A 71,585-nucleotide genomic window follows, 5' to 3' on the forward strand; every position below is an offset into this window, starting at 1 on the left:
TGTTTGCTTAATGTCACCTTCCACTTCAACATTGCTTTGTGCCTTCTGAGAAACTGCCTTCTCTTTGTAACTCCAGAGTGTTAAATCTTACTATGCACACAGGTAGCACTCCAAAGGTGAACAACAGCTTATTTCTTTCAAGGATAAACAAAAAAGAGGATGCAAGGTTACTTGGAAAAAATAAGATGGTGCAAAATACCTCTGGGGTGCAGGTATTCACTTACTTTGTTAACTAATTCTACAGTTAGCTGCACTATTAGATCACTTTCTGAATTATTGTGTTGCCTACCATCTTTCATACCCCACCAGTCTGCAAGCCTACCAGTTCACAGAATGAGTGCAAGCTTGTACTGTGTAAGTATGAACAAGTAATAATACAAATACAGCACTATTATTAGGAAGCTCCAGTCAGGAAGAGAATCTTCCATTGAAACAGAGGGACAAAGACTGTCTGCAGGGCCTCAGAGGCATCTGCAAAGCTGGGAGCTTTATGACTTAGTGAAGGTATTTCCTGGAGAAGTTTTGCAGGAATGAGACTCGAATCTTAGAGAGGAAAATATCACCCTCTTTAACCTGCTTTAAAATCATCTTGCCGAATTCAAGACATTTTATATATATCCTTTCTTTTGCAAAATTACTCATTAGATCAAGATATTGCTATTTTGCAGGGATTTGCAATTTCAGACAGGTATATTTCTTTAAAGAATAAAACTACTTTAATTATTGTTGGGGATCTAACAGTCTTAAGCAATGTTTAGTTTGGATCCTGACAAAAGAGTAGTCTAGATAACAGTGGAAAACATGGGACTAATAGAAAGAGGCTCAAATACCAAGCACAGAAATTGTTATTGTTATTAATCACAGTATAATTACAGGTTCATTTGTTTGACATTAATGTTCCTGGGAAGATACAGTTCAAAGAGTCTGAAACACTGAGTCCAGGGAATAGTTTCTCCATGTTTGACACACGTGAGTACAAGACAAGCCCTCTCTTTAAGGAGCTGTACTACAGTAACACCACAGTCATTCTGGAGTTCTCTTCCCCCTCCTCCTTCCGAGCAATGGATTTTTAGACTATTTTTTTTAGATTTATATTAGGCATTTGACAGCCACAGCAAATGCAGTTTAATTTTGCTTCAAATGTGCGGTCACTCCTGAAACCTTTAAAAAGGCAACAGGGTTGCAAAAGGACAGAGGAGTAGAAAGGGTTGAAGCACACATTGTGGGACTTGCCTTTATTAAATAATGCTCCTATTGATTTGTTAAAGAGAAGTGACTGTATTTTTTTATAGCAGTTACAGCTTGAAAATAGTTCTTATAAAACATGGCTTGTACAAGCTGCTACAACTATACAAACAAACAGCTGTAACAAACAGCTCCACTGACACAGTGTTTCATGTGAGGATGATACAATAATGGAGACAATTAACTGTAACTTGTAAATCCCATTCCAATGTTCTTGAATCAACCACATCAGACGAAAAAGAAAGATATTTACTCTTCCCCACCCCACAGTCTTCAAAAATTAACACAGCTTGTTTACTGAGGTCTCCAAAGAGTCTCATCTGCCCTGGTCACTTTCTCCTCCTTGCAATGTGCATGGTCTAAGAAAGGACATGACTGCAGTTTTAGTCCATGACAAACAGTGAGTGCTTTCTTTTCTTGAAAAGGAAATAATTGAAAAATAATTGAAAAACTTGCAGCTAAATATGTCACACAAAGACCCGATAGAACATGATTTTGTGGAAACAGCTGTTGTTAAAGGGTAGATAAGACTGCTTCTCATAAGTCTTTCATCATGAAACATGAATTCCCCCCCACCAATAGCCAATGCTTGTTGGACACACATTTAATTATAGCTCCTCTTGTTGCTGTGAGACATAAAATAACAATTGACAGGAGGGCTACAGGGAGTCTTGTAATTGCTTTTGTGTACTTCGTGATAGCGATATGACTCTTGTCTCTTGTGTTTTGAGAACAGCATACTGTAAAGTGGGCCTGGGCATCTGCTATGACATGAGATTTGCTGAGATGGCTCAAATCTACGGCCAGAAAGGTGAGGCTGGATCACCTGAAGGAGCAGGGTGAGCTCTAAGGCCAGAAATAAGCAGGGCTGTTTCAGGGTGGTACGTAGTGAGCAATCTGTGTGACCGGGCATTCTCATCCTCACCCAGTAACACAAAATGCATCTTGTGGCCAAGACTCTTATCCAGATGAGTGACTCTTCTCACCAAGTATCCATCATTTCCTGATACACATTTGCTGATGCAGTGAGGGAATTGGGTATATCCCCACATTAGGGCTTTGCTGATTTAAGTAATCACCTGTGTTATGCATGGACAGGCTCTGGTTGGTTCCATTTTGGGCAGAATTTGTGAAGTTGAAAGAAACCTTATCTTGAGGGCCACTGTAGGGTAAACCCATCTTCCTCTTAATAATGTTTGGGTTCTAACTGTCTTTTAACAAAGGTTGCCAGCTGCTGATATATCCAGGGGCTTTTAACCTGACAACAGGACCAGCTCACTGGGAACTCTTACAGAGGGGACGGTAAGATCACAGTAACAGCTTATCCTCCTGTTCCAGAGGGAGCTTTACTGCATGGAACTGAACTGTTCTTGTGTTCCACATGACACTATGCAGCAGAAGTGGTGCTACAGGGCCTGTCTGCCATTGGAGCTGCACCATTCCTCATGATGCGTGGCCTTGCATGGGACACCAAAATGATTTTGCTGTCAAGCAGAAAAGCAGGAACTACTTAGTCTTTACTCCTGCCAGCCCCTAGCAGTTATGCCCTTTCAAGGACCTTTTCCCATGGTTCTATAAACACCCTTCACCCACAAATTCTAGAGAGAAGAGCCAATAACCGTTTGAGAACTGCTCTAATTACAGATAGAAATAGACTCTGAGATTCCTGAATGCAGTATATTTATTGGTCAGCTTCAATCAACTTTCTTGCATACAGAATGAAAATGGGAACAACATGATATTCTGTGCACTAACACTGGAGCCAGGTGCCAGAGACTTCTCTTTCCAGGCTCTGCTTTCTCTGACCTTCATATCATTTACAGTTTTGGCTAGTCCTTAGGAGGATATAAAGCTTGTCATTCGGAGTGAATTCTTTCTCTTCTTCTTAGTTAAATGGTAGAATAAAAAGCAATTCTCACTTTCTCCCCCTTCCCTCATCTTTCTCTGAACACAGTGCTGTTGATAACCAAGTCTACGTAGCTACCATATCTCCTGCTAGAGATGAAAAAGCATCCTATGTTGCCTGGGGACACAGCACTGTAGTAAATCCATGGTGAGTTCAATTAAAAACAACAAAACAACACCTTTTTTTTTGTTAAAAAATGTGTTTTACTGGACGCTTCAGTCCCACATTTCCACCTACTCTTAAAAATGTAAATTCTTGGTAAAAAGCACATGAGACTTAAGCCTGCATTCTCAAAACCATCATTTAAAACTGTCAAACTGAAAAACAAGAAACTAAAACTAGTTTAAATGTATTTGTTTTGGTAGTAAAGATGCTACTTAGTACTAGCATTTAGCATTAGCTTTACTGGTGACCTTTTCAACTTGTCCCTGAAGTTCAGTCCATTATATATTACTCATACAGTAATTTTCTGTGTAGAACCAAACCATGTTAAACAGCTTACACAAAACTATTTCATTTCCTCAAAGAACAACATTGCTTTGACATAATAAAGAACAAGAAGAATGTCTTCGGCTAGAGAAGAGAGATATTCTGACTTAAGCAGAAGTCATGCAGGTGCACAGGAGGTAAAAGTGACCAAATCTTCAGGCAGCTATTTTTCTTTCAAATAAATCCACCGATAGTTCTCTTCCAGCTGATTGTAAAGTCAGCAAATCTTTGTCTGTGTTCTGAGCTTTTAACTTTATATGATGAAAGCCGTGACAGAACACTTCAGCGGGAGACATGCTAAATCACGTTCAGTAGTTCATGCTGAGTAAAAGCATACTCCTATTAAAAGCCAGTAGGATCTTGAAAGGAGAAAGTGTTAAGTCTTTGCCATATATGGTTGTCCCTTTACCCTTGAGGTATGTTGCATGCTCACATGCCCTGGTTCTTGATCTTTGGAACACACGTGAAGGATACATATGTCACATATAAAATGTGCCACATATAAAGCCTGAAAGCCATTTCCATCATGCCAGAGTTATGAATTATGATGCTATTTTTAGGAGAGCCCTGTGTTTACAGCTGTAGGCATCAAGGGTAGGAACTCCCTTTTGTACAAACAGCAGCAACTGGACTGATTCCTTGAGACCAATGTGTTAATGCTGTGAACAAATGTGCTTAATTTTGCAGGGGTGAAGTCATAGCCAAAGCTGGGGCTGAGGAAACAGTTGTATACACAGATATAGGTAAGGGTAAAGTTGCTTTGGTTTTTTTCCCCATTGGTTTTTCTCAAGTACAGGCCATGAGACTAAGGAGAGACAGTTTTTTAAGTCTGTGGCCTTGCACATGCAACTACAGCATTCCAATGCCTTTTCCCCCTTTGCTGGGTTAAAGCAAGAACAAGCAGCACTTAGTTCTACTCCTGTCCTTTCCTTACTTAGGAGGAAGCTGCCACCTAAGGAAAGAGCAAAGCTGAGGCTCTTCAGCCCTGGCTGCCCACTTGCAGTGCCCTACAGGTCCATTCTCCTTGATAGTTCTCTTTTCCCTGCCTTACCTCAGAGCAAGTCAGGAGCTTTCTTTTTTGTCTGCTGTTCTCATAACTCTTTCTTCTCCCCCTGTAGATCTGAAGAAACTTGCAGAAATACGTCAACAAATTCCTATTTTAAGCCAGAAGCGTTGTGACCTCTATGGTGTAGAGATGAAAAAGTGAAGCTGGGTGAAGAGGGAAGGTTCAAGTGCCACAATGGCTGTTCCCTTCATCTTCAGAAGGATTCCTTGACTACTTGCTCTACAATTTACTGCCGAATGTGCCAGTTAAAAAACCACCACACAAAAAAAAACTTAATGGTGCAATTCTAAAGTTGATTCAAATCCTACTTTTATATCTCCTCTCACACTTAAGTATTTCATAGTTCAACACAGCAGTGATTAACATTGCTTTTATGCATGACAATGTTTTAGTTACCTTTTGGGGGCTTTTTTGTAGAACACAGAAATGGAAACCTTGTTCTCTGAAACTCAAGTCAGCTTTAGTATTATGAATTTTCCAGTGAATTATCAGATAATCTAGAAGCATGATTCTTCCCACTCAGTCCTTTATAAGATGTATGGGCCTTAACAAAGCTCCTGGAATGCCCTACTTCTAACTTGGAAATCTTAACATTTAACACTGAGCAAAACAGGCCAAATTCTGCTCTGCACTACTGGGGACAATGCAAGGAGATGCCAGACAGAGCTATTGCTATAGAAGAATCTGTAACAGTTTTTGGTTCATGTGTACTTGCCTGGATTATGTGTATTGAATCTTCCTTATGGCAATTCCTGTTTATTGTTGAAGTGATGCGGGTTACTGTGTTGTTAAAACAATTCCCATGTTGCCATACCTTGGCTCTATATAATATAGTGCTTCCCTAATATAATGTCTGAATGGGGTTTAATTCTGGTGCCTGGTTGTTCTCACTGGAAAAGGCTGAGGGTAGTCAGTCAAAGGGGTTAGGAAACTTGTTCCACTGACAAGCCTTTCTGCCCCCAGTCTTCCAGAAAACTGCTCAGTGTTTAAATGCATTATTGCTACCACGGGCCAGCAGCCACCCACTGCAGGGAACACACTCCCTCCTGTGCTGCTTTTGCTGAAGAGACAAAACAAACTGATTATGAAACATGGCTTTAAAATACTGACAACCAGCCAAGCATGTTGTAGTTTTGACTGGGGTTTCTTCTTGGAAGGAAGACACCTTTTAATGTAAAAAGAATTTGCAAATGATGCCTTTTTTTCCTCCTTGAGATGAAAAAAAGAAGCAACTCTCCAGCCTATACTAATAGGCTTTCAGATTTCTAGCAGCATAAAAAACCAGTAAGGCTAAAGATTTCAAAATACAAAAATGGAAAGGAGAGGTTTTGTCTTGGTCTAGCTAACTATATTATCCCCCAAACCACCTTACCTTTTATTCACGTTCAGCCATCCTCCTCTTCCCACAGCTGCTTTTGTTACTATTCTTTTGGTTCTCTGCAATGAGCCAGATGTGTGCTTTATAGAGGAAAATGAACACTTGAATGAAGTCAAATCCTGATGCATCCTTCCTCTCAAGACAGGTCCCACCCTTCCACTCAGTGGCATTAACTATTTCAGCAGGTCTTTTGGTCTGTATTTTCACTGCATTTTGGTGTACATACTGGACTGGAACTCTTAAGAAACAAGCCACAGAACATAAAGTGAAATGAAGATTTATTTGTTGGAAAATAAATATTAAAAAATTAACAATTTACCATTCGAGCCAAGTCTCCTGCATTAGATCAGTGCCTCCCACATACTCAACAATCTGCAACCATGATGGCCATTGCTGGGCTCCAACTTCTAAATCATAATAACTATTATGCATCCATTTTCCTAAACTATTCTGTCATTCCCTCCCCTCTCTCTACTAGTTTAACATGCAGCAGTAACTAAATACTACCTTTGGAGGATTAAAGTAGTGCAGGACTCTCATAAGTTGACCACTGAAATTTTGAAAATGAAAAGTGCAGTCTGCAACAGACTGGGGCCTTGGACCCTCCTCCCCTGGAATCCCAAATGGACGACAGATGAAAATCTGTCACAAGCTACTTTGGTGAACTCAGTTCAAGAGCTGACATGAGCTCAGCCCTCTTCAGTCTGTCAGGACAACTTCTAAGCATCTTAGTTTAGTGGGATATTTAGTAGGGTCTCAAGTGTGCTCCACTCATAAGTGATACAAATGGGACTGTGAGTTTTTGAGGGATTCAATGAAAAGAAGTACACTATCAAATCTCAGATATAATACTTAAAGAAGCCAATACTCAACCTCTGTATTGATAGAAAACAGGCACTTTTAAGTAGTCATATTATACATGTGCACCAGTATTCTGTAAGTATAGAAAACCAACCACAAACAACCCCAAAATAGTTGCAGAATTTCCAGTTGCAATAATTTAAATTCTTTTTAAAGAAATGGCAGAAACACTGTAATGCCTGTTGTATTGGGCAGTGTTAGTATCACTAGGCTGGTTAAAGCAGCATCTAAGCTGCTCTTGACAGTTCCAGAGTAAGTTACAGTGCAGCTCTTCAGCATGTGTTAGTTCCCTCTTCACTTCCAATCTGCAGTTAGAGCCTAGTAATTCAAGTCACAGCTTAGAACCATAGAATATGCTGAGTTGGAAGGGACCCACCAGGATCATGAAGTCCAACTCCTGGCCCTGCACAGGACACCCCAAGAATCACACCATGTGCCTGAGACTGTTGTCCCTGTGAACAACAGGGATTATACATGATCAGAATTAAGTTGCAAGACAACTGTATGTAGAAGAAACTTCCCAGAGTATCCCTCTAGGATACACCAGGTTTATCCAAGTCTTCAGTACAAGATTCCTACATAATTTCAACAGTTTTATTTTTTTTAAATAGCAATAATACTTGTTTCACTTCAGCTCTCGATTCTCAAAGTTCACGTGCACACCTGGCTTAAAGTAAAACCTCTGCTCTATCAGCCATTTAAAGAAAGTCCCTTTCACTAAAGGGATCCACCTGCATACACACATTAACAGGATGTCAGCTACTCAGACTCCCAGCTTTCCTGGCTCGACTTCCTTTCCCCTGTAATCTTCAGCTCTCAAGATCATACCTCTGTGGGTGACGGAAGCAAGCGAAGATCAGATTTGTTGATTCCACATCTCCTCCTCATTCTTAAAGGTTGAAGTGAGAGCAGATGATAAGGAGTCAGTCAGTACTAGTTCGTCCTAGATTTGGAGCAACATCAAATAAGCACAGAGCTCACCGCAGCAGAGAACACTTCCATCAAAACCTGTTCTTATACATGTCAGAGAGAGATACTTGAAGGTAGTATTTATTTTTTCAGTTTACAGGTGATATGTCATTTACAAAAAAATTACAGACAATGCATCCTTTCAGTGCAGTTTCAAACTAGTTCAAGAACAGGCAAAAGTCTGTGATGATTTGGAATGCTAGTAATTGACAGCACATGCTTTTTTCCCTTAATTGATTGGGTGGGGTAAGGAATGGGGTACAGGTGGGGTGATGAGGAGAAAATGCCAATGTAAATAAGGCCATGCGAATAAAAACTCCTCAGGAGAACAGGACTCCTCAGTCTGGCATATTTTTGTTCTCAGGTAATTGATGCAGAGATTGGAAGTTCGAGAAGACATTTGACACTTGTTATGTGCAGTGCCCTTAGAAGCTGCCAGTACCTTCCCATACCTTCAATTCTACACCAGTGCTATGATTTCAGATCACCTACTGAGCTAGCTAAAATAGAATGATTAAATCTTTATGTCTACTCTCCACCATTTGAATTCTCAACTGTAGTTGCTGGGAGAAAGGAAGGTCAAGTTGAAAATGCAAGCTGCTGCTGTATGGTGGCACAACTACAGAACAAGACAGTTTGACTACAGCATCATTAATTTCTTTAAAAGATTAAATACATTAGACAATTCACCACAAACAAATCTATGATTTCAGGATGGAAAGAAGCCCAAACTAGTGTGTCATAAGTTAAGCTACATCATTTGCATGAGGTTTATCCAGCCACATCAACCCAGGGAGAGGCAAGATGGACTGACTGACTTCCTCACCAGAAAGATCAACCTAAAGCAAGGGTGAAGTTCCTAACTAAAGGAAGACTATTCCACAATTTGCCCCTCTCCTGTTTGCAGCACAGTTGCTTCCTTTCTACAGTATTTGTAATCTCGGACAAGACAAAGTCTATGGAACAAGGAAAGCAGTGCAGACTCCAAATCCATTATTTGAAGTTTTAGCCTACGCTTTGTTCCTTATCTCACTTAATTCTGCAAAGGGGCTCTTAAAAGGAGCAGTAACACAGCAGGCTCTAGAGACTGAAGAGAATTTAGATGGTCTGTTACATTTATGCAAAAGCATCAGAGATTACAAAGATTATATGCAAGCATGACCTTACCTTTGGGAGCTTGACTCCCAGCAGTACTTTCTGTTCTTGGAAGTCCCTCTGAACCCTCCAGAACAACTTCCCATGAGATTCAAGTAAGGACTGCTGCACAGGAACACAGCCTTTCTTCCTGTGAAGTCTATGCTGAAGCAGTGTTACCTGACCTCCTTCCCCAGTCAACCTTTTTTACTTGCTCTCCTAATCAGTTCTCTAGGGCTTTCTGAGGTGAAGATAAGGACTATCAAATTAATTCCCTAATAGCTGCCACAGGACTATTTCTAAGTTATGCAGAAGGTGGAAGGGAATTTAAGGGAAGATTGTGCATGCTTGCATATATTTACAGGGATTCTCTCCACATCTACTGACTTAAAAAAACCCTCTATTATTAAAGTTTGAAAATTAATTTTTGCCTTTTTGTAAAATTAAAATCAACCCTCAAGGATTAATAGGATATAAAAAAGAAATCTATTTTACAGCACTGACTAGTATTACCTTTAAAATCAACAGGAAAAAACCCCACATGCTGTATTATTATTTGAAAAAGCAAAAATCGCCCACAACATAATCACCCAAAATGAACCAGTGTGAAGTTTTTATTTGCATGGCCAAAATATCTTCCTTTTGTTCCCCTGCAACTTTATTTCCCTTAACACACCTTAAGGTTTTTGCTGCAGAAGGAACAAGATGCAGCACTGCATACTTCCTTGAACAACCACTCCCACAACACCTAAACATTTAACAGATGTAGCAAATGACAACACCACGAACGGGAAAAAACTAAGTTCCACCATTCAGCATGGTCTGCAACAGCGTCTTTAGGGCTGGCTGAAGTGGGCAACTTCACTTTGGAACGCCATTTCCTCCTTGTTCCTTTACAGTGTCGGTGGTTTCAATCCATACTTCTTTGCAACTTCTGTCTGGGCATAGGCAGCATCACAGAGGGAGTAGAGGTGGGCCATCTCCATTTCGGATTTGGCCAGGTTGATAGCTTTGTTGAACATTTCAATGGCTTTATCCAGATTACCTCTGAAATAAATGAAAATTTAGTCCAATTAAGACGGCCAAAGCAATTTTTTAATCTCTGCAACATCTTTTTGCCTTCAGGACTTGCACTCTCTCCTGCTAGCAACTTAAGAGGACTTCGGGAGGAACGACCATAAGAACTGAGAGAAGCTGTTACCAAGGCTAAGCAACCAGGACAGCTGTTAAACAGCCCTCCTCTTGAGAGCCCCCACGGGTGGCAGTGCAGGATAAAATGTTCTCACCAGGACACCAAGTTTATTTACTATAAAGATAATGCTGGGACAACTGAATGAACTCTTGTCTCCCTTCAAAAGTCTTTGTATACATAAGAGGAAAACTTGCACAGACAGAAGCATGTTATTTAAATAGGAAAAGCTTCCAAAATTTCTCATGGCAATAGTTTAATTGTCTATCCTTTTGATGACTGGGCATATTAAAAAAAGACTCCGCTATACTCTCAGCTACACCCCAAACTTTTGCCCAATTGCAATACAGTGTTACAGAACAGTGCATTAGTGTTTCCTTGGTACCCTGAGAACTTGCAATCTGCAGTCCTGTTGGTTACAGGAGAGAACAGCACAGGACCTTCAGTACAAATGGCCCATTATGTTTAAGGACAACATTAGATACAAGTGAAGCCTAGTGATGATTAAGGAAGTCACTTTAAATGCACAAGGGATGTATTTAAACATACACAGACTCATCTGCATGTTGTCCAGTAAGTATGAAAGTCATGAACATGTGAAATTGTCAGATCATAAATCAGAATTATGCTACAGAGAATGGAAGGCTTTACCTAAGAGTTACAGAACAGAAATCAGGACTTTGGGTGAGAGCTAGCCTTGCACAGCACCAGGGAGAAGACCTTAACACTTATGATCCATAAGGAAATTTAAAGAACTACTGTAATTTCAGAAGTAACTAAGAACTCTTAACACTGCAATTCAGCATTACCTTTGCACTTCAATCGTTCCCATGGTTTCATATGCAAAATCACATTTGTTATCAATCTCAATGGCCTTGCTTATGAGTTCTAACCCTTTGTCTAAGTCTTGCTTCCACTGGAGCTGAAGTAAACTAGAAGAGAAAGAAAATTTCAAACAGACTTCACATACTCCTCTGAAAACCCTGATCATGGTAAGCAAAACCATCCCAAACGTATAGTGTATTTAATTTCTAATGCAGCATAGGCAGTAACTTAGTAACTTCATGACTTTTAAAAACACCTATATGAATGTCACCTTCAATGAGCCATGCTACCACTTTAACAACACTAAAGAAAGGCAATTTTTTTCCCAAGAAGACCTGTTACATGTTGTTTTATGAAAGAAAAAACTTCAACACAAAGCTGAAACATTCAGTTCAGGTTGAATCATCTGAATATGCCAACTGCCCTCAGCCAAAAGGATTGCAAACTCAATACATACCCTTTATGAACATATGTAGTAGCATTGTCTGGCTCAAGGTCAATGCATTTATCATACATTTCATCAGCCTTGCCAAACTGCTGTTGATCAGTTAGTGCCTGCATCAAAAGAGAAACTACATGTCAATAAGCAACCAAAGCATGCACTCTGCACTGGGCTAATTCTAATTAAAACCATATTGACAATGTGTAATTGGATATAGTTCTTTTATTGTAGAGCAGGTCAGGCACATCAGTTAAGGTTCAAAATTGAGGCTCCTTTATATGAAAATTGCTGGTCTTGAAGTGCAAGAATTACTGACCCCAGTACTACCTGTAATGGGAGGTTCAGAAGCAACACACTATGTTCTGCAACTAAAAACCATTCTAACAGACTGGAAACCTCAGTTCTTCCTTTCCAAATATAATTCTTTCAAAAAGAAAGGCATCTGTATTACCTACCTACTTAAAATCAGAACATCTCATATGTCCTACTAAAACCAGCAGTGTGTTTTCTTAGAAAAATTACAGTCTCCGTTACAAGTGCACTCCAAACAGCTTTCTAAACCAGTACATGCCATTTGTAGCAAAACAAAACTTTTATCCCAGTTCCACACATTTAACTCCCAAATTACCTAGAGAAACCCTGACATTCATCACGTGAGATGCCACACACATGCAGGAAGGGGGGAATCACACAGGAATGACCTCTGTCTCCTAATAACCACCCTCACTCTCATTATTCTGCTCTATATTCTGCTCCACTAATTCTCCCTCTACTTCCTCTACCCCAGAACACCTATAAACATAAGTGCAGGCAGCTTATTCAAGACAGCATGTGTTATCTCAGAACTCAGTATCAAAAATCTGCATATATTATTTGAAGAAATGTATGTTATCCAAGAAAAAAAGTGCAAAAGAATGCAGCATTTTCTTCAAGAGTGAGAAAAACATACCTGAGCATAGAGTGCATAGCCTTCAGCACACTTTGGAAATTTTTTAATGACATCTTCAAAGCCTTTCATGGCTGCTTGCACAGTCAAAGCATTACTTCCTGTATAAGCTTGGCGATACTATTCATGAAAAAAAAAAAGAAAAATACTACACATTATCATACTACAAAAAGGGTGATCAGACCTGCATCATAATAATTCAAAGTTTACATATATATACACACATACACATATATATATATATAAAGAAGAGAATTGGGATTGTTCAGCCTGGAAAGAGAAGGCTTCGGGGTGACCTAATTGTGGTTTTCCAGTACCTGAAGGGAGCCTACAAGAAATGTGGAGAGGGACTTTTTACAAGGGCACATAATGACAAGACAAGGGGGAATGGCTTCAAACTGAAAGGGGGCAGGTTTAGACTAGATATTAGGAAAAAAATTCTTTGCTGTGAGGGTGGTGAGGCACTGGAACAGGTTGCCCAGAGAAGCTGTGGATACCCATCCATGGCAGTGTTCAAGGTCAGGCTGGATGGGGCTTTGAGCAACCTGGTCTAGTGAAAGGTATCCCTGCCCTTGGCAGGGGGGTTGGAACTGGATGATCTTTAAGGTCCCTTCCAATCCAGGCCATTCTGATTCTGTGATAAATTCCAGACAGTGACATGGCTGTACACTCTGATTTTGGGAACCTACCACATGTCCAAGCCTCTGGATTTGGAGAGGAAAACAGGTGAAAGCAGGAAGTCATAAGGCCTGATAGTTGTGATAGCCTCTCTCTATTTCAAATGCCTAGAAATTCCAAACCTAGCATTCCTCCTTGTTCACACCATGCAAAGCTGTCCTGAGAAGATTCTTGCAGACTGAGTCATTGCACTAACTTGAGATAGTTTGTTTCCAGTTTCTTGAAGATGAGAGTCTTTCACGACAGTAAAACTTTATAAATATCAATTTTATGTGATCCAATTGGAATGAAGATTTTTTTGTTCCTCTCCCACAAAACAGAAAAAATGTCCTACTGTTTGAACAATGAACATTCAGAAGGAAAGCAGCAAACCCATACTACAACCAAAGAAACTGTTGCATTATTCCCTTACCTTAATATTAAAACAGAGATGTTTTGTGCCCTACTTTCCTATTAAATTGGAATAAACCAGAGAAACACAGTATATTTTCCAGAACTCTTTAAAGAAAAAACACCCAGATAAAGACCAGTAAGTTACCTACCAGAGCAAAACATTTCTGTGCTTGAGCCAAGGCAGAATTGGGTCGCAACCGGATACATTCATCAAAGTCTTCCACAGCCTCCTCAATTTGGTCAAGCAGGATTTTCAGCTAGTCAGAATGAAAGAAAATCCTATTTCTGTATTTCATCTGTGCTTCAGACACTTAGGTGATAATTCAATTAGTGTCAGTTACTCGTATCATCTCCAGCGCAGTTTCAGAACTGTCTAGAAACCTACAAAACCCGTAACTAAAATCACTGCTATAAAACATGAAAGCTGCCAGTGAAACTCTGGCTACATGCAGAAGAAGGCAATGTCTGTGTGTAGGGATTGAGAATGCTTGCATTTTAGACTGTTGCCATTACTGCTTTAGCATTATGTCCAGGCTCCAAAGCTATGCTGTATTTTCTCAAGTCATTTTGCCTCTCTGTAGTCAATGTCTGTGGACTATTTCAATGCTGAAACATTTCAGCTGTTCCATCTTGCATTTCAACTTTTTTTTGTTTGGTTGGGGGATTTTTTTGTTTTGTTTTGCCACTCTCATTCCTCCACAAGAGTAGAGCTCACTTCATCCTTCTCTGACTTTACTGTGAAACTACAGTAAAACACTAATTTTCAATCTGTAGGAAACTTTTATTCCCTCCAATCAACACAAAGCACCACTTTTATTTCTGAGCACTAAGGAGATGCAATGAATTCATGGAGAAAGACACTTGATCCATGGAAGTCTTCCTTACAAATACGACTTAGCATACCTGCATATGATAATGTTCCTTTTTACTGCCAGCACTATTCATATTACAGGTCTGTGGAAGCAGGCCTTTCTAGGTCTAGAAATCAGTCAAGGACACAGCAGGGATGAGCTGAACAGATGCAAGTCTAGGCCACACTGCTGCAGGTGTTTTCAGGAACACGCTGTAGTTTCCCCCTGTGCAGATGCTGCTCTGCCATTCAGGCCCCTCCACAGAACAGCTTATGTACTTTTAAATCAGAGGTCATACTGATGGAGCGTTGGACCTCTGTTCCTCTGCATTCTTTCCTATAGCTACAGAAATAAACTGCTTCTGCCTGGCCTGAACCTGCAAATTAGACTGTGTGTTTATTCCCCAAAAGCTCCCACTTTACGAATTCATGTTTTTCTGCCACAAACAGTATAAAGCGTCTTCAATGACGTACCGATCACTTTTCCTTTTAGTATATACTGAAATATTTCTTACTTGTCCTCGATGGTGGTAAACATCTGCATTCTGAGGATCAATATCAGCAGCCATGTTAAAGTCTTGTGTGGACAGCACAGGCTGCTGCTGCTGCATGTACATACTGCCTCGTTTGATCAGGGCATTAGCTCGGAGCTGTAAAACATGGTCAAAGAAACATCCAGTGTTCCTCCACATTTAAGGCTTCATTTCAATTACAGCAAATTTTTCATTTGACTAGTTTCTCCCACTGACAGATTTCAATTATTCTAAGCAGAAATAAGTTTCATATTATTATTTACATTTATTTATTTCTAAATAAATCAACTCCCTTACTTAATTTCAAACATGTCAGCTTATGCTTCCATCTCAGTGGAGATTCACACCCCCCCAAAATCCTTTTTAATTCCTACGCTTACAGATAGATCAATGTTTTTTGAAGCAGCTGAATATGCAAGTGCAAGTAATGTTTTTGACTTATCTATGAACTGATTTTTCAGAGTGGATATACCCTCCAATTCATAAAACTTCCCCTGTTCTTTAGTTTGTACTACTTGGCACCTCAAAAACCAACAAGCCCTTGAAAAAAACAATTCGTCAGGAATAAAAAGACAAAACAGTAAATAAACAAGAAGACTTCCATTAAAATATTTGAAAACTTGGAAAAACAACTTCTTGAACTATATCGCAGGTTTATCATCTAACTTCTCAGCCCCAAACTACCATCCAGCTGTGACAAATTCTTACCTTCACATTTGCATCTTCCATGCTGATGACCTGATCTAGGTCTGGTTTGGCAGCACTTGCATTGCCAATAAGTAAGTAGAAAGTAGCTCTCAGGAGCAAAGCTTCTGCCATGTATTTTCCTTTTGCTTCAATTTCTTTTGTGCTTTCACTGATGATTTTGTCATAGTTCTCTTCTTCCATATATTGTTTTGCTCTCAAATAGCCAGAGCTGTAAATGATGTAAGAACAGTCGTATATCTACGTACCTTCACTGGACACTACAATTTCAATTCAGATTTTTCATTAAATCATTACAAATACTAACTTTTGCTACACTGTTACAGCACCAGCATAGTTCCATTGAAACATCCATTCCTGGAGAGAGCCATCATAGACGGGAAACAATTTAGCAAAGAATGGCCAAATTACATCAGAAATAAAGAAGAAAAATGTTTTAAAGCTTTGGAACTTGAGCTTCATTTGTCACTTGGTTTTCATTTTGGTTTTTTTTTCACATGAAGAACAGCAATAATCTCTGCCTTGAAACAAGAGGGTTGGGGTGGAATTCCAGGTCAGGAAAAGTGAAATATTAAACCTAGCAATCTGCAGCTTATATGTGGAAGAGTGGATTTAACGGCAAATATTACGGTAAGCACAGTATTGTTTCCAGCTGTGTCCTGGATTCAGTGAATCTGCCTGTAGATCAGGACATTCTATCTTACTTTACAAGAAAATCATAATGCTGTTTGCAATGGTTTCCATTAGTAACATAGCAGTGCTATCTTCCAAAAATAAAGTTGAAAGCAGCACAGTAAGTTAAAGAACCATTTATGTGGTGCTCAAGCCCCACTAAAAAAAACCAAACAAAACAACCCTCAAGCTTTTCTGTGTCAGAACAAACTTCTCATTTATGGGCAATTTGATTCCAGGAAGATAAAACACCCTTTCAGGTTCAGTTGCTGTAAATTCATAGTTTTCATTTAAAAATACCCTTTTCCTAGCTTGTCTTCCCCCTTCCAATCCAAAGGCTAACTTGTTCTCCTCCTTGGAAACACTCCTTCAGTGTAAAATATTCCTCTCTCCAGAAGCGTCATTCAGCACTCTCCAGTCCTCCCATCTCCTAAGATTTACTATCATACTGTAGTAAATATTCAGCATAATTTCCCAATCTCATTGTCCTCCCTCTGTCTGGTGGAGGTTTAGAACCAATCAGTCAGCTGTCACCCAGATTTCATTTTTAATACTGATATAATTTATCATAGGATTTCCCATGCCAAGTACTATAAAAACAGCACGTTAAACTAAATAAAATGTCCAAATCACTGAAAACTTAATTCCAATACCAAACAATTCCCAACTGTACTGTACACTCACTTCTCTTTTACTTCGGAAGCTTCTCCCTCTTTATCCTTATCTTCATCTGATTTCTCACCCTTAAGCAAAGGTTGGGAGATTATATCATCTGTGAAAGAACTGAAGTAGGATTTAATGAACTGTGGTGAGGGCATCAGAGGCTCACGATTCTGAAACAGAGAAATGTAATTTCAAGTAATTAGATGGTAAATTCAGATGGTATAGATGGAAATGGATAACAAATGTGATTACAAAAAGAAATTGATGCAAGAACCAATGTATGACTTTTCACTATCTCATTTGATAGTCTGATATTTTCAGTTTGACAGTTTGACGTTTAGGGATTCTTTAAGCTTCAGATCCCAGTGCAATACCCATCACCAGTGGATATAAAGTGAAGATATTCCAGGGAGGAGGAAGATAATATCTTTCTGCATATGTGGCTAGAAATGAGGACTCTTAGGATATCATAAGACATCGGGTAGATGTACTAAGGCAGTAAGTATGCACATAAATGGAGTGAAAAATCCAAGCTGGTGGTTTAAGCATGACCCTAAATTCAAGTAGATTCTGAACAGCACTTTGCTCTTTTCTCCAACTTGGCCAAGAGAAGCTGCTGTCTATCATTACAATGGAGACTAATGAGGCAATATCCTAGTTCTATGTGGAACTTGGCCCAGATATCACACATTTTACCAAAAGTCCCAGAAGCAACACCTCTCAGCTGCAGAATCTTTTCTACAGCCAAAAAATACTTCTTGCTCAAAATAAACACTGCGCACGAAAATGACAATTCAGTCTCTCCTGCAAGAAAACACTGAATGCACTCTTCCAAAGCACATCTATTTTGTGATGCTGTCACCACCCTACTAACAGCATAATTCATTTTTGCTACCTCAACATCACACATTTACGTGAGTTTCTGTAGGAAAGAAATTCAGCATCTCAAAATCAACATGGATTTCACTACTTCAACTACCATCAAAAAACAAGGAAGAATGTTTGAATAACAAGCAAGAAGGTGTTAATACCTGCTGTAAACCTACAGCCACTTAAAATGACTACTCCTGGCTATCCCTATACTTCCATAGTTCTCTTTTCTGCAGTTTCCAAATGTTCATGCAAAGAAATCTGTTCCAACACACCCAGTTTCCATTTAGTTGCAAGCTCAGAAAAGCACCACATAGGGCAGCACACCATCTTAGGGTGTCTCCTGAATGTCAGAATAAATTTGATTACTAAATGGAAACAACTGTTAGATGTCTCTTCCCTACTGAGGTTTCAAAAACTTTGGACAGGACCCAAAGGAAAATAACGTTGGTACAATAGCAGCTTTGTGCAACACGGTTCCTGTTGCTTCTTACACTTCAGCAGATGAAGACAGTGACTTGTTCACAATTGCCAGAATGCCAACAACCAACGTTTCAACAACTAGTCAGGTGAAATAATAATTTGCCAGCAATATCACAAGTCCTACCTTGTATTTCTCTTTGGCCTTTTCTTTTCCCAGGAGTTTAAGAACTTTATCAGCTAATAACATACTTTGCTGGTTTTGGAAGGCTTCTAAAATGCAGACTGCAGTGACATCTAGGAAACAACATACAAAAGTGAGATTAAAGAAATTCTGATAGTCACTGGAAAATGACAAAATGTGCCACTGTTGCAACTAATACACATCCTGTTCAAGGGCAATAGCCAGTGTTCAGTTTGCTGTATTTACCAAGACATCAATTTGTATTTAAAATTATCTTCCTGGGATAAAAGGACTTCATGATAGTGAGTGAAAGAAATTACATTTATTTTTCTCTTGCTGCTTTTATCTAGAGACAGACACACTTAGATGGACAGTGAAAATGTATCCCTACATCAGGGGCTTCCCCCATTTTGAAACTTGGAGGGTAGTATTATGTTCATAATATGTTCACATTAAATAAAAATACAAACACAGCTTCTCTTCTGGGACTCGTGCTACTTTTCTACTTTTAAAATTCTCAATCAGTCTCATCACATCTTACTTCTTCCTCAGTTCAAGAAATCTTCCCATATTATATCTCAAATTTTTCTGCTCACCTCCGTGACTTTGGAATGGAGCAAGGAGAAATACCCTGCTGGCCTATTTAAACTGCCAACCCATATCACATTGCTTTCATTCACACATAGAAACCTCTGCAAAAGTTAACCCACTGCTGCCTGAATCATGCTTTGCAGTGTGAAATGTGCTCCTAGGGTACACTCTTTCTCTGGATCCTCTAGTTAATGCAAAACTACCATGGATTTTTCCTGTTTAATTTTCATTTAAACACCAGTGAAGATGAACAGAGTTTGGCCTTGAAATTCAAGCAGCATATTGCCTGAACAAGCTTGAAAAGCAAACGTCTTACCCTGGAGTTTTAGTACAGTCTCTGTAATTCTACACTGCTTTAGGGACTATAAAGCCATCATTTTTGCAGAAACTCCCTGCAATTCTGGCATGGTCAGGATGCACATGGGAGTCCCCGGGAATACACCCAGAAAGAGCAGCTGTACAACCTCAGCAGACATGCTTTGCCCAAAGCAAACTAGTGCCTGGGCTTGGGTGCAGCACCAACACCTTTCCAAATTATACTGCCAGGAACCACTGGAGAGTTTTTTTCTGGCAGTGGAAGGGTCTTCTGGGGTTTGTTTGGTTTTGCTTTCCTCCACTACATGGACATATCCTATTTCCTGGGATTTTACTGGCCAGAAGTGGTTGGTAGGTAAAAGCAGAATTACAGAAAAACTGTGTAGTTCATAAAAAGCAAGAAAATTTCAGGTCTGAAAAAACTGCAAGCTAAAAGTCAAACACAAACAAAGGCTGAAATAATTGTCACCAACATGCTATTGACATAAACCACAAGTTACATTTAAAAGCTGTTCTACTGTCACAGGGACACTTAATCTCTCTTGGGGCTTTTATCAGCTGGCAGTTCGTCACAACTCCATAAGGTTTTATATTTTGTGATAGCACTCTGGAAGTGCAGCTGATAGTGACTGCAAAGGAGTACCTAAATGAACTAAGTTGTCCTTTTCTATTTACTATGGTCTTAAAAGGCATAAAGGCATTCTGCCAGCAAATAAACAGACAGGTGGATAAAATTTCCACATCTTATTTACCTTCTAATTTAGCAGACCTAATTCCTAGCTGTTACACATAATGAAACTAATTTAACAGTTAGATTTGCCAGTCAAAGCACTGCCTTATTTTCTGTCCTTTGATAATGAGCACAGCTGAAAATTCAATTTGCCTTCTAACCAGGAATGATTTGTATTTGCAGTAGCTAAGAATGGTTTTAATAATTCTGTATTACTGTAGCTACAAAAGTAAACCCAAAACAATTCCAGAAGTTACCATCTCCAAAGCACCAGAGTTAATTCCACTTTTAAGTACGCACATCATGAGACACTCACCTTCTAAACATTCCTTCTTATTGTCTAGCTTCTCATGAGCCTTTGCACGCCTGAAGAGAGCTTTTACATATTTAGGATTAAGCTCAACGGCCTTTGTGCAATCTTGTGCCACTTCTGTCCATTTTTGCTGCGGGTAGAAAAACACCACAGTGAGAGAGGCCCCACTCAGCTGCACTGTATCAGCTTTCCATAACCAGCTCTGGGTCATGTGCACCCGACAGGAGCTGCAGTTCCCAGGGCTCTGGTTCTACCTGCTGGCTTCTGTTTCTGCAAGTTTCTCAATAAGAAACTACCTGGGCACCACTGCAAGCCACCTGCAGCAGAAAAGCGACAGAGCAGAAAAGGAATTCCTACAGGAAAATTAAACCAGACAGCTGGGTTCGTGCAAAGACGCTTGCAGGAGGTAACATTGGGACTGAAAGACTGGTATAAAACATCTAGAAGGAAAGAAGATGGAAATATAATGAAAAAAACAACTTTAACAAAGTGCTAAAGCACTTTTTAGACAAAAAAGTTTATTTCAAAACAGCCTTTTCTAATAGAGGGACCAAACATATTTGAGACTCATTATGGCATGAATTTGTGTTAGACAAGAACTGTTTTATCTCTCCTCCGACACCAGATTTCTCTAATCAGTCTCTCACTTGATACTTCAGACTGCACAAAGCCATTTTTCCATTCCTTTATAAAGCTCACTAACTTGACCTCATAAGCAAATCTATGATACTGTAATAAGCAACACTGATTGACTTCTAAAACTAATACCAAGTACACTCAGCTATCAAGTAAATGTCACTTTCCCATGTGCGAAATTTAGGTCTTGGCCTTTAGTAGGATTTCCATGATTTCTTTGTTTAAATTTTGAAGTAGCATCCTTCCAAAATATTTGGCCTTTCACCCAACAGTTAAAGAAACTAGTAGAGAGAAACAAAATCAACTTATATAAAAGAAAATTGTTCCAAAGGACAAGAAATTAAAACCTTGTCTTAGAAGAACAGGATGCATAAGAATTATATAAGATAGCCTGAGAGTAGTTAACAGAAAATAATTTTATTTATATGTAGAAAAGTATGATGAGCTAGTGAAAAACAGCGGCAAGCAACAGCATCTTGTTGTGCAGGCAGCAGATATCATCACCTGGGATCTTTCAGCGTACAGAAGTGACAAAATACAAAACTGATAATGCTACATTTTTGAATAAACACACGATTTTCTTAAATGTCTTACCAGTTGTTCATAGGCAGCAGCTCTATTTTGATAGAAGGTAGAAAGATCGAGGTTTTTCTCAGGAGGGCACAGGCTGATAGCCTCAGTATAACACTGAATAGCTGACTCATATTTTCCTGCTTTAAAGTACTTGTTTCCTTTGTTCTTGGCTGCTTGGGCTCTACCAAGAGGGCTCTGAAAAAGAAAGTGATAGGTCAGTTCAAATAAGAAAAGCACCACAGCACATAAACTATGCACTTAAGGGCTGATCTTCAAAGGTATAAAAATGAATCTAAACTCTAGCCTAAACTTTTGAAAAATATCACTGATTTCATTTCCTGGAAAACAAACAACAGACTTTCTTTTGCAAGTGTATCGGGTAGGAGACAACCTTTTCAAAAGATTCACTACAATGGTATTAAACAATGCAGTGATTTCTGTTTGGAAAGCTAAACAGATTGTAATCTTACACAGCTGGTGATCCGAAGAACCAATGAGGTAAGTTATTTCTCTAAAGACTAAATGTGCAAAGACAACAAAGCTCCCAAAGCAATCGAAATAGAAGAGTTTCCTACTGAAATGAATATAGCCTATAAGACCAGAGGTGACTCATCAGACTATGAATTAAATATGGAAAACACTTTGTGGAAAGACCTACTGAGCAAAACAAATAAAACCTGTAAGGAAAATAAAGCTCTTTTGCCTTTCATACACTAGACAAAATTAACTATATTTATAGCTGACTCCTTTACAGCTTTACACACTCTGCTTCATCCAAGGAGAAGTGCTGGACCATCACTATCTTAGCAGAGGATGGAAAACTTTGCTAACTGTCCTGAGACCCTGCTAAGGGCATTTTTGCATTCTGTACCACATGTTGATCCTCTGTTTCTGCAGAAACTAACACTGCCACCTGTAACCCCTAGATTTACACCAGTCATCAAACGCTGTGGTTTATAAGGAATCAGATGTAAAAATGCTCTCTTTATCTAAGGGGTATGACCCACATTCAAGAAATACAGAGCTGCAAAAGATCCTAACCTTGACCTTCTGGATTTCTGCTCCTCTTTCACAGCCTAGCTTCAAGGATCAACCTTTTGGGGCAGTTCTGGCTAAGATGCCTGACCAAAATGAACAGATGTATGAGCACACATGCCATTCTACTGGCCTCTCTGAGGAGGGAAAGAGTACAGACTGGGGGCCTTAAACAATAGCTGCAGGATTCACTACATCTCACCTGCATGGAAAAGATCATCTAGGATTTGCTGGAAATTGTAAATGCAGCTCTTTGACCATACTTCAGCCTTCTCTCCCCTCTCATCCACCACCAGCACCAAACTACACCCAGGTGACTGTAACACAAATTTGAAAGCATCTTTGCATTTCATCTGCCTGTTCCCCTTCATGTCTGCTCACTTCATGCCAATCCGACCATTTTTAGCATTTAGGTGATTTTTAAAACTGGAAACCTGAAGAGAAGCCAGATGTTGCTGTACAGCCTGTCTTTTAAGGCCTGAATCCCAATTCTGGCATGAGAGAATAAGATAATTATTCTTATGGGTAGTAGTCTCAGTTCCTACATAAAAACAGGCATACAAATAGAACAAAAGTATCTTACAGGCACTTGCCTGAGGGGAGACTTACAAGTGAAACCATATAAGGCAGAGAATTTCTTAAATATCCCTACTGCCAGAAAAGCTCTTCTCTCACAAGTCACTAATCACTGGGCTTATAGGAAATCAATCTACACCATCTTTATTGTTCACAGAACAAGACAATCTGCATGGCTTTCAGATTTTTCTACTGCAAGACTTTAAATTTAAATTGATAAAAGATTATTTAACTTCAGCAGTTAAATTCATGGATACCTAAGCCAGAATTAGAGTGCAAATATTTTTACTGAGGGCCAAGTAACTGTGTATCTGATAAGTTGTTTCTTTAGAACTGAAACTAAAGTCGGAAAACGTTAAATTTATTTCAAGTATGTCTTAAATTTAGCTCAAAATACAACAATGCTTCTCTTTTAACTAAGGGAAGGGCTACACATATGTAGCAAACCTAAACGCATGAAAGTCAGCTTGAATTTTTCCTTCTGCATTTCTACAGCAAACCCTTTGTGATACGATCTACAAAATTCAACGCTCTTCCTATTAACTTGAATCAAAAAAGAAAAACACGCAATACAGGCTACATTCATACATACATGTGTTCCCAGAACGAAAATTATTTAAGACTGCAGAGATTAAGCCTATACTGCAATTAGATGACTACTTTGTGAACACTGACAATTCCTTCAGCCCAGGGATCTCCTACCCCAATCCGTGCCTCAGGCTGAGCGGTGCATGTGCTCCATCCCATGCACTTTGATCGCCCTGCACAAGTCCTTGCACAAAGACATGAGTTACAGATGAAAGCTACTGGATAACAGGCAAGTGCAATGGCTGCTCCAGTGCCAGGTGTGGGGTAGGAATTTTAACTGGAAGCAAGACATCTGTGGGTCTGGGGCTGTCACTGCTGGTTCTTGGGAAGCATCAAGTCTTCAGACAAGCCTAAGTGCGCTCAACAGGGACCAAAAACTTTAGAGGCTGTGAATACGATGTCAAAGTTATTACAATTAGTAACTCTGTTATCAGAGTAAGCCTTTAGTAACAGTTGCAGGACTGCAGACCACACAACCAGCTACACGGAAGTGAATCACGGAATATGTGCTGACTCCATGGTTACTCTCTGATGCACTCATTCCACGATTAAAGAAATTTGGGGGTAAGGAGTCAGGACTTAGAGCACAACACGCTATTATGTAATAAAGTCATCAGTAATGCCCATGGCAAGGAAGAAATCAATTTGTTTGTTTGTTTATGCTGCCTTAAGCTGTACTCCTAGCTCTCAGAAGTTTTATGTCTGCAACCTTAGTCAAACTACTCTGCTGCAGCCCTCGGTATGCATGTCACCGAATCACCGAATCTAATGTGTGTTTTTGTTGGGTTTGGGGTTTGGTTTTGTTTGGTTGGGGTGGGGGTTTTTTTGGTGTGTTTTTTTGTTTTTTTTTTTTTTTTTTCTGTTTAGAGGTTTTTTGGTGGCTGTTTATTTTAAAAGATATAACACTCACATCTCATTATATGCTGCAAAACCGTTTTGTGACAGCACAAATAAGAATACGGAAATTAATTCTTAACATAAGACTGGTTTCTGAAAGTTTGTGAAGTCTTAAATTTAACCCTGACAAGACTTGTAAGCAAATTTTTTAATATTTTTCTTATCCCTCCAGTCCTTCTCAATTACTACCAGGATGTACACAAGATACGTACATAAGAAACTGATTATACAAGCAAACCTCACGTATCTCATGCACAAGTAATGGAAAAACCTCACTTCTTCCACTTCCTTGCCAAAGTACTGATTCTAGACATTATTTTCCAATTTCACTGCTTCTCCTTACCTGACCCATTGCCATCCTATGTGGTGCACTGGACACTTTTTATCCCCAAGGTGAAGGTCTATATAGAGCAAGAAAAACTCTCCTGTTTGTCATCTTCTGGTCTAAGAATCTGTGCAACTACCAAACCAGCTCAATAAAATGAATGTAAGTTCACAGTAAGTTAAAAACAAATAACTCAAAAGTTATTTGCAGTTACCCAAAAAATAACATCTCAGTACTTCGAACTGCTTTCAGCAACTGTTCATTAACAAGCCTTAACAGAGTTTAAGCCAAAGGACACTTGTGTGATTGAGTTGTCAGTTATCCAGGTAACTAAACAAGCAGATTGCTACCTGTCTAAAGACTAGACAGCACTGACAAAAATTTCTTAGTAGCTACTTTAACCTCAGCAAACATGCTTTCCTCACAAAATGTTCAGAAACCCCATGCAAATAGCAACTTTACAGCAACAGTCTGCCAGCAGCAAGAATAACAACGCTTAGTTACCCCCAGCAATGGCAATATTGCTAAACTAGCAGTTCAGAACTTCATATATTTGAGGGAGACTGTTATTCAAAGCAGAACAAGAAATTTCCTGCCAGCCAACCATGACAGTGATTCACAACAGAAGCACGAGCAGAGAGTTTCAGCATTTTCTTTTGGCTTAAAAGGATTTGCACGAGCCCTTGTCTGACAGATGACATGAAGGGGTACTACTGTTTCAGCCATCTTAATTCAACTCACAAAAAAATAAAGCCCTGGTCTAGATCTCTTTTTTTCTCTCCAAGTGAGAGGACCCTCTTGATGATGTACCAAAAAAAAAAAAAAGTGTTCTTTTCTGAATACCTATTTTTCCCCGTATTTTTTTTCTGGACTAAGGTTCATTTCAAGTCTTATTTCAAACCTATACTGAAAGGCATTAACTGAGTATAAATTGCTTCAAGAGTCTCCTTAGCACTAAAATCACTATGAGGAAAAGTATGTTTATATGAGCCCAAGATGTGAATTCAGAGTGCAAGCAAGGATGTATTTATTATAATTAGAAATAACAAAGCTGAAGTTTACAGTACAATTTGACAATGTTCTCAGTCACCATCCTGTTAAATGAATTTGCCATTCACGCCTACCACGAATAAGCAAACTGCACAGATGACAAGAGTCTAACAATTGTTCTTCTGCTGTTATACACACATTTAAGGGTTTTCTACACCTGTCCACTACAGCTGGCATGAAACAGAAGATTTAGAGTAGGTCGATAGAGATATTTATTAGGCAACAGGTGCAGAGTACAATAGAAATTACTTTTTACATACTTTGCTTAGATCAATTCAGAGTAAGTACCAAGATGAATATATCTAGACAAAGGGACTTCATTTGATCATCCCCTGATCGAACCACACAGCAGTGAGAGGGGCAACACTCAGCAGTTGCCATTAAAACAGACACTGGAAAGAAGCCACACTAGATGGCTGCTGATCCCAATATGTGGCACCACAAAAGACAAGGAGTTTGGTCACATTCACTCACCAGGGCACTCAAGGACTGTATCCAGCTCACAGGAAAATGTGCAGACAGTGAACTGCTGTGGACCCAAACGGCTTTCTTTGCAGTACACAAAGCCACTGGCTGACCTCCTCACATACCAAAACCACAGGGTTACCCCATGAACTTGCTGAAAGAGTTAAGGGGTGAGATTTGGACTACCACAGAGTTGCAAAATGAAGTGATTTCAACTTAAAGAGAAAAAAAATACTGAAGCAACCAACACGTTACCTCACTGACTAACCAGTGCTCACTCCTGTCAGACAAGGATAGTATAAAACTTGCTAAGAAGGTATCATGGAATAAGTAAAAAAAACATGAATCAACTGGGCATCAACAAAAGCAATAAATGCGAAGGGCTCCAACATGTTTAAGTTATACAATATTCACTACAAACTAGGAGAGCACATAAAAAGCAACTGCTGTTACTGAGTAACTATAACACATTCCATCAAAATTACAAGAAACAACGAAAACTTCTGTAATTAACAGATGCAATTTGACTACACAACTTTTGAGTCATCCACAGATGCAGTTTTATCATCGTCACTTAACTGGTCCCATAATACCAGTTTACTGTGCTGTTGAGGAGCTGTGCTTACAGGAGAAGGAATCTCAAAAGTAGTTCAGCTTTTCCCAATATAGCACCTATGCTAAGGGCTCCTGCCAACACAATGTCAGTCACAGATCACACACTTGACCAGTGCATCAATGCCAGGGAGAAGCCTCTAGTGCAGACACAGCCTGGGAAAAAAATGTGAGGCCTGTGCAGCAGGTAAAAGGAAAGCTTGAACTGCATGCAAAATAGTAACAAGTCTGAATAAAGAACAAGGAAGATCTTAGAGCCTGCGTACTTTCAAAGAACAAAGAAAAAAATCCAAGGTCGTGTCTTCAGAAACAGTGAACAAAGCACCACATGGATACAAGGGCTGATTTAATGAAATGCACAAAAAAGTATGAGCCCTTAGTTACATTTATGAGTAAAAGAATAATTAGCTGACACAGCTGTTGGTAGCAAATTCATTACTGACCTTTCTGAAAGACTCCCCTCTTGTGTTTCAACTGAATGAAGTACTGGCTCTTATTCACTGTGCAGATTTGTATGTGAAATCAGACTGAGTTTAAAAAAATACCCCACCACATTAGAAAGGCAGACTAATACAGTGCAGGTAGTTTTACAACTAAAGCATCTGCATCGTTATATTTTCAATCAGGGGTCTTATCAATAATATCCATAACTAATAAAATACGAGGGGAAACACGAAACCTACGTGGCATCATCACTTTGGATATGAACAACAGGAAGAGAATCCTCCACACACAAAGCAGTCAAGAAAACTTGCAGTCACATTAATTTTCCTGCTGTGGCCATACTTTGACCAGCTAGACAATTATCTCATGTCATCAGTCAAATCTGGTAACTTCTTCTACAGTTTTTCTAAGTAGTATCACTTATTTTTTTACAGTGTAATTACACTCTTCAAAGAACTCTGGGTCATGTCACTCAACTTAGATGCATAGTCTTCCAGTATTTTAATTTGTGGAGCAATCTGATATACCTAGACAAACAATATTTTAAATCAAACGCTATATAAGTGTTTTAAATGTTTTAAGAGATTGCTTCAAGTACAACTCCAGAATGACTACAAACCACTGGATTTTATATTCTGGAATTCAGAAACACAGTCAAGAAACCCAGAGCGAACACACTAACTGGGAAGACACTGCAGCTATACAAAGGTCACAGGCAGGCTGCAAACCAGAGCTCACACCCAGCAACCACACTTCCATAAATGTGCCAGATGCTGCTTGCAGCCACAAGCCAAAATTACCATGGTAAACAAAGTCTGAATTTGTCCTCTGTACACGACTTGCTCAGTACTGTGTGGTGCCCGTGAAGGAACAAATCACTGCATTCAAGAAACTGCCTCAAGGTCCAGCATAGGTTTTATAGCTCACTATGCTTCCAGGAATGCCCTAGGGTAGCCATGATTCACCATTTAGGGAAGTTACCACCTTCCTCACCACTCCCATGTGTTCCTGCCACTGCCTGCCCACACACTGATCTTCATCACTAAACGATCAGAGCTAAAACCAACTTTTTCCAGTCTTGGAAGCTGATTTTTTTCCCTCCTGATCATTTCAGACGGGGAATTTAAACTGTCGTCTGACAATTCAAAGCGTTTTGAGTGGTGCACAAGAATGGGAAAAGAAAATGCCAGACAGGATTTTCCTATCAAAGCTAATCCGTTTGTCAAATCCATCATTTTAAACATGTTTGTAAACTGCACCTCACCTCAGTAATGCAGCATGACTGGTAATGTACTTCTATGACAGCAGATGTGCAAAAAGCGCACCTTAGAGGCATTTTTCTACATACAGATATGCAAGAGAATTTGAATTTGATGTGGATTCCAATATTGCCTCTTGTCCTTCAGTTTTTGTATAGACCAATATATCTGAAAATTCTCAGAATAGTAAATTACAACAGGGTAAATATATGTTTTGAGAGCATGTCTACTTAGGCAAACTCTTCCTAAAGTCTGTTACTTAAACTGTAGGGCTTTTGTATCTTTGTGGAACATGTTTCGTTTCAAAATGATCTTGATTCTGTTTTCTTTCCCCCCTGCTGTATCCAGCATCTAACAGGCAACAGATCACAGATTTCCTTTCCAAAACACTATTCCCAGACACAACTTACTGACAGCTATTCTACACCTCAGAAGAAGAGGTACATTTCCCCCTCAGCAGCACATTGTCAGATTCACGTTCAGCAATGCACTTTCCCGTGCACCAGTCCCACCACGACTGGAACACACAGGAAACAAGCTAATGTCGACTGCTGCGAGGTGAGGGCAGAACTGTGACCAGGAACTATGGGTCACACCGGGCAACCATAGAGAGACACGGAGCCCCTGGAGGGGTCCAGTGGGTGAGGGAACTGGAACATCTCTCTTACAAGGAAAGGGTGAAGGAGCTGAGTCTGTTCAGCATCGAGACAGCTGAGAGGGGACCTCATTAATGTATATAAATATCTAAAAGGAGGGTGTAAAGAGGACAGAGCCAGGCTCTGCTCGGTGGTGCAGAGCAGTAAGACAAGAGGCAACCGGCAGAAACTGATGCACAGGAAGTTCCTCCTGAACACGAGGAAGAACTTCTTTACTGTGCGGGTGACCGTGGTGCTGGAACAGGTTGCCCAGAGAGGGCGTGGAGTCTCCTTCCGTGGAGAACAACCGCCCGGACACAATCCTGCGCCATGTGCTCTAGCACGACCCTGCTTGAGCAGGGAATTTGGACCAGACGACTCACTGTGGTCCTTTCCAACCCGATCCATTCTGTGATTCTGTGACCTGCCGGGAGTGTCACGCAGAGCACGACCACGATGCCACCCGAGACTCATCCCCTCACACGCCTCCCTCCGGGACCGGCACTCCGAGAGCCGCTTCCCGGACCATTCCAGCGGCCCGCCCGGCCCACCCTCCCGCAGATCGCAGCCGGGCACCCTTTCGCTGCCCCGCGCGGGACCTCGGCCCCAGCCCCGGCCCCGGCCCCCCGCGCCCGGCCGGGCGAGCCCGGTCCCTGCCGCCACCCCCGGCGGCGCCGCCCCCCGCTCACCATCTCCTCGTGCCCGGGCCCGTCGGGCTGCCCGGAGCCTGCATCGCCGCCGGGCCCGGGGCTCGCCCGCCCCTCGGGGGTCTTCCTCTCGCTCGCGCCCTTCCCGCGCCGCGCCGCCCGCCGCCCCCACAGGTAGATGGCTCCGGCGCCCAGCAGGATGGGCGCGCCCAGCACCAGCGCCAGCTGCCAGCGGGACAGCCCCGCGGGGCCGCCGCCGCCCGCCGGCTCCACGGGCTTCGAGGCGGCCATGACGCCCGGGCGGAGCAGCGGGAGGAGGGTCAGCGGACACGCGGGGCGCGCCGGGAGCGCGGGGCTGAGCCGCGCCCGCCGCCCGCCCGCACCGCCCCTGCCGGCCCGGCGGGGCAGCGCAGCCCCGGAGGGGGACCCCGGGGAAGGCCGCGGGCCGCGGGGGCGCGGCGGGAGCGGGGGGGAGTGTCAGCCCAAAAAACGCTGGAGGGGCCTCGGGTCCGGACTGATGCTGTGCGGAAGGAGTTCTGGGCCGCTCACATGCGGAGTGCATTCCACATCTGGAGTGCTCTGTCCGGCTCTGGGCTCCTCAGGACGAGAGACACGTGGAGCTCCTGGAGAAGATCCAGTGGAGGGTAGCGAGGGTGATTAAGGGGCTGGAGCACATTTCTTACGAGGAAAGGCTGAGGGAGCTGGATCTGTTCAGCCTCGAGAAGAGACGGCTGAGAGGGGACCTCATTAAACTGTGTAAATATCTAAAAGTGGGCTTCCAAGAGGATGGAACCAGGCTCTTCTTGGTGGTGCCAAGCGATAGGACAAGAGACAAGAGCAGAAACTGATGCACAGGAAATTCCTTCTGAACATGAGGAAATGTGCAGATGACCAGAACAGATTGCCCAGAGAGGTTGTGGAGTCTCCATCACTGGAGATACTCAAGAACCATCTAGACAGAATCCTGTGCCCCGTGCTCTGGGATGACCCTGCTTGAGCAGGGAGGTTGGACCAGATGATTCACAGTAGTCCCTTCTGACCTGACCCTGTCTGTAATTCTGTTCTTCTGTGATTCTGTGTAGTTTCAGCTAATATGACTGATTTAAAGTTTCTAGGACTTTGTACTGGAGAATTTTGAAGCAATTCTTATTATAAATGACATCTTTAAGTCATTAATTGAGTCTGTCCTAAAAATAATTTAATATGCAGTACTGGAATTTTGTACTTGTTGTATATGTGTGCGTGTATGCCCACTTAGCATCCTTACCTGTAGGCAGAGGAAGATTATGTTTCTGTCTCCACTTATTTCCATGGACCATTTGGCTGAGGATGAAGAGGAGTTGTCTTTGCTACGTTTTTATACTCAGAAAGCTCTAGTCATCTCATGGCTAGAAATTTCATTGTAGGTGGCAGGGAAATGGAAGGAATATGTGTGAAGAATCATATTGCAGTGAACAAAAAAAGGACTGAAAATATAAACAACAGGAAGATTGCAAAGCAAATACTTCAGAACCCCAACTAAAATTTGCCCTGCTGCACTCTGAGTCAGTAGTGCCCGGTAGTAAACAGCTTGAGATGTATCCTCTAATTTATGGATTATTACTATTTACATAAAGATATTTCGACAAAGCTGTAGGACAACCTCTCTCCCACTTCTCCCTGTCACCTGTCTCAGCATGGCAGGAGCATTTCCTGTTCCACACAACAGCCTGCAGTTCTGTCTTGCATGTCAGAAAAGAAGAAACTCAAACCACAAAGCAGAAAACAAGTATCCAACAGGTTGATAACTTCCTACTGGGACAGCCTCAATTCCACCCACATGATGCTTCCTATAAGCTGCTGTAGGCCTTCAGATATATCTTGCCTGAACACATGAGCGGCCTCAAGGATGTGAGTCAAATTCAGGCTGTCAGAATATGGCCAGGAGTGTTCTCCACCACCTGAAGAATCAGCCTACACATCCTTTTTATTGCTTCAGGTATATTTTTATTGTACTGCTTTGCAGGTATTCCCCTTGCTCCTATTCACCTGTGCCTCTGCCAAGAAAGCAGCCTGCTGCAGGTTCGATTGTGTCCAAGCTCTGATACATCACACCTGAGCCAATGCTATGTCCCATACATGGAGACCCGTGTACTCCAGGTCCCTGTGCTACACAGTCTTGCCTGCCTCGGACAAAGTAAAACGGGCACATAGGCATCCATGACCAATTGGTCCCTTTACCCATACTGTTTAGAATGAAGAGTCCTACATTGTAGTTAAACCTCCTACCTACACCCACATGAATGAAACTGGACTTCTGTTACTACATCTGTATTTCTAAGTAGATTGTGGAATAGGCAAGGTTTAATGCTGGACCCCTGATCCTCTGTAATGCTAAATTACCGGCCAGCTTTTTAGCATACTTCTGGCCAAGGCCATCTCCACAGCAATGCCTAGGCACCGGGAGAACACCTAGAACACACCAAGGACTGCTTCCAGCAAGAAGTTAGATTTGGGTTCTTCCTCTTATGCAGTCTTCCAACACTACTCCAACAGGCTCTACAGCCTTAGAGCCCTCCTCCTTGTCCTTCTGCCATGTCCCCAGGCATGTAACACATCTTCCAGTTTCATACCATACAATCAACAGTTTTACGGGCCACAAGAGAGTTTTTGTGTTATATCAGATAATTTAAAATAAAGAATACACAAAAATTACAACAAAATATTACAACCACAGTGCAGTACGTACAGCCTCAAGGAGATGCACAGCACAAGCGCCATGTAGGGTACATGTGATCAGTGTAGCAACTGAGTCTCAGGGCCAGAAAACAGTCTCTGGCCCTATTCTGTTTGTGGTCTAGACATGGCCTATGTGGGTTACACCCAGGGCTGCTGAGGAGGAATCAGACATATTTTTACCCTGTATGCATTCAAGGGAGGCAGTGCCTCCCATAACCCTGTATGGCAGATGAAATTCTTCTGGTGAAAAGCAGCTGACACAAGCTTCCACTGTCTCTCATAACCTAAAAATGAACAAATGGTTCCTTCAAGGGGGGCTTGGTTCTTCCTAGACAGACCACATTTCCTAAATACTGAAGGAAGAGCAGAGGTAACAGAAGTCAGGATAGAGAGAAACCTGGGAAGAGTTGGCCATTTGTGCTCCCTCCCACAGAGCCAGTTATGTCTCTGCAAGCAGCCGTGCCAGTTCCTGACCAACATCAATATGTCGATTCTGCTTCTCAAAATCACAGGCTTACTTTGGGTTTGTGTACGCACCTCCCAGGCATGTAACTGTGGGCAATTCTCCATTGGTATTGACAGCTGGTGCACTCAACAGCCACACACACAGAGCACAGAGTAGCCAACACTCCCCCCACCAGCCCCCTGCGGCAGTGTCATATTGGACAGCGCTGCAATGGAAAGGTTAAAAGAAACCTCGTTGAAAAGAAATGAGAAAGGATTGACTTTATGTTTAGACGGTGCCCAGGGCTGCAGTGGGATGGGTTTGTGCAGAAAGAGTGGGTGAAACTGCATCTCTGCTTCCTCTTCTTGGCAGAACAGTGTGAAATTGCTGGCTTGGTGGTGGAATTTGACCTTGCTTTTCCTTGTCTGGTTGGGAGACACCCCCCAAGTTTGGAACATCTTTACATGGAATATGATGAGGATGATGATATTTTCTTTGCAAAATGGATGAGCAGCTTCTGGGGCCACAACTTGATCGATGAGAATGAGAAAGAGGGTAGAGGCCACAAGAAACGTCAGACACGATTCTGTAATGAGAGGAGAGCATCCCTACCGGTAAGAGCTGTGTGCAGTTTTCTCTGTGTGTGCATGTGGTTTATGCATAAATATAAGTTCCATCCCCAGGAGCATGGCCCTAGAAATGCATCAGGATACATATGGTACACCTTACCAAGTAAGTTCAGTTCCTGCTGGCAGCAGCTAGTTGCTTTTTGGATTTAGCTGCCAACCAGGGTCAGGCCTCTGGTGTCTTCGAATACAGAAAAACTGGCAAATTCCAAGATAAATGATGACAGGACCAGAAACACGAGGAGAAGCATGTAATAGCTGCCTAACTATGCATTACAGTGTTTTTCTGTCTGCTCAGCATGACCTGGCAGAGATCAAAACATTTTGCGACTGGCATGCATAAAGACTGTCTTTAACAAGTCTGTTCTCATATGTAAAACTATGTAACTCCATATGTATTAATAAGATTTGGACCTAATTCTGCAACTGTACTATCTCCAGGGAGTTTTACTCTCTGGGATTTAGCTGTTTGCAGGTGCAACTTCTAATTTAAAAATCTGGTCTCTTCTGATTTAAAAATCTGACTCTGAAAACAAGGATACAATACATAACAAAGCTTATTAAACTGTGAAGTAAGATTTTAAGGTAGAAGTATAGTCTTGGTTCTTAAACTAACAAAATAGTTTGGAAGGGGGCAAGATTCATGTGCAGAAGTAGGTTTTTAAGGCAGCTCACAACTGTCTGGTGTTGAAAATTAAGTTAAACTGAAAACAGTTTTCACATTCTTCTTTTTGCTCAAAGACTGTTGCTTTTATTTCAGCTCTTAGAAGAATATTTAGGTGGTCCAAACCTGTCTGTTTTTTCCCAACTACATCAGTTGGCTAAACAAAGATACTGTGTTTCCTTAAAGCCATTTTATACTTATATCCTTAGATCATTTTGGCTGCAACAAAGCAAATGCTAATATATGGAGGAGAAACAGCTAATCTTTTCCAAACTTTTTTTTCTATGCCATGTTATGTTTTCACCTTGCAAGTTCTCCACTGGAACTGCCATGTTTTAAGCTATGGTATTTTTCATGTTCAAAAAAATTGGCTAAGAAACTAAAAGAGTCCAAAACCACCTTCTCCCTCTTTAAATTCATGGACATGCTGCAGAGGTAACCTTCAGTCTTAATGTCTGGTCTGATGAGCCACATTTGTTATTTACTGTTATATTTCACCTTTGCCACAGACTGCAAGACAGACTCTGAACTAGAGCTTTGCTGGTGTATTCCATCAGAATGCTGGAAACATAATATCTGTTGGTGTTGGGGGCGGTTAATTAATTTTACTGTATATTATTTTTTTCCTTCAGAGATCTATGCATATATGATTTCTATACACCTCAGTACAGACTGAAGTGTAAGAATGAACTTTAAATCACTTTCCATTCAGCACCGTGCTGAACACATCTCATTGTATATTCTTGTACATTGTGTCTGTATTAGTGTGTGCACTGACATTTAATTTGAAGCATGTTCCTATATTGTTTGTTCAAAAGCTATTTAAATATTTAACTAATAGCTATTCAAATACTTTGCTGTAGTTGCATCCCTAAATCCATACCTTGAATTTGGATTAAGTTAGCTGACAGAAAGACTGTGATTTTTTGACATTGCTGTTCAACAAGGTAAAATTATCATGTACACGTATATGTCTGGCTTTTTCATTAATGCTTCACACAAATTTGTCTTGCTCTCCTAGTTTTATGTATAAGATATAAATTTTAACTGCTTTATTTCTCAGAGCCAGAAGTTGACTAGAGGAATGAGAAGGGAAGATTTGTTTGGTGATTTTATGATTTGGGGATAAAGTCCAAGATGAAACTTTTGATTTGGTGGTAAATAGCACTAAAACATGTTGCCTTTAACCAAAGCTAGAAATTAAATCACTAATGATGCCTGAGAAATACCTTCAGAAAGAGCATCAGGTGATTGAGAGCAACAACTTGCTATTGCACCTGGCCATGTGTTTTTTACAGTTCCTACAAATTATAATGACTGTAAGATTCATTATTACAAATGTTAACTACTGTAAGATTCAAAACACTTGTACTGTTATTTAAATATTGTCTTCATTTTATCAGAACTGTGCAATTAGTCAAGAGGAATAATAACTGAGATTAGACAGCATTTCTTCTGTAAATTAATACCTTCACAACAGATGACAGTGTACCCTTTTGTCTGTCTCAACATCTTATTTTGAAGTAACTCCACTGTCCAGGTGAAAATCGAGTCAGCAGGTTCTGACACAGCTGTCGACAAAAGTTCCTTGTGCAGATACAATGGTACTGCCAAAACAGCACTGCCAGCTCACTTTTTCTTGTATCCAAGGCTGATATGCAGTGCATCAGCAATAGTGCAGCCCTGCCCACAGGGACTGCAGCTGCACCAGGAGTGTTTGGGTATTACATAGCAAAATGCTCATGTTGTAGCACAAAAGGTGGTTTTACATAACGCTGGAAATCACTTTCAGCTCCAAATTGGTGTGTTGGTCTTTGTGGTATTTCCTGTGCAGTAGTAAGACATTCAAGCCACTGCTCTCACCTCAAACACAATGATAAACTTCTGTGGCATCCTATCATGGTACAGCCCCCTCCAAAAATAAGCATAAAGCTTCGTAGAATAACTCACAAACTAACAACAGTTTTCATTGTTTTTTTCCCAACATCTTGGTGTACCTCACAAACATTACTGAGATGAGCTTCACAAAATGCCTTTGCTGTTGTCATTCACATTTTGCAGAGGGAAACATAAAATTATATTCATCCTTCCCTGGGTCACGGGCAAGTCAGGCTAAAACATGCAACTCTCCTGAAAAGCATCAGAGTTGTATATGATGCTGTGGGCCAACAGTGAATGTGAAAACTGCCTGGGGAGAACTGCCACCTGTTTCCATCTCCTCTATTTAGCTTGTTCCCCTGGCAAACTTTAGGCAAATTAACTGTTATACTCTTTTTGAAGCCTCCAGCTATGATTTTCCTTGATACATTCTAGTTATCCTGCACCATTTTGGTTCAGGGCAGTTCTTACCTCCTAGACATTTTGTTGTGGGGAAAAGATAGGGGGCAAAGGGGCACTGATAAGAGTTCTACAACCTATACATGTATCAGCCTTCAGATAGGTTTTGCTGCTCACAGGAGAAAATCTGATAAGACCAGCTGAGAGTGGGAGTAGAATGACTGACTGCTCTTGAAGTTACTAACATTTAATTTATACTAAAGTCAGACTGAACATTTACCGCAATATTGTTACTAGAGATCAGTTGGATCCCAGACCGAAACATTTTTTTAAGGAACATATGCTTATTTATAAGCTTTTCAGAAGGAAAGGAAGCCATGGGGCAGCAGCCAAATGTCCAATATTCCAAAATATCCATAAAATACTGGAGTCATTGGTTAAACTTCAGCAAACAGAACACTCGTGCTGACACACTGAAGACTAATTTTCTTACTGACAGCTGTGCAAGCACTCAGATCAAGCTCAAAAGATGCAAGCAATCAGCTTGTCTACAACAGAAATTGAGAAAGAGATTAGGCAAATTGTATTGACACCAATTTCTTGAAGTATTTTTGTTTGTCTACTTTTTGTATGTTTTAGATGGGCAATTAGCAGATTAGCTGTTTTGTGAATAGATAAGCTGAGCACGACTGGCCTTTACCCAAAGGCAGAAAAAAAGAGTACTAAAGGGAGTGAGAAACAATCATTGAGATCCTTTGGTGCTTCTGGATTTCCCAGAGCTGGCAAAAAATCCCCATTTTGATACCTGGAGCATTTAACATTCTTCCTTTTCGTGTCTTTTCCCTTATTTCACTTCCTCTCCACTTCTCCAGTTTAAGAACTACCTGAGGTCAGATCCTGAGAGGCAGAGACCAAGGTGAGTTCACTAAAGAGGTACTAGATGTAGGCGTGAGGCAGCTGCTGGGCCAAGGACAGGAGCTGATGCTGGGACTGTGCTCAGAGAACTTTGTCAAGGGACGACTGCAGCAGTGGGTGCACACCCAGGAGTGCAGATATAGAGGCAATCTCTGTTGGCAGCAGCTGCTGAGACTTCAGGAGGGGAAAGCATAGGTTAAAGAAGTCTTCATCCATTCTTATTTACAGTGTTACCAAGCAATCAATTTGGCATTAAACAATGTATTAATGTGTGTATTAAATCTATGAAATAGAAAGAAAGACACTTGGATTTTGTCTACGGTGAGTGCCAGATCTGCTCCATCGCTGAACTTCATTTTATGACTCTCCGTTTTTCATGGAGTCAGTATTAAATAAAAGAAGACTAATGTCCTGAGTTAGATATAAGCCATGAAATGTTCATGCTTGAGGAGTTATGGTGAGGCTCTTGTCTTCTGTAGGGTTGTGTCCATAAGTCAGCAATATGCTGACATGTCTTAGCACGCTGTCCTAGGTATGGTGGAATGTGTCATGAAAAGGCACTGTGAGAGAAGGCACAGTCATAGTAATATGGTTGCACAGGTATTTACCCTTAGTCCACTGAGGCAGATGGGCATTTCAGAGGAAAGCCTGTCCCTTTTCTGGACCATTGCTGCCATGTCAATAGGTAAACTGTAGTCTTTCTTTAGGGGCTTAATTATAATTCCCTCTGTGAAGGGAAATTAAAAAGCAATGTCCTAGTAAAAGAAAACATTTACTAACATTGCAAAACAGGATTGATAGAATACAATCCCCCATTTCAGCTGTCCTCCTGTGGGTTTTTTTCACCCAAAACCCTCTAAGAACAATCAGTGATTTTTATTGTGAGACAATTTTTATTTCCAGGAAACAATACATGTTGATGACACAGAAGACATTTAGCTTGTTGAGTTTGGCATGGCATGTGTGCTCCTATCCCTCAAGCACAATGTGATTGCTTTCATGCTTTTTAAAGTAACAATACAATATGACCTTACAGAACTTACAGCTGTATCGATTGGTTTGAAACCAAAGTAAAAATAGTGTGGCAGAAATCATTAACACTACTCTCAGAGGCAGTCCATAATACTGGACATAGTAAGCTTATGTCTGGCAAAAAAAAATTGAACTAGTACCATACATTTGGAAAACTCTTCACTATTATGTACTTCTCTCAGGTGTGAGATTTATTATTTTTAGCATCTCTCATCAAGCCTGTCTAATGTGATATAACCACAACCACATGAAGGCAGAGACTCACTATTTAGAGAAAGGCTGCATAGGTCCCTGTTGTGTTTATACAATATATATATTATATATATATTTATATATATAATAGCATCTGGGCCAGAGTAAATGAAATTGTGTACAGGACATATTTCAGGTGGCAACTATACCAATTTGATTAAGCTTTCCTCCATTTGTTAATAAACCAAAACAGTACACACACACTCCTCCCCAACAAACCCTACTCTGAGTATAGGATTTTCTACTGGATTTTCTTAGAAAGCATTTCAGAATCTGTAGAATAGAACTTCAATCGTTTGAAACAATCACAGCTCCCTTGAAGGCAGCAGAGCTTCTCTGAGTTAATTTGTAGTTGAAGACTTAGCGCCAGGCTTACACAAAACATAGAATCACAGAATCACAGAATCAATTAGGTTAGAAAAGACCCCTGAGATCATCAAATCCAAGCTTTGATTGAACACCACCATGGCAACTAGACCATGGCACTAAGTGCCACATCCAGTGTTTCCTTAAACACCTCCAGCGATGGTGACTCCACCACCTCCGTGGGCAGTCCTTTCCAATGACATCCTGTGTATGAAGAAATTCCTCATAATGTCCAAAACATATACCCATTCAAACATGTATGCAGCAGTTGGATACCTGGAGTGCCCTCACCTGACACCTGCAGGGGTGTTATTTTCAGTACCTCCTGTCTCTGAGTTTTCATCACCTGCATCTTACCAGTGTTCAGCTACTCATCCTGAAAAAGCATCAGCAACTGGCAGGGTTTGGGGCACCCCTGGCTCTCTGTAGTGTCCTTCTCACCCATCGCATTTACAGGTCTCTCTGCTTCTAAAACCACCAGTACATGACTCTGCAGGACACAGCAGTTCTGTATCAGTTTAATCTCCTTTACAGACATTCAGTTAAACATAGCTGATGCAGATCAATAACTTTTATCTGCATGTCAGGCCTGGGAAAACGGAATCGCAAAGAAACTAAACAACTACCTACTCTCTCCCCACATCAGCCCTACAAATGTAATTGTAGGAAGTCTGTTTTCTACCACTTCTCTGGCAGAGATGTGTCCCTCAGTGCCCTGAAAGTGCTCCCTCATCAGTTCACAACAAATGTGCCCAAGAAACCAGCAGAAAATTAAAAGCTGGGCAATAAAGCTTCATGTCTGCAAGCTGAAATTTGAGAGAACTGGGCTAGAAATGGTTGCTGTCACACTCAAATTAATTCAAACATCTGATAAAGCTTGGAGCACCCATGGGTCAAATCCTGTATCTGAGTCCTCTTTCCACAAAAGGCTTGGTCTTTGATTTTTGAGGGTCCTGCCCAGAAACTGCATCCAGATCAAGGCCTGAGTTTTTGAGGTTCCAGTTCCAGTTCCTTTTAGTGCCAGTGAACTCTAAGAGGACCCAGCAAATTTACCTGTGAAATGCTCATTTGGGTGCCAAAGCTTAGATACTCAAAACCAGGAATAATAGGAAATTCTGCAGCTTCTGCCTCCAGAAAAGCAAGTTCTTGGCAGTGTGATTCTCCTGCACATAAGAGGAAAAACACAGAATTCTGGACATGGTCCTTCACTCTGCACCACTGTTGGGAGAGTCTCTGTGGCAGAAAAATAATATACTTTGTGTGCTTTGCTTTAATATTTAGTACTCAACAAAGACCTTTTGTTTTTCAGGCCAAGCTTTCCTCCTTCCATGCAACACGACTTCATGATTCTGCCAAAGGCTCATCTTCAGGCCATCTCAAGGGCTCCAAGGAATTTCAAGAAGACCAAGATGTCAAATGCCACTGCCACAGGAAGGCAAGCAGAACAGCTTCAGCAGACAGCTCAGGCCCGGACACAAGATCAAATTCCATTCAGGAGTTTGCAGAGTCCTTTGAAAAGCAATTGCATCTCAAAAGCAAGCGCTCAGTTTCTTTGGTAGGTGACAACCAACTTAATATCCCTACCTAAGAAAAAGCCCAATCAACCAACAAGTGAGCCAGCTTTATCCTTTGTGTAATAGCTGTGACTTTGCTGGAGAAAGTGCAGAAATTAACTTGAACTAGAATTTCTCATATTATGTCGTCTCAAATTACTACAGCAGCACAAACAAGGTTAAAGTTATATCAATAGTGTGAGGATTCTTGATGAAGTGTTGCCATCTAGGCTTATTCAGAAACATTTATCCTCAAAATGAGGTACTGCACTGGCTGTGGCAATATTTTCAGAGGTTTCTGTGGCTGTGACAACAAAACATGACAATATAAACCCAGGTTTGCTTCACTTTTGCCATGAGACCCAGCTCACTTTCTCACTGCTGCTGACCTAGTTTAACCTATATGGTATTATCTGTAAGACTGCCAGACACTGCAGTGTTTGAGAGGCTTCTCTTTTACCCCTTGGGACTCCATTCATCTGCTTTCTGCAGTGTCACCACACTGCTACAGCACAGCTATTGCTATAAGTGGCTGAACATAATTTCACTGTAAGGGCATGCTGGCAGCAGGGGATTCTCCCCCCATTTCATTCTTTTCCCCATCATTCTGTCCTAAGACAAGACCATTTTCTGTATGGTTTGTGTTGAGGAAGTAGCCAATAACAACATTTTGTCTATGACACTTTAACACATTTTTGTAATTATGATACATAATATCTGATGTATCATACAATGGAAGGAAGGGTAATAAATCCTAACTCACTTTTACATACCAGAATGCTATCAAATTGTCACCCCATTCAAAAAGCTGTGCTTGAATAACACTTGACATTATCACCAGATAGCCATAGAAGGAAGTATCTTTTTTTTTCCAGTTTGTTGACACTGACAGTTTGAATGGAAAAGTAATTTTCATCTCTCTTTGCAGACCTGCTGTGCACCAAAAGAGAGAAAAAAAAATCTCTTTTCAATAAGCATCATTATTACATGATCAGTTCCACAATTATGGTCCTTGATGACCAGTCTTCTAAGAATATGTAGAATTATGGTGATGACAGCACTGTTATGCCATTGTCAAGATTTTAAGTGTATTCTCTAATCTTATTTTTCCCCTTTAGGAACTACTCAATTTATTTCATTTTGGAATTCACATTGCCTCATGTGCCAATGCTCACTAGTGGTTGTCTGGTTTATAATTTCTAATTTCTCAAAAATGCCTATGGCTAGAAAGTCCGTGAGTGTGTAATAATTGTATGATGGGTATAGTGAGCATAATGTATTAAATAGGACATCAGTTCCAGATAAAACATGCATTCCTGTACCCTTCTGTAATCCACAGTGGCGTGTGCTGAGCTGTATTTTAATCTCTTTCAAGCAGACTAGGTTGTTGTCATTTCCTCAATTGCCATTGATATTTGAGAGATGTGAAGGACTTGAGGATCTCAGAGAACTGAGCAAGAGGTGTTAGAGATTTGAAAAGAAATTTGAGCTTAAACTTGTGTCTCCAAATGGAGCATTTTTTTGCATTCAGAGCTCTGTGGGTGTAATTCACCCACAGGTGAAAGAAAAGTGTGGGAAAGGTAATTCATCTCCTTCCCTGCATATTGCTTTTCTCTTAAAAACATGTCTTTGAGAATACTTCATGACCTTCAGCACTTGTTTTCAGTGAGGCCTATGTTGCTAATACTGAACAACCTTCAGGCACGTAAAGATGGATCATGTGAAAGGACAGAAATGTGGAGTCTGGGCTGAGACCTTGGAGCCTGTCTGTTTTTCCCTCCCATACTCAAGTCTGCTGGGCAGGTGACCCTTCTATCATACGCAGAGTATAATCAAGGCATGTTTGCTGCTTCTTGCTGAGTTTTGGGGTGACTGGCTTGAGCCTTGAATTTGAGCCCATCATGGTAGACCTGATTATGCTGAGGCAGGTTACTGGAATATTTTTGTTATACATTACTAATCAAATAAAATGATGAGCTTGCTTTTTTTTATTCATGTAGGAGTCACTTCTAATTCCCAGCTGTTTCTTCCCTGCCTTTTAGCAACCTGAAGGCGTGAAGGAGAGACGAGAAAGAGAAAGATTGCATTTGAGAAAAAGCAAGTCTCATAAGAGAATGGAAGAGAAATCAGAGCCAAGGAGAGAACGAGAAGAAGCTGAAGGTTCAGAAGTACCTGCAAAACACAACGAACAGTTTCCATCACAAGCAAGCAGTCAGAAAGGATATTTATGTACAGGCAGCTAGAATGCATTGAGATAATCAATTTTAACACTCCCCCTGAAGAGCAGAGGGAGAATTCTTGTTTTGTTTTGACTAGAAGAGGCCTGATAGCTAGAATAAACCCTAAGCTGTAAAACAAAAGTAAAACTCAACTACATCATTAACACCACCTTACTACCTTCCTTTCTTTACTTTTGTTGTTAGGAATGTGACCCTTGTCATAGGAGTATATCAGTAGCAAGATCCAAGTTAACAATTAACCACCATAAGAGGGTTTCAGAGAAATTTAGCATTGTGGCAGGACAGTGATGGATGTGCTCATTTAAGAGAAGGCCACCATGAATGTATTACAGAGCCGTGCAAAGTCATCCAAAGCCTTATGTTTCTGTTTTAACTAAAAACAGGCTTACTGGTAGGTTTGGGAAGAAAAAAGTACACATAAACAGCCAAGCCACCTGCTTCCTGGCCCTGATATTCACTTAGATTTTGTCTTGAAAACGCGTATCTTTTCACTTTGACAGTCTTTCAACTCCAAATTTATGGACTTTTTCTCTTCTTCACCTCCCTGATGTCTCACTTCTCTCTGCTTTCCCTATCGCTATGCAGTATGACTCTTGTTTCTCTGACATCCCTCAACCCTCTCCCATGTCCTCAGTCCCATTTCCCCAGTCACATAGCTAGTTCATTTTCCCAGATTTAACCTCATCACCTTGCTTCTTTTGTGGCTTTCCCCCTCTCCATTTACTACTTTCTAATCCTTTCTTGTAGCTACCAACCTTTTTTGCTGCATCTCTACTCACGCCTCATCAAAATTTGAGCTTTGCTGAAAGTTCTCCAGGAAAAACAGAGATGTCCTATCTCTCTTACTTCCATGTAATCTCTTTGAGGGGTTGCTGAGGCACTGCAACCCTTTTTACTTTTTTTCTTTTCTTGAACTTGGGCCAAACCAAGGGAATTGGAACTGTCATGATCCATGAAAAGCAGGAGTTAGGAAAACTCCATTCCTCTGGCTGAAGATCTCCTGAACACAGGTGTAAATCTCATCTCCACATGCTCACAAACTCATACACATCCCCATAATTCCCCCATGCTTCCCTTTCTTCAACAGGCAAGTTTTCTCTCTAGACACAACCTTGCCCTCTTTGGGAATATTCTCCCCAGGCCTAGTATGGAGAAAGCCTGCTTTGGATAATATAGTGAGAGAAGAGTGAAGACTAATGAAATCATGAACAAAAGTCAAAGTCTGATGGATATTCTTCCTATGATTTTCTGTAATTAACAAAGATCTTACTATTTTACCTTAGAGCCTTAATTTTGAAGTTCAACCTTTTAAAAGATTAGGGCACCCTTAAAACTTTGTAAGACTTATCTCCATTAAAGGATTGTGTTTTGCTGTTTTTTTTTTCAAGTAGGGCTTTGGGGGATATATAAGAAAGCAACTGAATCTTTGCCAATGCTTGTAAATTGCTTCTTGCATGGTAACTTATAATATAAACTAATAAATCTGAGGGGAAAAATGTTGTTCCTATGCATAGTTCCTGTCCTCCTCAATCCAGATTGAATTTTTCATGAAGTTCTTCTGTCAGCCCAAACTTACATGCAGATGGCTTTCCTTTTATAAGCGTTATTTGAAGATTGCATTACAACAGACCAGGATAGAAAGGAACATGGACATCTGTGTCTGAGTTGCTCAGATAAAACCTCTCACATATATCCTTTCGTGTAGCAGCCTGACCTCACATCTTGCGAGAGCTGAATGCCGTGGCTGCAGCCTGGATTTCAGACCATCAGCCATCTCCTCCTGTTTTACAGACAGATTAACTCAACAGGCTCTGGCAGAATTTTATCGTGTTCATCAGACTAACGTGCTGGTTGTACACCACACCTGATGAACAGAAAACGCCAAGAAGAGCTAAAATAGAAAAGTCATGTGTGGCTGGCCCTGACTTGCTGTTTTCCATCTCCACCAAAGCAGAGTCAAGCCTCACTGCCACCGAAGCAGCTGGGCAGGTCTGCCTGCAGACAGCTCCAGTGTGTACCACTGAACCCCATCTCTCAGATGGGAGAGTCTGTGAGTGTTCATGTCCTTCTTGAACTGGCCCATCAGTCCCGCTGTGTGACACTGGAAAGAGAAGCTTTCAAATTATGTCCTCTGTTTGCTCAAAAGTGTTCTCCCTTGCTCCCTATCATGCCTGATTAGACCAACAGCCCTTTCCAGTTCAATCCTGTCTAGCCTGGTGCAATAGTATTACTTAGAAGGACTGAGGCTTGCGTGATAGAATGAAATCATTCTCCACAGAAATTAACAAGTATTCCATAATGAATCAGGCATTTGGGAAGGAAGGTAATCACCCAAAGAGGAATCTGATTGTAATGGCATGTCTGATATTTCTGTTTCCACAGGAAGGGGAATGGGGGTATACAAGTAGTCAGAAAGGCTCCAAAGGGTTTTTATTCTCACAGTAGGTCACCAATTCAGTCATGACTGGCATAAAAAGTAGTCACTGCCTTGATTCCCATCCTGAATTCCTGGAGCAGCGGGACTGTGGGTAGTTTCTGCATGGATGCCCCTTCTTGTGCAAACACTGCTTTTTCTGCCCTTTCCAAGATGACTGCAAATTGCATCAGAGTCCAAACCTTGGAAATGAAGGAGGTCAGTTAGTAGGAAGCAAAGACAAAGGGATGAAAAACTGTCTTTTCCAAAATGCTCATTACCAGGAAATGTTGAAAACACAGAACAGTTTTACAAGAAAGGGGAATGAGCAGGAAAACTGATGTGACTCAGGGGCCCATGAAGGATACTTTAAACTTGCTGTGTCTCACTAGACCACGGTCTGGTAAAACACTCATCCCTGTGGATCCTTCCCAGCACTTCAAGCTAACTAGAAAGTGCTGCTGTGGGAAGTCAAGGTGTGGGTGCATACAAGCATTTCAAGTGCAAGATAGAGTTATACCCCGGTGTTTTCTGAGAGGGCTAAGAAGGGAACATCAGCTGTTTTCATGTAATTTTTTAGGCGGGCATTCCCAAAGCAAAATATTTATGCTTTTATGCTTCTCAGGTATTGTTTAATTGCAGCATGGTTTTGAGGATGAATTAATTTATGAGTACTTCTTAACTTATCATGCATTATTATATGAAATGCCAGACCCACAAAAGCAAAATGAAGCAATAGCTAAACAAGAATTTCTGGGAAAAAATTAGGAAATATTTAAATACTTAACTAAAATAAAGCAACCATGATGTATAACTGAAGAAGAATATAATAGCCATTAAAAAATAAGCAAAATATTAAATATGCAAAAAATGAAAATGTTAATCTGTAGTTTTTTGCTCTTTAGCACAAAAAAAGGTATTTGGATAAGCACAGCTCTGGCTCTGAATGCACTCAGTGTACACGTGAATAGTGTAAAAACACACAGAGATATAATCAAACTTGATAATCAAAATTATTCACACAGAAATGAATCATAATCATGGGACTTGGAGTTTATACAGCCATCTGCCAAAACCATTGAAAACAAGCAGGTCTTGAAATATGTCCAGAAGGATACTGCAGCCAAAATCTAGTCAATCAATGAGAGAAATGAACATTGAAATCCAACAGTCTATCATAGATAATGCCCTGCCTGCAGTTGTTGTGCCAGAGCTTTAGGTAACTGTGCATGAACAAATGTGAAATGTGAAAATAAACACGCTCATCATAGGAAAAATTGCTTGTGGAGTGTTGATTTCCATTTTCACTGTTATTTTAGATTGGCTTGACGGATGATATTCCTCCTATTAGGAGGATCTCCCTGAATCTCTCCTGTTTTTTGGAAAAGATAACTTCATTCAGCTGTGTCTTGTCTCTTAGTCAGATAGAAAATAGGAGAAAGAAGTGATACAACACATCAGAGACTAATATTCTGTCATATTTGATGTGTTCCTGTCCTTCTTATACATTTGTCAAAATGTTTCAATTCATGCAATTTCTAAACTCATAGAGTTTTGGTGTGTGGAGAAGACCCCCCCAACTTGTGATATTTATACATAAATTTTCATCAAAAAGCCAGCAAAGTCCATACAGAGAGTCCTCATCCTGGATAATTAGTCCTCATCCTGATATTGAAGTATCAAAAAAGAACTCTCTTTTTGCTCCAAAGCTTGAGCAGAAGGATTCATGGACATGGTTCCCCTGGATTTCCCTGCAACCATACCCCATTGTGTGAGGTTTTGGCCCTTTGGAAAGCAACTCTTCCTGGACTTCTTATGTAATGGATCTCAGTTCTCTGCTCTTCATATATACACAAAATATATCTTAAACATTTCTCAGAAGTATTTTAAATCTAGTGGGTCTACCCCCTGAGGACTCCTATACAGAGAATTTTGCCTGTCAGAAAGCAGCTACGGTGACTTTAGGTTAGCACAAGTTTACGCCTGGGAGAGAGGAATGATTAGGGCATTCCTTTGCACTCATGGACCCAGCAGCAATAAAAAGTCCTCAGGGAGAACAAAGTAACTTTGAGCTGCTCTTACCTGTGCAGGAGTGGCAATCAAAAGTTAGACCAGGATTTGGGATGCAGAAAGTGTGTGTATTGGGGGAGGTTTTTGCATAGGGCCCTGGTCTGTGGAAAGTTCCCTACCCATGGCAGAGGGGTTGGAACTAGACAATCTCTGAAGTTCTGTTCCAACCCAAACCATTCTATGATTCTATGATGTTTAAGAGTTCAATCAGTCCAGCTTACCCCTCTCCATAGAGGTAAAATAAATGGTATAGTTGGTGCCTGTATTGATAACCTCAGGAAAGGGACCAAGCACTAAGTACTCCTCTCTTTGGAGGTTGTTTCTGTAGGTGACATCTAAGACACATTGGTGGAGTGAGAGAAGCAGATGTAACTGCTGTGCTAGCTGTACTTTAAAACTCAAAACCTTGTCTCAGGACTGCTTGGTCTGCTATCAAATAAATAAAATAGAAAGCACTGGATACCATATTCTTCTAGAAAAAAATAAAGCTGTGTCTAATCTGGATCCTGATGAAATTATTCTGATGATAACAGGACTTTGTCTAATAATAGTATCCTCATTTCCTCAATATCATCGATTCAGTAAATATTTTGGACCAGGCATCTTAATTTCTGAACAGAATATATCAGCTCCACCTCTCAAAATTCCTGGGAAATAACAGGAATTCCTGCACTGAAATTCTGTTTGCTGGTGCTCTTTTCCACTTGCTTTTAGGAGTGTATTTAAAAGTGGATGCTAAAGAAACCAACCTGTCCAGCTTGTCTTGTCCAGGTGCTTCTGTAAAGTCAGTGGCAGGCTCTTGTCATCTATGAAGAAGAAGTCAAGCCTTTAGGACTACAGCGGGGGACTATTCAAAGCTTGATTCTAGTTACAGAAGAAGAAAGAAATCAAAACTTTACTCAGTGTATTAATACAATATGAGGTTAGTGTAAGGGGGATGGAGTTTTATACAGTTCAGGGATGAACTTTGAAGATAAAAATTCCTAGCTCCTTCCCAGGGGCTAGGAAAGAAGTAAAAAATATTTTTACAATTTCTCGGACAGTGTAAATAAAAATTACAGTTTTGCCACAAAATACATTTCTTACAAGTTATTTCACTTAGGATCGTTAAACGACTAGGTAAACTTTATAGCCATTTTCCAGCAGAGGGAGTCTGTCCATACCAAGTGAGAACATGCACTATGGTCCACTGGAAGCACGAGTTTGAGATTCAAATTACAGTGCCAGCAGGAGACAACCATAGCCAAGAGCACAGGTTCCTATGGTCAAATTTTGCCCCGTGTTGTTCATATATGACTTTTTTTATATGAAGGAAATCAATATACACTGAAAGCCATGGCAGAGCTTAGTCTGGTATTAGGGAATGCAGTATTTACCCCGTGGTCAGCAGAAAACCTTGATCCGGCTCTGGACATCCCATACTGCTGAATCACTAGTTGGCAGCTCATTACTGCAGGTGTTTCCCAAACTGTCCTATTCTTCTACCCTCCATTTCCAGGGTACAGCCCACACTCCCCTCCTTTAACTGGTTGGAGAGCTGCTGTGCAAGCCTGGATGCCCCCACCCCCACGCACACCGAATGCCCGGGCTGGGAAGAGATGAGCACCACACCCTGCAGAGGGATGGAGGTCTCCACGGCTGCTGTTTTCCTTGGAGTCAACAGGTGATCAGCATCATAGACAGCTCACCCAGCCACTGCCCAGGGAGCTCTCCTGCACCCAGCCAAGCTTCTCTTCACCTCTGTTGCAGCCCTGAGGTTCACCAGGTTCCACCCTGCACTCAGAAACCAAGGTGGGTTGTCTGCCCACACCTCTCTGAAACTTTCTTCATGTACTTGCCTGTAGTCACTATATCACAACTAAGGGATTTGCTGCTCCCAATGCTCAGTCTTGCTTTCCTTATTTTCAATGTTAAATGAGCAAGAGATTTTGGGAAGCTCTCACCAAATCCTTACTAGGAGAGACAATACATTTCTTGCCCCAGGTTTATTCTGACAGAACAGTCATATGTGATGCCAGAAGTTTCTCAGTGAGAAAAAGCAATAGCATTTTTATTCTTATAAGCAGCACAAGTACTTTTCATATGCAGAATAACTGAAAAGAAGCTATATTTTAAGGTACATTTCAAAACATCTCTGTTCATCAAATGCAACCTCTCCTCTACAAGAGCGAAGTGAGCCGAGTGGCACATCCACCCACATTTCGGCTGGTCCAGTTCAGCCTCTGGCAGATGAGGGGAGGTTTGTGCTGCTTTACTGGGCTGTGAACTGCAATGACAAAGGGCAGGGATTCACTCCTGTCGGGCAGCTTTGCTGTGTGGGTACACCCAGCAGTGGGACAGAAATAAGCGCCTGAGGAGCAGCAGGAGTCTTAAACCACTCAGCTTCTTTGTACAGTCAATGTGAGTTACAGTCCTTGGCCTCTCATTATTATTTCAGAGGAAACCTGGTGACATAAAACCATGTTGAACTTCATTCTCCAAATACATACAAATATGCTGATTGAAGGGGGAGTTGCTCATGGTTGTGAAACAAAGTGCAAGTAGACACATTGGCAGGATCAGTTCATATGTCCTGTCAAATAAATACATACATTTGTTCAGAAACAAAAAGGAAGTAAAAAACTGAATTTCGTAAAACAATCAAAGTAAGTCACAGGAATGTCAAAACAAAGCTGACAGTAATTGAAAGAGGATGTTTTGGCTGGGAACTTCAGCATGAGACCCAGAATCAGAATTGACCCTCTTTCCCTTTTACACTAATCACTGGCTTACTAAATTAGTTGGAAATTTAATTTTATTGTGCCTGCTCACCAAGGTACAAACTAACATTTTATTTTTATATAATATATACACTCTGCATACATAGATACACACACACACGTATACATATACACACACATAGACGTGCTGACAATTATACATTTGTATGTCTATGCATCTCCCAAGAGAAGTGTTTCTGAGGGTTTCTGTCCACCACTCCCCCTACCTGGCCACAAACTAGTACTTTTCAAGCTATCTCTGGGTTTCTCTGCTTTCCCTCAATTCTCTTTCTTTCTCAGAAACAGGCTTCTCCCTGTCAATCCCCAGCTTTCCAACAACCTTTTACTACAAAGCTGTTTTGCTGACTGCCTGTGACCCCATTACATCCAACACTGCCTTGTGAGCTCAAACTCATGTTCAAATGTGCCTGTGTTGATAAGGTGTCTGTGCCAATGGACAGACATTTCGACAGACATTTCAATGTTATGGGAAACCGGGTGAAAAGGCAGGACCATGTGAGAGTCAGCACTGTGGAAGTGGCCCTGTCTACCCTGGCAGTGCCAGCTGGGCTTTTGGATTAAAGCACAGGGGAGGAAGAGCCAAGTGAATTAGCTCTGAGGCACCACTGCAGCTGTGACTCGGTGCCTGGCTTGGGAGCAGTGTTGGTGACACCAGGGATGAGGAGCTGAGACTGGATTTTTTCATGGGACTGTCTCCTTAGCGCATCCCTGGAGAGGACTGTAGTGGAGACAGCCCAGAGCTGCCTTTGGGAGAAAGCTGGTTTCCGAGATGTGTTTTGTGTTGATGGGAGGGACCTGGGGTGGGAATTATGCAAATTCTGTTTTGGGAGGGCAAAGTTTCGCTAAGCAACAGCCAGGTGGGAGATCCTGGTGAGATGGGACATGTGGCCACGTCTGTAAGGAGCTGGTTAGGAGGACAGTGACCAAGGGGAAAGTGTTTGTCTCCAGGAGATATTGCACTTGATCACAGAGACTTTTGTGACTTGGATGGGCTCTTGCCTTATTACTGCTCTTTCTCTTTCATATGTGATAAGTGTGTGTATAGGGGGAGGTTTTTGCATCAGAGATTTTCTGGCCCTGGTGACCCATGGGATGAAGACCAGTGCAACAACAACCACATGCTCCTGCTCTGCATGGCAAGTAGGAGGATGTTTACCTGCCATGCTGCACGAGAGCCACAGGAAAAGGGTCACAGGAGGCAATGCCCTTGCAGTGGGACATGGGATTTAGAATCTCTCTACCATTCCACGTTCATCTCCCACAGCTGTGCTTCTGCTCTCACTTTCTCTCTTGCCCTGAAAAAGCATTTTCCCCTCTTTCTCCCTAGCCTGGGCTACAGCTGATACTTTTCATATAAATTCTTAAGTGGCCAGTTTTCCCATCCTGTTCTTTCTGTTTCATATCTCTGTCCAGAGGGTTGTTCACTCTGATGTCCTCCCCCAGCCAGCTCTCCTGACTCACCCGAGGTACGTGCAGAACTTCAAAAAGTGAGTCAGAGAGACTGAGAGAACAAAATGAAACAATGAGGAAGACAAAACTGCAACAAAAAAAAAAATGTTGAAAGAACACCATTAGGTTTACAAAGTTACACTCTGAAAAGCTGGACAAATCCAGACCTAAAGCTGCCTTTGGAAGTGTAGTTCAGCCCCCTCTTCCCTTCCCCCACACAATGTGTATTATGTGACATGATTTAATTGTTTGGCTGCATACTATTTTTCCCACGGGACTAGTACCTCATTTAGTGTAAATGCAGGACAGCGTCTGGGAATGAAGCTGGTCTCTGCATTTCCTGGATTAAGTGTGGGACTAGGAGCCCCATTTATCACTGTGTAAACCAGAGTTTGCTGAATTCAGAGCTGCCAGTTTCTTCATAAGGTTTTCTGGGGTGGCTTTCCTGCAGCCTCCAAACATTTATCATCACAGTGTGCATTAAATGTGAGGAGATACTATTTCCAGGGAACTGGGAACTTTTTATTATGATTTGCTGCACTTTTTTTGAATACTCCATTGACCCTGGCATTGGTTCAGAATACTTTATGATTTAACCAACTGCTCCAGCAGACTTCATTTGCTGTTCTCAGCGCTTGGTGCTTCTATAAAATCTATAACCTAAATGTTTCCTTCCAGGTGCCTCAAAATAAGAAACCATCAGCCAAACACAGACATGCAGATATCTCATCTAGAAGTGACCAAGGAACTTCATGGAGTCAGGGAGAATTTCTAGTTATTTCAGCCTCTATTTCTTTCCTCAGCTAGCAAATTACTCACCGTTTTCCCACAGCCCTCTGCCTTAGGTTTCCATGTCCCAGTTTCTGGAACTACTGATAAACTAGGACTTGGTTGACATCTGACCCTGAGTGAGTACACCAGACGAGCTCTCCACTGCCTGTCGCTATTGGGAAGTTATACTTCGTAGACATGTTTGACTACTCTGTTGCTGACTATCCTTCATCAAAAAACCCATCTCATTTTTCCCAGCTTGAATAAACTCTCACTTTCTAATATAAAACCTGCTTCACAAGCTGAAGCATAGTAAAAACTAATGTCATTCCACATTCTCAGAGATGATTTTCAGACTTCTGTGTTGACATTTGCAGCTTTAATATAACTTTTGCTCTCATTCATCTGATATACGATGAGACGAGAAAAAGCAAAGATTCTTATTTGGCAATGTCAGGACAGGGATCATCTTTTTTTTATTCATATTTGTACTTGTCATGGTTTAACACATATACAAAAGCAGCACAGTACTGAAGACGACCTCATCTGCACAGCTCTCAGTGTCAAGACATATATTTATTTCAAGTACTGAAATTCTGAGAAGAAAAACCTTTGGGATCTGCAAACTACTTTCTCCTAGTGCTTCTGCTTTTCCCAGATTTCTCTGTTCTTCATCATCATAGTACAGGAATAAAGTCTGGGGAGAAAATTCTTGCTGCTAACACTCCTGGCATTTCTGGCTTTATTACACTAGATTCCCCATGTCAAATTGCTAGATTAGTTCAAAGGACTCTAATCAACTTGAAATGTTGCCAATTATCTGTGAATTATAGATTGTTTCAGGTAATGCTCCTGCAGTCAGTGCAGTTCCTCTGTTAAAGCAGATAGCAGTAAGCTGAGCTCTTCCAACTTTTTTATCTCTATGATTGTTTTTGCATGTTCTTCTAGATGAAAGACTTTCATAAGGGGGGATGCATTTTTATATGCTAGGACTCAGCTTGACAAACTGTATGGAGAGGACATAAACTTGAAAAAAGCACCCTTTTTGAAAGTTTCTTACAAAGGTCTTACAGGCTACATGTAAAAAACAAAAAGCAGAAGTACTGCAAACAACAACAACATAGTTAATAATTATTAACATTAATAAAATTTAAAATGTCATTTATAATTTTCCTAGTTAGAATAGCTGGGACCAGCTCATCACTGTGTGGGTGTAACCCAAAACTGTGTATTCTATACCATTCCATGCCATTTCCCAGAAACTGTTAACAATGGACCATTAACAGCAGCTGTCCAGAGTATGCCTGACCCCTCAGGCTATAAGCTGGGTGTTAAGAGGGCTGTGAGATAGGAGAATGTTCCTGTCCTCATACCCACTGTGGAACTCCCCGCCCTGAGGGAGGTACTGGGCATTCCTGCCTGAACCTGAGTATATATGATCTTGGGGTCTTGGGACTTCAGTACCACTCGTGGGATCCAGAGAAGAACCAGAATTTGGACTGGACTGCGACCACCACTCTCAACCAGACTGCAACCACCACCCTTGACTGGACTGCAACCAGCACCCTCACCAACAGGTTTTCCCTCTCCTTTTACTTTGGACTCAGGGGGGCCCAATGAACACCACTCTGTTCATGCCCCAGGGTGCTGGGTTATACATCTGGGTTTTGTGGGTTAAAACCAATTGTTTGTCTGTGTAATCGTATTTATCATATTATTTTTATTAAATTGTTATTCTGACTTATAATCTCTTTTGAGTTGGATTCATTTTCCTCTGCCGGTTTACCTTTAAACCAGCACAATAATGGAACTACTTTTTTCCCCCTGATGACAAAATTAGTCCTAGAAGCATTTTTAAACTTTACAGATTAAAACTTGTGTCTTCTAAGTCCATCTGAGAGCAAATATCCCCTAACAGCACTCCAAAAAATAGACTGTCATAAGGGGGGGATTTGTATTCAAATTCACTTTTTATTTATTTTGGTGTTACAAGTTGTATTAAAAACAGAATGTCAATGTTTGTTTTTCCTCAAGTCGTAGCCAATGCATGTATTTGATCCTCATTCAACTGTTGCATGAACTTTGCAACATATTTCCTGTGCTGAGAACCCCAGACCTGGATGCAGTACTCCAGGTGAGGTCTCACAAAGGCAGAGTAGAGGGGGAGAATCATCTCCCTTGACCTGCTGCTCACTCCTCTTTTGATGCAGCCCAGGAGATGTGTTCGTTTTTCTGGGCTGCAAGTAAACAGTATTGGCTTATGTCCAGCTTTTCATCGATGAGAACACCCAAGTCCTTCTCCACAGAGCTGCTCTCAATGACTTCTCCCAGTCTGTACTCACGTTTGGGATTGCTCTGACTCAGATGCAACACCTTGCGCTTGGCCTTTTTTCAAATAAGAACCTCATAAAGTTCTTGTGGGCCCACTTCTCAAGCTTGTCCAGGTCCCTCTGGATGACATCCCGTTCTTCAGGTGTCTCAACCGCACTGCTCAGCTTTGTGTCCTCTGCCAACTTGCTGAGTGTGTGTTTGATCTCACTGAGTCATTGATGAAGATATTGAAGAGCACTGGTCCCAAGACAAAGCCCTGAGGGTCACTACCCATCACCAGCCTCCACCTGGTCGTAGAGCCATTGACTACAAGTCATTGGCTGTGTCCATCCAGCCAATTCCTTATCCACTGAATGATCTATCCATCAAATCTGTGTCTCTCCAATTTGGAGATAAGGATGTCGTGTGTGAGAGCTTACTGAAGGCCTTACAGAAGTCTAGATAGATGACATCTGTCAGTCTCCCCTTGTCGACCATTGTCATCACTCCATCATAGAAGGCCCCCAGGCGGGTCAGGCCCAATTTGCCCTTAATGAAGCCAGGCTGGCTGCCTCAGATCAGCTCCTCATTTTCTGTGTGGCTGAGCATATCTTTCAGGGGAATATGCTCCCTGATCTTCTCAGACACAGAGGTCAGGTTCACTGGACTGTAGTTCCTGAAATCTTCCTTTCAAGGCAAAGATGTGTGACTATTGGCCAATGGCGAAGTACAAAGATGTTGCTGTCAGTGTCTGGTATCTCTGATAACTAATGAAGTAAAAGAACTAAATGCAATGTAATAGACCTGTGGGGCTTGCAGCTACAGACATTTGACCATGTAATGTTTAGTTCAGGTAACTCCTGGGGAAAGCAATTCAAGCACTACCTGCAGATTCATCTCACAGCATTTAGGCTTAGCCATGAAAAGGTATTTTAATGCCTTGTTTCATGTGCAATGCTCAATATCAGCAGTGAACAATCAAACAAATGCTTTATTTGGATGCTCTGTTCCTCCAGCTAGAGAAGGGCTCAATTGCCTGCCCATGTGTCAAGCATGTATCCTAAATTTGGAAGTGTGATGAATTCATTTCCTAACTAACTTTGGAATAAGGTAAAAACAGGAAGATGAAAATGAAGGAATGTCTGAACTTGACTGAATGTGGTGGTAGTCTTGGACTCTTGTTGATCTTAGGTAAAGATGCTTTGTTATTTCTGTAGTCCCTAGCAGTTTTATAGAATATTCTATGCACACAGTTCTCTGTGGTTACTTTAATGCACACTGCAATAGTCCTCATGGAAGTGCAGAATCCCTGTAGGGTTTTAGGGATTCTAATTGGAGTTTTTTATGTTGGCAACACTGATTGTTACTTAGAATGACTTTTAAGCCATCTTAAATGTGGGTGGAAATGAGAAGTCCCAGGAAGAGATTGTCTCCACTGCCAAGATAAACGTATCAAGCCAGTGGTAAATAGAGGTAATTACAATTGTCAGTATCACTTAGTGATTTAGCTCAGTGTAGCTGAAAACTCTTCTGCAAGAGAAGGATATCCATTATGTAGGAATTAACATCTTGATGTGAGATGCAGTCTGCCATTGAAAAAAAAAATGCAAGTCACTCAGACCAGGAAAGGGGAGCAGCTGCCATAAAGGCTGGGTTTCTGAAAGAATGTTTACAAAGAGGTGGTCCTTCTGGAAAATACTAATTGCCTTTTTCTCTGTACTCATTACATCACCCAACCTGCAAAGGCATCTGCTTGCCAGAGGCTGAGGAGTATTTGCTAGAGTGTTGTTTATCTGATAGTGAACGTGTCACTTTATACTAAAGAGCAGGCATGGATGGAGCTGTGTGAGAAGGTGAGAGTGAAAAAGTTGTAATCTTTACATGGAGTTGATTTCATCCACAAGTTTCCCAAAGAAAGAAAGCTTTTGGGTCATCAAAAGCAGAAATCTTAAATTAGGGGGCTTGAAGGGGATGGCTCAGAATTCAGTCCAAGTTATGACTGGCTAGTGGGGAGAGCTGCACTTTGGCTTGGCTACTCCAACAATCACAAGGGAGGTTGGCAACACAAGACCTTGATGCTGATGGGTGGAAAGGGTCAGGGGGCTCCTGGTATAGTTTAAACAGAGCTTCAAAACCCGATTATCACAACTTCCTGGCAAATACCTCAGAGGAGGATTTTTCCATGTTTGATGCTTTCATTGGTGTTATCTGCTGTCTGTTGTAACAGAGGTGTTGCAGGGTAAGATGCCTTTTGTTACGTTGTGAATGATCCAGTAATGTCTGTAACACCGTTTACTGCAGGATGACATTTGCAAATAAAACCGTGTTTTCATCCTTTAGATTTTATTTTTAGACATTCTTCTTTGGGATTCAGGGTTGTGCCATACATTCCTGCCAAATTACAGGAACTAGAGCCACGGGTGCTCATTTTCATGGAGAAAACCGTGTGTGTGTGTAAATAAAAAAAGGCCTCTGTTTTATGAAGGGATCAAAGGAGGGTTTGTATGTCAGAAAATCTCTCTACTTTTCCTACTTCTCCTACGTTTCCTCTCCTGCCTGGGCTAGCGCGGGCCACTGCCCCGGGCCAGCCCCGCGCCAGCCCTACCCGCTCCCGACCGCTTTTCCTGGAAAGCGGGGCATGATGGGGGGGTGGGCAGCGCAGGATCCCGCGGAAGCCTCGCTTTTCCCGAGCCCCTTTTATTTGGCTCTGCTCTGGGTCCTTCCCGGCCGGGCGGGGAGGAAACCGCCCGCCCCCCGCGGGGCCGCCAGGGGAACATCTGGGCGGCCGCGCCGCAAACATCTGGAGCGGCCGCGGCGCATCTCCCGCCGGCCGCAGCTGGAGGGTCCCGGCGCCGAGGGGCTGCCCGGGCCGGCAGCGAAACCCCAGGGAGGAGGGGGCGCGGGAAAGCGGAGGAAGGGGCTGTTGGGGCGGCACAGGTAAGGGCAGCCCGGCGCTCCGTGTCCCCGGCTGCGGGAAGGGCCAGGGGGAAAGGCAGGACGGGCGGCGGCGGGGCAGGGCTGGGGGGTGTCGGTTGTTCCCCGGTGAAAGGACAACTACTCGATGTTTGCCTTAACTCGGTCCGCGGGGGGCACTCCTGAGGTAAAGAGCGCGGACGGGACTTTTCAATCAGCCGTCGCTTTCGCGAGGGTTGCTGGTGTTAAAATGCGAGCGTGGCCCTTGCAGGCATCCGGAGTATTTTACCCCATGAGCAAGAGGTTTTGCAGCCGAGGTTCTGTGTCGTTGAACAAAGGGGAGATGAAGTGCTCGGTTTAGTTTTAAGTTTCTTGCGTGATTTTTTTTCTCTCCCTTCCTCTTGGATGTTTCAAATGGAGATGTACATCCAAACTTGAATTTCCAGGCAAAATCAAGAGAATTTAAATGTAACCATGACTACTTATTGTATGAGAGAAACCCTAAGATTATCTTGGCCTCTTTATTCTATTTCAAAACAGAATAACCCTCAGAAAAACACTTTCCATCCCCTCATATTTTCCATTTTGTTTCAATTTTCCAGCAATAAATCATATTCTACTCTCCTAATAACAGTTAAGACTTGATATGGTATCAAAAAATAATCATCTTTTTGATAAGGGACTTTCTGAAGAGTTTAGGAACTGAAGTACTTAAGACCAAAGTATTTATGCTTCTTCCATTTTAAACTTGAGTACTTGAAAATTACTATGCATTTACATATTTAGGACTTGTGATTTCTCCGGTATATATAACACTGTTTGCATCACCTTATATTGCTGTTTCTGTAGACCTCTTTAGATTATGGCATGTGTTGTATTGTAAGTCACTGTAACTACTTTGTAAAAGGAATATATTAAATATCCATTTTAGATGCAAATTTGTCATGAACTCTGGAGTTACCTTTCAGAATTTTGCTCAGATGTCTTTTGCTGCTTTTCAGGGTTGCCTATGATGCTTATGTGGCTTTTCCTGTATTTTTCTCTTTACAAATGGAGCTGGGCAAACCAAACAGATTTCTCTCAGTTGTGGAGAGTGTGGGTAGAACTAACTGCTGGAGAAGAAAACTCAAATGAACCTTGAGGAGTGGCTGGAATAATTATGCCTGTGTTTAGGCAAACTGCTGTTTACTCTTTTCTTGCACACAAATCTGCCTGGAAAGATCATTTTAGTCAGTACTGCAAATGGCCAGTGCAGCAGCACAAAAATGGGCCCCTTGTTTTCAGTTTAAAGACATACATGAATCAAGATTTCTCAGTGTCAAAACTCCTGTCAGCTGACTCCTGCTCTGTTTCTTAGATGTGACCAAAGATGCCCACGCAACTTGAAGTTGGCAGTAGTAGTAATTTTGATCGTCTCTTTTAAGCTCCTAAACTCAGGAATTACAAATAATTCAACACTGGTTTTGAAATATCTTAGTTTTAAGCGGGGTGCCACTCTACTGTGGCTGTCCAGTCCTATCATGCAGCATGAGCCAGACCTTTGGTCGTGGCACTGCTTTTTGCTCCAGGAAGTAAAGAGAAGAGTATCACCTCTTCTAATCCATTTGTGCCTAAATTAGGCCTGCTACAACAATGCTATCCAAGCAAAAATTCCTAAAACTTCTGCTCCACATGACCTTGCGCTTGAGACATTTCTAAGATACACGGTGTAGTGTCTGTAACACCAGTGGGTTTGGGAGGGGATACAGCCCCTTGCTGCATCTGCTGGTCTGATTGAATTTCAAAGCTCTTACTCCATAGCATTTGTCTTGCTCCCTCTGTTAATTATGTTTTCGGAGGGGTTGCAGGAACTGAAGCTGCTGCTGCTGTAACCTTGCATCATGGAAGACTTCAGCTTCTGCTAGTGTTGGATTAGCAGGAGCTGATTCCAACTTAGTATGAGGTGATCCCATGAAAAGGAGCTACACCTGTTTCTCGGATGCATTTTGTTTCTTCTGGCTGGGCTAAGTCAGCCAGCCATTTCTCCCAGCTAGTATCAGTGTTACAGATTGCCTTGCCAATGCTTCCATTTATTCATTAGTGTTTCTCTTTTTATTTTTTTTTCCTGATCTACACAGCTTTCTGCTGTAGATAATGTGTTTCCCTCAACCTATATTTGGTAGAGGCAGTGCATTTGTTCACCCTTGGGCAGTAATGTCAGGCCCCCTGATCTTGACAGAAAAGGCTGCAGAAAAACTTCAACGTGCGAAAGCAAGTTGGCCAAGGCAAAGCTTTAGGTGCAAATTGCACCTACTCTGTTGCATGGCTTTGTGGAAATTACTGACAAGAAAGCTTTTTATATTTTTTTTTCTTCTTATCACAGCACAATTTTGCAAGCCCCAAGCACTCATATAATTTGTTAGAGCATCCAAATCCACGAGATTTAAACATTTATTTTCAGTCACTTTGTTTGCCCTGAGGCTCATACTACTTAACTGTACTCCACAGACAGACAGGATGGTTGAAGGTTATGAATCAGTTAATGGAATAACTTCAGAAAGCAAAGATTCAAGAACAAGCAGCTGGATCTCAGCAGGAGGAGACAGCAAAATGCAGCATAGAGTCCCACTGCAAGAAATATTCAGGACACATATGCCCCTGGTTTCCAGTCTTCTCCCTTGCAGGGGACAGGAGAAGCGAAGTTCAGGTCTTTCAAGTGTTATCTGCTTGTTACCCAAGTATGAGCTGTTATGAGCATCCAATTGGCTAATGGAGCCTATCTGTAGTTTTTCAGTAAGAAAAATGAGTCCTTCCTATTAACAGCATCAAAGACTTATTAATGCTCTTGTGTTTGTTGAGATGAGCTCCCTTCCCGTTTTTGTTGACTTGAGGCTGTCCTTAAGATGAAAGCTTAGTAATATGCAAAGCACAGTCTGACACTTCTGCTTACCTTATTTTGTTAGTGTTTGGTGATTCTTTAAAACAAGAATCTTCTCTGTAATATTCCAGTTTCTCATTCAAAGGCTTTAGTCACTGCGATATCTGGTACATAATGAAGAGAAATCTTAATGCCTTTTCTCCACAGTCACTGGCACTTACATTAGGAGAACAACCCATGAAACCAAAGAATTATAAATTATATTGAGGTTGGCAAGCCTTGTCCTTTATTCCTGAAGACCTATCCTGCTCTAAGCAAAGCATTAATCACGTTTTTCTTTTATATCTGGCTTCCTTGCTGGTGAAAAACACCATTAAGACCACTCAAACATTAAGTTTTCTCCGTAGACTCTCCCTCTTTTTTTTGGGTGCCATCTTCTTGTCTTCAAGAAGTATTTGGAAACATAAATAGCAATTGATTTGGAAACATAAATAGCAATTGCAGCAACTTCTTACAGTCTGTAAAGAGTTCTGTAGGTGTCAAATGTAGAATCTTTCACAGCCTAAGTGGTCATTAGGATTTATTACAAATATTTTCCATAGTCTAGTGGTCCTGTCAGCTTTGCTGTCTTATGCAATCATTCCACTGAAACCTCAGTTGTATTGTTAAAATGCTGTAGGAGGAGGTCTATAAAAGGGACGCCAACAGAAACCAAACCATGTTTTATTTCATTTCCTCTCCAGAGCAGGGCTTTGATGTCTAAATCATCAGTTTTTGCTGATGATTATCAAACATCAGTTTTATCAAACTTTTGCTCTCTTGACATTTTCCGAGTCTAGGAAGCCTCTCCTCTGCTAGGAAGCAGAGAACATGTAAGTGAACACAACTGGAATGACAAAGAGGAGCCAGGGATTACACCCTATAAAAGTAGGGTTTGTGGTGTATCCATGGAGCAGTCTTCCTAATGGCAGTGTGACCTGTGCTTTACCATGGAACCTCAGGAATATCTAGGGTTCTGCAGAGGTTGTTCATTGAAGTGACTCCGACTGTTTTAAAGATGATAAGTGATCCTCTCTCACTACTCTGCCCTGGTGAGGCCACATCTGCAGTGCCACATCTGTGTCCAGTTCTGGGCTCTGCAGATTAAGAAAGACAAGGAACTTGTCTGGACCCTACTGAAGAGGGTCCAGCAGAGGGCTACAGTGAAGATTAGTAAACTGAAGCATCTTTCTTATGAGGAAAAGATGAGGGAGTTGGGCCTGTATAGCCTGGAGAAGAGACAACTGAAAAGTGATCCCATCAATATGTACAAATATCCTAAGGGCCAGTGTCAAGAGGATGAGGCCAGACTCTTTTCAGCGGTGCCCAGCAACAGGACAAGGGACAATGGACACAAAATGAAACACAGGAAGTTCCATATGAATATGAGAAAACTTCTTCACTGTGCAGGTGGCAGAGCACAGGAACAGGCTGCCCAAAGAGGTTGTGGTGTCCCCTTCTCTGTAGGTATTCAAAACTTGCCTAGACATGATCCTGTGTAACATGCTCTAGGGGAACCTGCTTTAACAGGGGGCTTAGACTAGATGACCTCCAGAGGTCTCTTTCAACCCTAAGCATTCTGTGGTTTCATGATTTTGTGATTCTCTGACAAAAGGAATTGACTTTAGAAAAAGAGCAGGTATAGGAATTTAACCAGCTGGCACAATTTAGGTTAAAATCAGGAAGCGCTAAGATCTTCAGCTAAACCCAATGCTCGTAGACTGGAAAGGGGAGACAGTCTCAGATGTTAGTGAAGAGCTCCCACAGCACTGCAGTGGGATGTCACAGCATGTCATTCCTCATGACGTCTGTCCAGCAGTGCTCTGCCACTGCCACACACAATCAAAGACTAGTTTGAGTCTATTAGGTTGGGAGGAGCCCTGCACCTCACTTGGAGGACTGTAGTGACCCTCTGTGGGGAAGGAAACTGCCCCTCTGAATGGGGGACAGATGGAAGGTCACCCCATAGGAGGCACCCCACTGTGGGCAGGGAAATGACTGTGGTGGCTGAAGCCAAACATACTCCCACAGGAGGTAGCACTGTCATACCTGCAATAGTTTACTCACATACCCATACTATTTTATCCTTTATTTCAGGCAGTGCTAGGAAATACCAGGGTTTATGGCCAATAAAGGAACTATGAAACTTCCATGGGAAAAAATGACTCTTTTATGTATCCCATGCAATTACAAGATTTATTTTTTGTGTGTCTGTGTTTTTTGAACTTGTGGTGATCTGAATAAAAGACTCCAATTTGGCAGTCCTGAAGACCAAAAATTTCATATCCACAGACTAGCAGCTGCTCAGATATCAAGAGCCAATGGTAAGATTATTATGTAGTGTTTTTGTCCCTGGATAACCCCTAGAGATAGCCTGCTCAGCTATGGGAGCAGGAACAGAATGAGCAGATGCACAGAGAATGGGGAAGAAAGCCAGAAAACTGAGGGTCACAAGAGATGAAAAACATAGTGAGGAGCACTCAGAAGGCTGACAAGGACAAGTATCTGGGAAGGAAGAGTCTCTGACAGATACAAGACACTGAAAAGAATAGAGTAGTTCAAGCTGTGGGCCCAAACTTGTCACTGTGAGAGATTGTATCTTGGAGTCCACCCTTTCTAAGGTCAGCAAATGGATTTCTGGTCATTACCTCTTTGGGATTTTTGGTTTTCATCCCTGTCTTCTAGGCCTGAAGATTCTATCAAGGGTTGAATTCTTCTCTTACAGGCTTCAGAGACACCTATTCATGACATTTTTTTTGACTGAAAATCTTTATCTCCCACATCCTTAAGCCAAAAATATCAAGGCTGTACTGTCATTTTTTAGCATTTCAAGAAGTCTTGTGTCCTGCTTTCATTAGTATATACAATACTTTGTTCCACTTTAATTCTAAAGGAGCTACAGGTGCCAGCTGAGTATTTCCTTAACACTAGAGCAGTGATCTCATCTGTAAACACGGGGCTGTAATTGCTGAAATGCTTTTAGTTATGGTATGAAATCAGTACTGCATTTAGTGAACAAGGGAGTTACAGCAGACAGTTTTTCAGATCCCCATGGCTGTCTGTGATGTTTACAATATAATGGCTGCAGGATAAAAGTCACTTGTCTCTTGAATAGGTATTTAACTGCAAGTAGGAAACTTTGGTACTGAATTAAGCTTGTCTGTGATTTTCTTTTTCTTAGATGCATTTCAGCTTTGCTGGTTTCCATTTTTTGGTACAAGCTGTATGATCACAGCTTGTGCACTGATTAGAAAATGCCTACAGATGTTTTTCCTGCTCTTATCTGGGTGCATCATTCTCACTGATATCACAATCCATTCCTGTGGCTGATATGGATAAATAAACATTTCATATCACATATTATAAACTCCCAATCACAGTTTCCTAATCTAGCATATGGAAGAAAAAATTGCTAATGTTTAATCTTTGGGTTTAACTTTTGTTGTTAGATGGTTCTGTAGCAGAAATGAGAGCATTGCAGCAGAGTGAATTTGTGGCTTCATAACTTGTGTCATTTCTGGAAAAAGATCCACATTTCAGTTTGATAGTCCTGGGTAACATCCCCTAGGGCTTGATAGACACAGGAAATTGCCAGGCATACTCCTGTAGCAGGAAAATGTGCAGGGAAAGGAAGCTGCCTGCTGCAGGGCAAGTTCTGGATCAGCTTGTGTCCCCTTACAGGTTGTGCTGCCTAAACCCCTGGCTGTTCTTTAAAGGGAAAAGGGGATAAAAGGGAAATTAATCTAGTTCTTCCAGAAGCAATTGAGAAGCCTTCTGAGTAACCAGGTGGTATATTTAGTTTCTCCGTACCACTCGCAAGTCTTGCCTTAGTCTGCACAAGAGTGGTCTTAAGAGATCAGGAATCAAACTGGCAAATGTTATGAAACATCCCTCCCAAAAAAGTCAGAAGATGTTTAAATCAACCATCTAAGTCTATTTCTTGCCAGCCTTTCATGGTTCTGATAGTGTGAGGTAATTTTCAGGCTAAAAAGGCAGCTCTTAATACCCACGAAAATGCACACCTTTTCTTGAATGCTCACTTGGAAACTGCCTTTGCTCATTCCCTTTTTGCCGGTGGAATCCCATGTTGCCTTCTGACCTCAAGGAGTAGCCTGAACAGATGGATGAATATGCCAGGTAAAAAAGCATTACAGCTACATTGGGAATTTGTATGAAATTGTCAGCAGCCTGTATTGGCTTGGCAAATTTGGGTGTAAAAACACTTTTGCAATACCATGCAGCTTTCAAATCACTGGGAAAGCCTGAATCACGCAGAGCTGTGTGTGATTATTGCAAGAAAAACTACGCTTGGAGTTCTCACACGAAAAAAACCCATCTCATATTCACAGGTAGCTGTAAAATATTCTTGCTCTTTATTCCAGTCAGCTGCAGAAACATTGTCTAGTACTTAAAATTTATAAACTACCTCAACAATTGAGTTTCTTGCCATAATTGTGCCTAATTACTTTTTCTCCAGTTTCCCTGTGACCACGGGCCCCTAAGCAGAGGTTCTGGGAAGGGATCCTGGGTGAGGCTGGTTGGGGCAATTCAAGCCCTTGAACTCTGACAGCAGCCTCCTTTCCTGGCATGCCCCACACTCTCCTGAGAGCAGGGTTTCAAGGGGTACTTTCTGTGAAAAGCCTGAATCAGGCTGGAACAAATGCCTTGTGTGGTTCCTGGGCATGCTCCCTGGAGTTGCAGCCCTGCTGGTTGGCAGAGGGGGAGCTTCCCCCAGCTAGACTCCAAAATTTGTTTTACCAGAGTCCAAACTTTGCTGATGCCCTGGCTGCTGCGACCCCATGGCCGCTTGTTGGTAGTGATGGAAGGGTCCTGAGTGGTGAGACTTGAGGGTGGAGACAGGAGAAGCCTGCAGGGATCCTGGGGGTGCACACAGCAGATAACAGTGATGATTTCATCAGCAGTGGTCAGGGAGTCTGTGTACTTTAGATGGAAAGCCAAACCCTGCTATCCAATGTGGGGGCTGTGGCCGGGTGATGCCAGCTGCCTGCATGCCTTTTGTAGGCATCAGTACCCTTGGCTTTGACTGGCAGGGATAGGAACAGGATTTGGACAGGGCTGAGATTGGGGAAGCAGGTCACCAGCTGCAGGGATGCATGTGACACTTAGTATGCCTGAGTGGCTTTGGGACCAAGCCTCATGGCACCCAGCTGTGGGGCAATCTCGGGAATTTTTTTGGTCTCTCAATGTCCTCCTCTTCTTTCACCTCCCATTGCACCTCTACCTCCCACCTCTCAGATTAACCTCCTGATCCCACAGTGATCCTTCTGCTGAGACATTTCTGCTTAACCCCACCATGCTGAACCTCTCAGTGTCATACTAAGCCTCCAAATCATGCAATATCCCCCAGCTTACTTGCAGGCAAAACTCAGTCACGTCAACACTGGGTGGTGGCAGGTGACTTCTAGACTCACCAAAATAAACTCTTGGGCCTGAAAAGAGAAAATTCATGAATTGGGAAATATAATTGATTTGAGGCAACCTCGGTCATTAAGTTTTCAAGTTTATTAAGGATTTAAAGTGTAAGTTGTATAACTCCTTTCTGAAACCAACTGTGTTAAGATGCAGCGTTCCAAAGGTCTGACAGAACAGCTGGCTGGCAGATCTGATGTGTGTCCTTTCTAGAGAAATCCTACAAATAACCCCCAACATCTTTCAATGAACTCAAACTGAAGTTTACAGTTTCTAAAGCTAATGATATGTGATTGTATGGCTTATAGCAAAAATCAACATTTCTGGTTCTGTTTTGTTTATATTGGATGTGCAGCAACAGTAGTTGCTGTATCAATCTGTTCCTTTTCATCTTTTCCCTTATTTTGAAAGGCAAAAAATAGTTTAAAAAGAATATCTTGATAGTTTATCCAGATTAAGTGCAGGAAAATCCTCCATTGATTAAAGCTCCAGGTAACCCAGGTGTGAATTTACTGATTGAGAATTACTTTTGAAGCTTTGTATACGGTGCACTACAAATGACATCAACACACTATTTTTCATTTCACTCTTACTGCAGCTGTACTCTCCTAGAGGGAAGCTTTTCATAGGTTTAATTTACATTTTTAATCCAGTATCTTGCTTTGATATGGGGTACAGAGTAAATTGTTCCATTCTGAGTGCTCTGTACCTGTGGTGAATAATAAAATCTCTAATGAATAAAATCTTTCTAATGAATGGTGTTTGGTGAAAGCAGACATATAGTGAGGAAAGGCCACTCTCCACTCCTCCTCTCTTCCTTTCATTCAAAGAAGAGAAAAAACCAATGTGTCTGAAAAGATAGCAATGTCTTTCAGCACATTTTAAAAGAACCAGATTTGAAAAGCAAAAGAAGTACTTTAAAGGTTAAAGCAAAGTTTAGGCTCCTATCTAAAACTGTTGGTACTGCCCTTTATTGAGGCAAACAATGGTGCAGTGAGTACTGGCAGTGATGTGTGAGCTGGTCAGACTCTTTGAACTAAAGATGTCCCAAAATGAAGTACCTCTTCTTTGAGATAGCAGGGGCTGGGTCTAACCTATGGGTCTGAGCCCCCGACCTCACCACTGAGAGCCCAACTCTGCTGTAGGCTGCTACAGAGTGAGCAGTGCTTTCCCCAGCTGCAAATAAAACACACAGGTCTCAACTCAGAGGAACTTTAAGAGTGGTAGGGGAGGCAGAGGAGGCAGAGAAAGGCTCTGCAAACCCTTGGCTGCCATCTCCTTTTCCTGCCCTGCCCAGCCCTCCCTGGGCTGGGATCAGAGATGCTCAGCTTACACGCAGGATGATTTGGCACCACTAACGTGCTCAACCCCAGGGGGGTTCAGAGCTTAATTCAGCATTTTGTGTGTGGAGGTGGGGGTGGTCACCATCACCCTGGTTCCTGGGGTCCTGTGCTGAGAGCTGCCTACTGGGTCTGCTGCCACTTGCTCCTCCTCATGGCCTCTGCTGCTCTGACCTGAGGGGTTGGCTGGATGCCCAGTGAGCCAAAATCCCCCACAACAGCTCTGGGCATGGCATCTTTGCTTTTCTTCTTGATAGGAGACAAGTGACATGCTGAATCCCTTCCCCATACAGCAGGAATCCCAAATGGGAGTCCTTTATGTTTCATTCCTAAACATATTCCTCATGTCCCCTTTGGCTGTCCCACAACTGGCAGGTGCTGCTTTCCTGAGCTCAGGGCATGCTCTCCTTCCAGGCTTCCATACACAGATGCCAACACTGGAAATATCCATGAGGCAACCAGTATCACGGTTCTCTTTATGTGTACTTGTCCAGTGCTTCCCTAGAAATCAGATAAGCAGAGTTTTATCCAGGGAAAATTTTAAAGCTCACCTCTCTCCCTCTGAAGCCCTTACAGTGGGAGAGATCATCTCTGGAAGAGGAGGGGACAGTCAGGGGGCACAGGACCCTCTTCAGCATTCCTGTTTAAATCACAGCCTGCCTCATGCTATCCTTGTTTTTTTTTCTTCTCCTTTGTGGCTATATAGGTCACCTCTCCTCATGCAGTTCAAATAGTCTTATGGCAGCTCCAGGACCTGGACATGTGGAAAAGTTTCTCTTCCTAAAGAAATGAAAATAAAATTAATGCTTTCAGTGGAATTTAGCCTCCAGAAATAGGGGAGGGCTCATGCTACGTGACTAGACAGCATTACGTGAACCAGATGCAAGTACTCCATGGCCCACAAGCCACAGTTTAAAACTTCTTATGCAGAGCTGACCATAGGAAATACTTACGAAAAAGAAAAATATACCAGAGCCTCCATGTTCCATTCTTAACCAGATGTCTCCAGTGCAGTGTGGCGTTTAAATTTTTAGGTCAGCAACAGTAATAACAGGAAGTACAGACAGGCAATCCTTCTAAAGTGGTTGTTCTTGATTGTTACCCATGCAAAGATTTAGTGTGCCTTCAGGCCATGATGCACAACAACATATTTTGTAATAACTTAAAGAAAAATTGCCATTTAATGTTAGAAGAATAATTTTAATTTTAATTAATAAATTATTTTAATAATTTTAATTAAGAAATTATTTGTTCAACTATCCTAAAAGTTGGGATGAGGACCAGAATTACTAGTTTTTATTAATGGCACTTCTTTTAAAGGACCATATAATCCTGACCAACTAATAACCTTACCATTCAGTGCACTTTATGTACTCAATAATATGTATCCAGTTGTGGGTACATAATTTGCCTATCAAATATTCATAATTACTTGATGTTTGTAAATCAAAACGAGACAACTAGATTGAAATACAAAATACAATTTACTAGTTAATAGATACCAATCAGAAGTGCACACAATTCATTTTTTCTTCAGTCAGGTATTGTCTTGGTTTCCCTTTGTGGAGGAAGAAAAACATAAAACCTTCTCTAAGGATGAAAGAATCAAATAGTGAATATTTGTGTTCTCTCCTTCGCTAGTACAACTTCAACAGCAAGACATGGTGTGCTATGGCTTTTTCTACGCTTAACTTGCCGACTGCCAGCTCTGCACTTCAGGTCAGCTGCTCTGCAGTTGGGTCTCTGCTGCAAAGCTATGAAACTGGGGAGACTGGCTGGCTGGGTGTTTTGAACAGCCAGGGAAGATAAGTACACACATTTATTTTTAAATAAAGTGTGAATAATTCATTCAGTGACACTTTTTTGATCTACGCAAGGAGATACTTTAAAATTATAACCCACGGAATTCTCCCACTATTCCCATAATTGGTGTGCATTTGTTCCTCCTTCAGGTGTTGCCTAGCAGAAAACCATGGGCAATTTCAAAGGCCATGCCCTCCCTGGAAGCTTTTTTCTTCTTTTTGGCTTATGGTGGTCCGTGAAGTATCCACTGAAGTACGCCTGTCGAAAAAACAAGAACGCTTGCTACCTTGGCTCCAGGGCAGGATTTCAGCGCCTGGAGTTTGTTGAGGGGATCATCAAAGCCGTCTTTGCCCTCATTGGTAAGTAAGGAGGACTCAGGGCAGACAACAAAGAAGTTGTGCTTTTTAACACTTTTTTCTTTAAATTTTGTTCTCTGATAAAACAGATCTCATTGCGTTTTGTTATTTTGTCCTTTAACCACTGCGGAGTGGTGGGGCTGCTGCTATTAATAACACAATTATGTCTTTAACATAGTTTCCATCCCTGGTGCTCTTATGGAGCTTCTTCGAGGCCTCCTGACTGCTTCACAGGTGGTCCATCTCAGTGTTCATATGCTGTTCACTACTTCAGGGAGGGAGATAAGATATTTAGGCAAGGGGCTCTCACATGCAGACTGGGAGCACCAGACTGTGAGGATGTGGCTTTTCTATTTTGAATCCAGTCATCTCAGATGGTGACTCAGTGTCCAATGAGTTATCGATAAATTATGTAAATTATGCAGATGATTTTTCATTAATGTCATTCAAAAGTGAAAACATTCACAAAGAAAGATGGAGCTCCAGATTTTATTGCTGCAGGAGCGTGGCAATGAGGTGTGGTGTGTGTGTGGGGGAACTGTTTCTCCTTCTGTTTTGTCCAGGCCTGGGTACAAACCCACAGGGATGGTTGTAAGAGCTGTGCAGCTGACTGGAAGTGCCTAGTTCTTCTTCACATTCCAGCAGGCTGTATGCTAGCAATTTACTTTTAGAGAGTAAGTAAGTTAAACAACAGGGGACCTGGGGAGCTCAGCACCTATGGCTGTCAAGTTGAAAAATATATTTAAATATTTTTAGACTTTTATATTCTATTTATCTACTCTTCTTTAGATGCTTAGAGTTGCCTGGTATCTAATCAAGATGCAGACTGTGACAAAATCTTGTTCTTGCTTTTCCTTCTCCTCTGGGAGTTGAATCAGTTAAGATACATAAGTGCTGAAGGGATGTTGTGTCTACAGTATAAATTTTGATTTGCCTTAAAAATTGATTAAAAAATCTGAATACTAGCATTCATTTTGAGGTGGGAGTGTGGACATCTTTTCTACAAATCTCCCAGTCTGTGTCTAGAGGTAGTTGGGCAGCTAAAACATTCATCTAGTAGTTTTATTTTCTCTCTGAAACAAAAAGCTATTAATTTAACATATGGTAATTTCACCTCTAATAAAAAATGTGGACAAGAACACATGTCAAAGATAAACAGTAAAGGCAGCAGAGGGAGTAAAACCTGCTGTTGCCATGTTAGGAAAACTTGAAATAAAGGTGGAAATACACTGCATTTGCTCTGCAGCATATCTGCCTATACAGCAGGATGCTGGCCCATGCTTTATAAACAACATAACTAGCTTTAATGTTTGAAAAACATAACAAATTTTAAATCCTTTGTAAACTTTGTGGATCATATAAAGGATCTAAAAGCAGCTTTCCACTTGCTGGAGTACTGCAGCTGGTTAGCAAAACACCGAGGGGCCGAGGTAAGGGAGAGAGAGAGTGAAGCAGTGACTCAAATATTAACTCAGTGTACATTATCATGGGACCTTTAATAACCGTGCATGGTGGAGGGGTTTCCCTTTATGGCTTTAGAGGAAAAATCCCTTTTGAATTAAGTGTCTGAACTCTGTCATCCTGCATGTGGCAGGGCACTGATACGGTAATCTTCCTTTTGGAGACTTTAGCATGTGTTGTATTTGAACCACTGGGAAAGACAGCTGAAAAATTCAGCTAGAGGACCTCTACAATAGCAATTGTTTAAAAGAAGAAAAAGCAGCACAGAATAGTTGTTTTCATTTTGACTGCTGGAAACTGCAAGATGCAAATAGTTCCACCAGGAGCAGAGCTGAAGTCTGGTTTCCTCTGACTTTCTCCCCTCCAGATTATGTGATGCTTAATATATTGTTGAGC

General features: G+C 41.5%; 4 protein-coding genes across 5 annotated transcripts in view; 3 read left to right on the forward strand and 1 right to left on the reverse strand.

Moving 5' to 3' along the window:
- NIT2 (nitrilase family member 2) overlaps positions 1 to 4,977 on the forward strand; it is a 10,720-nt gene extending 5,743 nt beyond the window's left edge. Inside the window, exons 5-10 of the mRNA XM_017830825.1 lie at positions 876 to 969; positions 1,982 to 2,056; positions 2,469 to 2,547; positions 3,200 to 3,298; positions 4,328 to 4,383; positions 4,759 to 4,977. Coding sequence (XP_017686314.1) covers positions 876 to 969; positions 1,982 to 2,056; positions 2,469 to 2,547; positions 3,200 to 3,298; positions 4,328 to 4,383; positions 4,759 to 4,847 — 492 coding nt within the window. The 3' untranslated portion in view covers positions 4,848 to 4,977. The remainder of the gene's footprint in view (positions 1 to 875; positions 970 to 1,981; positions 2,057 to 2,468; positions 2,548 to 3,199; positions 3,299 to 4,327; positions 4,384 to 4,758) is intronic.
- A 2,548-nt stretch (positions 4,978 to 7,525) lies between these two features.
- TOMM70 (translocase of outer mitochondrial membrane 70) lies at positions 7,526 to 30,409 on the reverse strand. The gene is made up of 12 exons (XM_017830824.1): positions 30,152 to 30,409; positions 21,598 to 21,771; positions 20,371 to 20,497; positions 18,422 to 18,531; positions 16,966 to 17,114; positions 15,613 to 15,820; positions 14,887 to 15,021; positions 13,671 to 13,778; positions 12,454 to 12,570; positions 11,520 to 11,617; positions 11,047 to 11,169; positions 7,526 to 10,095 (listed from the first exon to the last, which is right to left on the reverse strand). The coding sequence occupies exons 1-12, from the start codon at positions 30,398 to 30,400 to the stop codon at positions 9,942 to 9,944; spliced, it is 1,752 nt and encodes a 583-aa protein (XP_017686313.1). The 5' UTR covers positions 30,401 to 30,409; the 3' UTR covers positions 7,526 to 9,941.
- A 3,307-nt stretch (positions 30,410 to 33,716) lies between these two features.
- LNP1 (leukemia NUP98 fusion partner 1) lies at positions 33,717 to 43,335 on the forward strand. The gene is made up of 3 exons (XM_017830818.1): positions 33,717 to 33,886; positions 40,714 to 40,959; positions 43,000 to 43,335. Exons 1-3 carry the CDS (start codon positions 33,737 to 33,739, stop codon positions 43,198 to 43,200), a joined length of 597 nt encoding a protein of 198 aa, XP_017686307.1. The 5' UTR covers positions 33,717 to 33,736; the 3' UTR covers positions 43,201 to 43,335.
- A 14,502-nt stretch (positions 43,336 to 57,837) lies between these two features.
- TMEM45A (transmembrane protein 45A) overlaps positions 57,838 to 71,585 on the forward strand; it is a 20,992-nt gene continuing 7,244 nt past the window's right edge. For both annotated transcript variants that reach the window (XM_017830893.1, XM_017830894.1), the window contains exons 1-2: positions 57,838 to 57,927; positions 69,522 to 69,731. In XM_017830893.1, the coding sequence (XP_017686382.1) occupies positions 69,542 to 69,731 (190 nt within the window). In that variant the 5' untranslated portion in view covers positions 57,838 to 57,927; positions 69,522 to 69,541. The remainder of the gene's footprint in view (positions 57,928 to 69,521; positions 69,732 to 71,585) is intronic.

This window comes from Lepidothrix coronata, unplaced genomic scaffold (genome assembly GCF_001604755.1).
Source record: "Lepidothrix coronata isolate B3197 unplaced genomic scaffold, Lepidothrix_coronata-1.0 Scaffold184, whole genome shotgun sequence".
NCBI lineage: Eukaryota > Metazoa > Chordata > Aves > Passeriformes > Pipridae > Lepidothrix > Lepidothrix coronata.

Bases quoted from the DNA above. Each gene is read 5' to 3' on its own strand.
- TOMM70 (XM_017830824.1), bottom strand. From the start codon at position 30,400: ATGGCCGCCTCGAAGCCCGTGGAGCCGGCGGGCGGCGGCGGCCCCGCG. The intron at 21,772-30,151 runs GTGAGCGGGGGG...TTTCTTTTTCAG, and splicing joins GGCCCGGGCACGAGGAGATG to AGCCCTCTTGGTAGAGCCCA. The intron at 11,170-11,519 runs GTATGTATTGAG...TTTCTCTTCTAG, and splicing joins ACTACATATGTTCATAAAGG to TTTACTTCAGCTCCAGTGGA.
- LNP1 (XM_017830818.1), top strand. From the start codon at position 33,737: ATGGAATATGATGAGGATGATGATATTTTCTTTGCAAAATGGATGAGC. The intron at 33,887-40,713 runs GTAAGAGCTGTG...TTTGTTTTTCAG, and splicing joins AGAGGAGAGCATCCCTACCG to GCCAAGCTTTCCTCCTTCCA. The intron at 40,960-42,999 runs GTAGGTGACAAC...CCTGCCTTTTAG, and splicing joins GCAAGCGCTCAGTTTCTTTG to CAACCTGAAGGCGTGAAGGA.